This window comes from Grampus griseus, assembly GCF_964374135.1.
Source record: "Grampus griseus genome assembly, chromosome: 2".
Lineage (NCBI taxonomy): Eukaryota > Metazoa > Chordata > Mammalia > Artiodactyla > Delphinidae > Grampus > Grampus griseus.
Window position 1 is genome coordinate 993,532 of NC_139018.1, and position 66,493 is coordinate 1,060,024.

The following is a 66,493-nucleotide window of genomic DNA, read 5'->3' on the forward strand; positions in this document are numbered from 1 at the left end:
CAATTCAGGGTTAACGGGGTACAAATCTGGGGAGAGAGTGTCTGTCACCTGTCCACGCCCTGCCCCAGTCCACTCCACCCATGAGACACAGCAGGTAGCATCTGGGACGGGGCGCCCAGACTGCCCACCACCCCCACCTGGGTCCCCCGCAAGACCGGCAGTGCCCCCAATTCCCACACGCACTCCTGTCCCCAGGAATAATCACGGCCATCTCCACCTGGGGTGGGCTTTATTACCACTGTCACTGAGACGATGATGAGAACATGGGAAGACAGCACTGATTTCCAGACCTTCACAGCAGGCGGGCATGTGCACACAAAACCTCCCGCGGAACGCTAAGCATCAACAACTGTCCTCTGGGCACCCAGAGCCACCCCCCAGGGGCAGGACAGCAGTGACCGAGGGGCAGGAGGCTGGGCCGCCCAGGAGGACCCCACACGGCAGGCTCCACCCGAAGTGCATTTACACACGTCTGTGCTACACGATGGCACACGATTAGCGTCTTAAATATACTTGTGTGTGTGTGTACATCTATTTTATCTGAACCGCGGCAGCTATTAAATGTAAAACTGACCACTTCTCTGTACGTTAACTTCACAGTAACTGTTTGCAAAAGACAATGAATCCAGTGTTGATAACTCAGGGCAGGCTTCCTGCCCCAGGAAAATAAATTTCTTCCCCGGTGGAAACTCCTTGGGGAAAACCAGGCCCGACGCTCACCTCCCCGCTGCCTGCTGGGGTGGGTGCGCGGCTGCTGGTCCGGCTCAGGCCCCGCCTTTGCTGGACACAGGTGCCCACACAGGCAGACTCACACACACACACACACACACACACACACACACACACACGGAAATCCGATCATGAAGCACACCACGCCAAGTGTGAGGTCCCACCAGCCCTTCCAGAGGTGGGGGGGCAGGACAGTCAGAAGCGGAGGTCCCCTTCCCCCAGCTCTCTCTCTGGTCCGCAGGCCAGTTGCCCACACACCGGGAGAGCCGAGGGCTTGCAGGGAGACGGTCCCCGCCTGTCCACCTGCTGCAAAGGCCAATGGTCTTCTCACTCCAGACCAGGCAAACGAATAAATACGACATCAAGTGTTGTCAGGGGCCGAGAAGATCACTTAAACTTGAACTCTGACCTCAGCGCCACTTCCAGTCACAGCAGAAAGAGCCCATGCAGTCTGGGGAAACCAGGAGCCCAGGTGGCTCTGCCACCTGCGGGACCCCAGAAGCTGGGGCAGCCCCACCCCTGCCCACCCCCTCGGGTTCCAGCAGCGAGCCCTGCTGGGTGAGCAGGCAGGCACGGCGGGGTGCTCCGCCCCGAGCACGAATGTGGTGGCCTTCTGCGTTTTAGGAGCTCCAGCCCAGAGGCCCCCCGCCGCCCCTCCTCGCGAGACGGCTGCTCTCGCCCAGGCCCCGCCGCAGGAAGGGAATCACTGCAAACACGGCTCCTGGTAAAGACAGCAGCCTGCGGCCCCCCTGCTCAGCGCTCGGGAAGTGACCAGCAGCCCCAGGGAGACCCTGAGCAGGCGAAGTGACCTTCAAGGTCAGGCCTACCGCTGACCTGCGCTACTCAAGGCGGGCAGCTGCGTTCCCCGCCCCCTCAGTCCCGCCCTGGGGAGACTCAGAGGCGCCCTGGATCCTGTGCTCAGGCAGGGGAGCGGCATGGCCCATCACCCACGGGCAGACATCTGGCAAGCTCCGGGGCTCCTTCTGCATCTAGAGAGAATCGTTTCCAAGTCCCCACTTTCTCTGCCCTGTGACACGCTGCGGTCAGGGCCGAAAGCTCTGGAGGGCCGACCTGCCACCCCAGCGCCGGTAACGCGCAGCTTCTGCTGCCCTGGGGACCCTGCTGGGGCCTGCACCCCCGTCACGCCAGCTGCGCCCGGCTGGCTCTCACTGTGCCCGGGGCCTCCCTCACAGGGGCTTCCACTGCCACCCACCAGGAGTAGCCGGTTCCATCAGAGCTCCCTGTCGGGGCCTCCCACTGGCAGCAGCTGTGAGTGTGCATCCGTCACCGAGCGTGGTGCCAGGCTCGCAGGGTACCCCTGAGCCTGCTGGGGAGCTGGTCAGGAAAGGCCCGGGTGGAGGGCCAACGGGCCTGCTCGAGCTGGGGACACTCCTCGGGACTGGCTGAGGGGACGGAGAGGAGGACGGTGTCTGGTCAGGGCACGGCCGGGAGCAGAAGTGAGTTGGCGGAGGCACAAGGCTGGAGAAGGGCTGTCCGTGGGGCTCCCAGTCGGCCCAAGTCTGAGGCCGCGCTCCCAGGGAAGCAGGGTTCTTTACCCCTGGCGGGCCCAGCCTCAGGGGCTTCACCTGCTGAGCTCCGGCCCCTCACACTCCATCCTCACGCCTGCAGCGAAGGTCACACCAGCAGGGACTTGACCAGGCCACAGTGGAACTTGCGGACGTGGCGGTAGAGGTCCCCCGACTGCGTGAAGCGGCGCTCGCACCAGCGGCAGGCGTGGGGTTTCTCGCGCGTGTGCACCACGGCGTGGCGGCTCAGGTTATGCGAGTACTGGAAGCTCTTGCCGCACTGCACACACGTGTAGGGCTTCTCGCCCGAGTGCGTGCGCTCGTGCCTCTTCAGCGTGTAAGTGCAGGAGAAGGTCTTCCTGCAGAGCGGGCAGGTGGGCGCTGCGCCGTCGGGCGAGAGCCGGGCGCGGCCGCCGTCCCGCTCGCGGAAGTGGGCGCTGAGGTGCAGCTGCAGCACGTGGGCGCTGGGGAACAGCTTGCCACACAGCGGGCAGAGGCAGAGGCGCCCGGCCGGCCGCAGCACATCCTCGATCGCCCCCCGCTCTGCCTCCAGCTCCAGTTCCCCACTGCCCACTTCGCTGACCGGCAGCGGCTCCAAGCCTCCGGCCAGGCGCGGGGCTGCAGGAACACAGGGCGGCTGCAGGGGGCTGTGGGGGCACCGAGGGCTTCTGCTGTCCCCTTGCTCGGACAGTGAGTCTGACTCGTCCTTCACGATCGGCTGGGCCCCTGGCTGCATCTGGCTGCAAGGGGGTGTCTGGAGGACGCAGGGTGGGTGGATTGGCTCCCGCCTCGGGCCAGGCTTCAGCGACAGGTCCAGGGCCCGGTCTGACTCTCCAGGAGCCTGCCAGGGGGGAGGTCCCCGTGCCAGTGGAGGGCGCGTGGCCTTGACCCCAGCGGGAGGGAGCCTGGCCTTCCGGGCGGCTGGACAGAGTGCAGGGGACCAGGCAGACAAGGGGCCTGGGGGCTGGCCAGGCAGCTCTGCCCCAGGGGCAGGCGTCTCCAGGGGCAGTGCGCGCTCCTTCTCCCGGAGCCTGTTCTTGCAGACCTTGACGATGTCGTACATGTGCAGGTAGCTGGCCGCAGCCAGGACGTCCTCGATGGGCAGGCTGCGCAGGTCCAGGCGGCCCTCGTACATGAAGTCCAGCAGACGGCCGAAGGCGGGCGCCGTGACGATGTCGCCGTTGAGCCGCACCGTGTCGCGGCTGCCCGCGGGCCGGTCCCTGTAGAAGAGATGGAAGTAGACGCTGCACGCGGCCAGCACGGCGCGGTGGGCCGGGAAGCGCGCGTCGCCCACCAGCACGGTGCAGTCGCACAGGAAGCCCAGCTCACGCTGCTGCCTCAGGCGGCCCAGCAGCCGCCCGCCGTGCTCCGGGAACTCCATGCCGCCGCGGTCATCACCTGGGCACAAACGGGACTCCCGTGAGCGCGCCTGGAGACGCCGCGGCCGCCGCTCACCCCCAGTCGCCCGACCAGCCCCCAGCCCTTCCCGGGTGCGGGCAGCGCGGGGAGAGGGGCGCGGGGCTCCGCGCGCAACTGCCCGCCTGGAGCCGCCCTGGGCACCTGCCCGGAGCAGGAAAAACTCGATCGAAAGTAAACAGGAGCCGCTCCGCCGCGGGGGCGGGTCCCGGGACGCGGGCGGAGGGGGCCGGAGTCGCGCGAACCTGCGCGCGTCCCCGCCAGGAGTGCCCCTCCCCGCCAGGGCGCCTCTGAACTTCACTCCCGGGCGGCCGCCTGCCGCGTCCCCCGACGCCAGAGTCGCCGCGCCACCGCCACCCCCGGCCCGCGCCCCCGCGCCGCCTCCAGCTGCTGCCCGGCCCGCCAGATGCAGCCGCCGCCGCCGTGGGCCCCATTTATGGCAGCGCGGCCGCGGGGAGCGGGCCGGCGGGCGGGGCGGGCAGAGCCGGGCGCCCGCCCCCCGCGCTCACCTCCGCCGCCCCGAGCTTCTCTCCGGCCGCTGCCCGCGCCGCACGCCCTCCCCGGTGCCGCCCCGGCGCGCGCGGAGCTGCGGGCAGCGCGCCCCGGCGGGGAGGGCGCGGGGACGGGGAGGGCGCCGGGCGGGGCGCGCTCCAACTTGGCTGGCCGGGCAGCACCCGCCGCTCGCCCCGCCCCGGAGAGAGCGAAACTCGGGGCGGGGGCTGGAGGGGGCGGGCCGAGGCGACTTCCCGGAGCGGCGGAACCGCTGAGGTCACCCACGCCACCCCTTCCCTGTCCGCCCCGCCCGGCCGGGCCCCGCGCGCCGCCATCTGGGGCGCTGGGGTGGGAGGGGACGCGGGGCGCGGCGCGGGGGGGCGGGAGGGGGCTCTCTCGCGATACTTGCCGTCTCGTCCTCAGGGTACCCCACCCCCCCGCATGGGGTCCCAACTGCGCCCGTCTGTTAAGGGACCCCTTCCGAGGACCGGCTCCTCTCCCGGCCAGCGCTGAAGCAAATCACCCGAAGGCACAGACGGGACACGGCCTCCTGCCACCTCGCGGGGCGCCTGCCCTGGGATGGAGCAGGGAGGAGTGGGGGGTCGTAAATATGGAAAAGCTGACACCCCCTTTTCGTTGAAAGCCTCGTTTTGAATTCAGGTTAATTTAGCTGGGACCCTCTTCCAAACAGCCGGGTTCTCGACCTTGGAGTCTTGAACAGAGAACTCTCATCTTGTCAGCCCACCCAGCAAAGCGTCTGCTGGGAGCCAGGCGCTGAGTGGTGTACTGGGAAAGCATTGGGGGCTGGGCACGTCCCAGAAGAAGTGATGGGGGTGAGGGGACCATCGCGGTGATGGAGACAGAGGAATGTGCACCCCGACCCCAGAGCCAGCGGGAAAGCGTTCAGGGAGAGGAGACGCCTTGGAGGGGCTGGGTTGGCGCCCCCCGGGGCTTGGCGATTCAGGCGCAAGGGCACCGTGAAGGTGTGAGGGGACACCCAGATCTGCTGCGTGAAGGAAAGAGCCCGAGAAAAATAGAAGTGACTTTGGAGAGGTTGGGGCCCCTGGGACGGGGTGTGCTGTTGGTGGGGGTCTTTTCCCAGCCACCCTGCGCAGAGCAGGACTGAGGCACTGCGGACCATTGCTCAGCTCTTCACAGCAATCCTGCTAGTCAGGTACTCTGATTATGACACCTGTTTAGGTGGAGGTTCGCTAAGGTGCCCAGGGCCACGCAGCAGGCAGTGAGTTGTTGAACCAGGATTCAGAGCTGGCAGTGTCCTCAATTCTCACCTGCACAGCCCAGCAGCCGGGGAGGAGTAGAAAGGGGGCCTTGACCAGAAGTGGGCGTGGTGTTGGGGGAGGGGCTGGATTACAAAGGCCGGGACCCCACTGGCCAGGTATGCCAGGGCAGAGGAAGCGGCAAGAGGTGTGGGGAGCCCTCCAGCCACGCTCCTGCAAGGCTGGGACCCCTGGGAGGAGGGGGTTCCCGGCTGTGAGGTGTGGTGGGAGCCCCCAGGGATCCTATTCAAACCCTGGTGGGCTGGGGACCTGAGGCGTGGCCAGAGGCCCCAGGGCCCACCGCAGTTAGGACCAAAAGTCTGAGGGAAGGAAAGCCACGTTCTTATACTAAAATACTGTTCCTTATCTACCTGAAATTCAAACTTGACCGGACAGCTTGCATTTTTATTTCCTAGGTTCGGCAGTCTCAGCTTGGAACCCTGGACTCACACTGTGCTCAGAGCCACAGAGACTGCCCTGGCTCCCACGGCCCAGGCGCTCTGGGGGTCCCTTCCTGAGGAGGGCCAACCTCCTCCCCCACACCCACGCCCCCCCACCCCAGCGGGGGGAGCTGATTTCAAGTCAGCTCAGAGTGAACCTGGAGGGGACTGCCTCCTGGGGTCTTGCCTGCATCAGAGCCCTGCCCCTGCCCCCTCCCAGCCTTGGGCATGACCCTTAACCTCTTCAAACCTTAATATTCTCACCTGCAGAATGGGTAGATTAACTGCGGGGCCTGGCACACAGCAAGACTCCAGGCCCTTTCACGGCCAGTCCTCAGGTTCCACACTTTTCTCCCCGGAGAGCCCTTCCCGGCTCCTCCCCAGTCCTGTCTCTGCACCAGCATCACCCCCTGGGAGTGGTCCTTCCTGATCACCCCCGCTCAGGTCCCCCCAAACCCACAATCTCCTCTGTGGCCTTAGCCTTCTCCAGAGTGCTCCCCATGTCAATGTGACCTTGGCACCCCCCACTCCCCGCTGTATCCTTGCTGCTAAGAAGTTGGCGTGGCACAAAGTGCGGGTGCCGTTGTGTCTCTTGAGTGAAAGCGGGGCAGAGGCATCTGTGCGGGATGTCCACGGGTGCTGCCAACCTAATCCCGGCTGCTCCGTCGTGCCCACCTCCCCAGCCAGGCGAGGAGTGAGGCCCTGGGGCGGGCAGGGTGTCCTGGCCTGCCCTGCTTGGCTGGTGGGACAGAGGGCTCCTTGGGGCCCTGACAGAGGTTGTGGGGCATGGACAGGGATCGCAGCAGCAGCAGCAGGGGACGCTGCCAGCAAGAAGCTGGGGTTGTGCTGGGTAGGGATGGCTAAAGGAGGAGAAACCTCACTGGGAGGAGGGGATGGGGGAGAGAGGCCCCTGCCTTTTTCTGGTCGGAGGGTCTTAAGTCTTCCTGGAGTTAAGTCTTCCTTAAGGCCCAGGAGGGGCCGTCCCAGGCAGCCCCGAGATGGCACTCGGCAGCGAGCAGCCCCCGGCTCCCAGATCCCCTCTTTGGCCTGGTACGGTCTCGGGTACCAGGATGACAGGAGGCTGTCGCAGTGGTGCGGGCACAGCTTCCCTGAACGCAGCCAGCCAGGCGGCCATCTGGCCCGGGAGCTGCCTGGAGGCCCCGCCCTGCAGCTGCTGCTGAGACTAGGCAGCCCGGGGCTCCGGCCCCTGAGTCCTGCCCGATGGCCGGCAGCTGCGGAAGGTGACAGGGCCGGAGGACCCTGTGCTCTAGGAGGGGGCAGGTGGCCTTCCTCCCCAGGGGCCGGTGCAGCAGTTTTTGTTGCAAACATCTGTCTAAGGGGCTCCTCCGCGGCCTGAGCCTCAGCCAGGGTGGCCGGTGGGTCTGGGTCCTCTCCTTGACATTCTGTCTGGGGAGGCAGGCAGGAGGTGTTCTAGAGAGGGACTCTGCTTTACCTCCGGAGGCCAGAGGAGGGCGCTGGCCCTGCCCGAAGAGATGCCCCAGCCACAGGGCAGGTTCATGTAGGCGCTGCACGGAATGGGGTGTGGGGCTCACCGCAGGTCACGGGCCCTTGGTGGGCGCACCAGGCAGGGAGGCCTCCTGGAGATGGGCCAGCGGTGAGGAAGCCTGGAGGTTTTGCACCACCGTGATGACACCTCTGGCCAAGATGCTGTCTTCAAATGGCCAGCAGGCCCGAGGACAGCCTGGGGAGTCGCCACGTTATCCACGAGAGGGCGCCCTCCCGGGGCCCCCAGTGGCCCTCGAGGCCACCGGGCCTCCTCTGCCTTCTCCTCAGCGTTGCCAGCGCAGGATGGGTGGTGGGTGCGGAAACCCCTCCTGGGAGAACGGTGGGTGGGTGGGATGGCCCCAGAAGGGGGTGAGCGACGGCCAGGTGCCCCAGCAGCACGCGCCAGTCGGGCCTCTCCTCTGGCCCCTGGAGGCGGGGCCTGGGGTTGCACATTCAGAGCCCACGCAGCTGGCTGGGGTGGGAGGGCGGGGTGCCAAGGGGAGAGGCCCAGAACTGGGTGTCCTCCCCCGGAGGAGCGAGTGTCCCCCCGAGCAGGGGAGGCAGTCCTTCCCTCAGGAGCGGCCTTCTCTCGGTCAGCCCCAAGAGGAAGGGACGGCGGAGCCCCAGTGCCAGCTGCGGACGCTGTCCTGGGTGCTCAGCTGCTCCTACCTCTGACCCAGATGAAGTGTCTATACCCCCCAGGCTGAACTCTGACCCTGGACGAGGAACAAAAATGTCCTCCTCCCCCCAAATACATACCAACCCCAGAAAGGTAGCCCACAAGTCTTCCTTTTACAAAAGGCTTACCATCAACTTGGAGGCCTCAGGGTTGGGGGGAGGGGCAGCTGTTGGAGAAACTTGCGATCAACAGGGCCCAGGGAGGGGTCAGGGTGGGGAGTTGTCTGCAGTGTCCTGCTGGCCCCTTAGCTGTCCCCCAGTGGACCGTGAGTGCCTGGGGCCCAACCAGACATTAGGGAGGATCCTGGGCTGCCTCAGCCGTGACCGCTCTTCTCTGGAGTCTGCCCCCTCCAGCAGCCCGTCTGGGTGTCTGTGCCCGACTCGGGGCGGCCACTCCAGGCCAGGGGTGCTGGATGAAGCGGTGCCAGTTGGACGCCCCTCCACTGGCCCCTGTGGCCCTCTTCTCCCTCTGTCACCACATGAAGTCCCCGTCCACTTTCGTAGCTGCCGGGTGTCAGTATTTTCCTTTCGGGGAAGGCGAGCTCCTGGCAGACCCCAACCAGGGAGCAGGCCTCGCACTGCCGGTCACTCCAGGGCGAGACCCACAGTAGGCCTTCGGCACACAGACAGATGACCGATCGCCCACCTTCCAGCCAGCCTCCTGCACGACCCCCAGGGGACCTGCACTAGTTAGGGTCCTTGGATTGGGTCTTTTAGGACCATCCCGGCCCCTGCAGCCCTCAGCTCCCGAGCTTCAACTACCCACTTGGGGCACATTCTAAAAGTCACACTAACCTACACCCCAACCCCACCCCCGCCCGACGGAGGCAGAAGCCCAGGATTCGTCCCAGACCGGCCCTTTTAACAGAGTCGGGGCAGTACTGGGCCGAGAAGTGCGGGCTCACCGGACAAACTGGGAAAACAAGGCCAGAGAGGACGTGGCCTGGGGACAGGCCCCGTGGAGGAGCGCAGCGGTCCCCGTCCCCGAGGGCCGCCCGCTGCGCGCTCCCGCTCCCGGCGCCGCGCCCTCGCTCGGCCCACGGTGGGGCCGCCCCGAGCGGCGGAGGCGGATGTGGGCGGGCGGCCGGGCGGGGCGGGCGCGGGGCGGGGAGAGGGCGGGCCGGCGGGACCGAGCGCGGCGGGCGGGCGGCCGGCCCAGCGCAGCAGCGCAGCCAGCGCAGCCCGGAGGAGCCAGCCGGCGGCCGCGCACGAGCTCCGGGTCCGGCGGCGCGCGAGGCCCGCCCGAGCAGCGCCCGCCGCGGCCTCCAGCCCGGCCCCGGCCGGCCGGCCCGCGGGGATGCGGAGCGGCGGGCGCCGGAGGCCGCGGCCCGGCTAGGCCCGCGCTCGCGCCGGACGCGGCGCCCGGTGAGTCCCCGCCCGCCCGCCGCCCGCCGCCGGGGCCCGGATTTCCTCCCTGCGGCCCGACCGCTTTGTTCGCGGCCGCCGGGGCCGGGGCCAGGGCCGCGCGCGGCTGGAATGGAGGAGCGGGAGCAGGAAGTGGCCGAGCGCGGCCTGGGCGGGGAGGGCGCGGGCCGCGCCGGCGCTGGGGGTGCGTGCCTCCGGCCCCGGCCTCCCGCATGACCTTGGGGAAGCGGCTCCGCCGGGCGAGGCCCGGGCCGGAGCGGAGGGGTGCGGTCGCGCGCGGGGGGCCGGGGCACCGTTGCGGCCGGGAGCTGCCCGGGCGCCCGGCCAGGGGGGCCCCGGCGCACAGTAGGTGCTCAGGGGGCCGAGGAAAAGGCTCGCCCCGGCCCTTGTTGAAGTTTGTGGGTGGGCCCTTGGAAGGGACCTCATTTTCCCATAGACAAAAAGTTGTCCATGGTGGCTGGGTGCCCAGGCCCTCCCACAAAGGACTGCAGCCCTCCTGGGCCCTGAGACTTGTTCCTGAGCTGGGTGGGTTCTGGAGGTGCTGCCCACCCAACCCAGAGGCCCGGGGCAGCTGATGAACTTGGTGGGTGGGATTGGTTCCCGAGTATTGTCGCGGTGGACAGAGTTGGGACCCTGGGCCTGTGCTCTGTGGCCAGAGGGCCCCCGACATTCACTCCTGGCCCTCTCCCACCTTGCTCAGGCCACCCCTAACTGCTGTGAGCTCTGGTCCAGGTGAAGGGTGGGGTACACTTGTGGGGCTTGGTTCCCTGCCCCCCAGCTGAGCATCCGGTTCATAAACCAGTGTTCTGGACGCAGGGGGAGGGGGCCCTTCAGAGCACAAATTATTATTTTTTTTTTAAGGTTGTGACTTAATAATAGCAGTAATTCACCTTTGTGGTGAAGTCACTCACAGGACACAAGCGGCGGGAAGCAGAGGTCCCATCCGTGCCGCCCACCCTGTGCCCAGAGCAGCCCAGGCCTTGGCTCGGTGTGTGTGTTTCTGTGCACATGCACACCACCCTGTGTATGTGCAGATATATTTTTACACACGGGGCCGTCGGCAGCTGTCTGACTCTGTCAGCACCCGGCCCTGCTCAGGCCCCGGTGGGGGTAGGGGCACATCCAGAGGTCTTTGAGTCCAGCCCTCTGCCTCCAGGCCACGCCTACTCAAGCGTCACCAGAGCCCCCTGTGCCTGCCAGGTGGGGCTCAGAGCCCTGTCCTTGGTGGTACCTCTTCCAGTCTTACTTGCCATCCCTGCCTGTGGGCTTGCTGAGTGTGTTGGGCAAGGAGCGTCTTCCCTGTCCCAGACACAAGGCAGTGAGTGGGTCTTCCTGTCCTTCCAAATTTAGCCCAAGACAGTCAGTGCACAGCGGCCTTCTCTTGGTGCTTAGCCCATGCCTCAGGAGGCCAGTAAAGGGGGCTGCGGGAGAGTGTCTAGGTGGCTGTAGGAAGACCCATGTTGGAGGTACTCAGGGCCTCTGCCCGGCCTGGGTGTCCCCGAGAGGAGTCTTTCCTGGCCTGCCCTCATGAGTGCCCAACTGGAAGGGTAGCAGAGGACTGCTCATGGGGAGAGTGCTCTTTCCCAGGATGCTCGGAACCGGTGATGTGAGAACGGGGTTTTGAGGGATGCCTAGGAGTTCATCCAGCAGGGGAGCAATGGGGTGGGCCACAAAGGATCAATGGCCAAAGTGTCTGCTCAAGAGAAGGCTGCTGGTGGGCCTCCAAAGGGCGGGTGCCAGTGCCTCTGAGTTTGCACAGTCCTCCCCATTTGTTGCCTCCTGGAAGCTGTAATTACGGGTCTGTAACCACCCTGGACTGGGTACTCCTTACAGACGGGACTCGTCGGAACCTCTCTTTGTCCCCAGTGCCCAGCGCTGAGCCTGGCAAAACCAGAGATGCCCGGCACATATTGGCCGAATGAATGAACCAGATTCAGACCGGCGGGGGCGCTGTGGTTTAGGAGGGGTTCGGCGTTTCTGTGGGATGGGTGTGTGTAGGGGGTTTTCATGTCACCCTGGAGGGCTCTGGGCTCTCCTTTGTACCAATTACCTGCACTCCTGCCCCTGCCTTCTTGAGACGTCACGCTTGAATTTCTCTCCTTTCCCAATCTGGGGCAGGGAAGAGGAGCTCTGGACTCTGCCTGGGAACCCCAGCCTCTGGGCAGGAACACCATGGACAGGGAGAACTGGGCACCCTCACCAGGGGATTGGGGAGGCTGAGTGGTGTGGGCTGAAGCAGTCAGAGGGGCTGCCTGGAAGAGGTGGCCTCCGCTGGGCCGGCAGGTTAGGGAGGCTGGGATATACCAGGAGGGCCTTTTGGGGACAGGAGTGATTTGTACAAAGGTCAGGGGAGGTGGGAATGGGTCGGTAAGGGGGGCAGTGAGCTCTGAGGGCTTGGGGTTCCAGGAGGGGTGGTGGCAGGGGCTTGAAGCCCAGGGGGAGGGGAGGCCTGGGCCCAGGGAGCAGTGTGAGTGACTTTGTATCAGGTGCCGTGGCGGGAAGGCAGAGCGGGGGCCAGCGGGGGCTCTGGATGCTAAGCGGGCACAGGTCGTGTGGGAAGGCACACCCAGGCTGAGTCCCCAGGCGCTACGGGCCTCCTGGGCTCACCTCGAGGTCCGAGGAGTGTCCCCAAGCCCAACACAGCCTCACACTTCCCTCTTCTTCTTCCAGAGGCTGTTGACAGCCCGCTGGGCTCTGGGAGGACCCTGCTAGAGGCGTGTGAGCGAGGTCTGGGCCACGCAGGCCTGCGGGAGCCCCGGCACCATGAACGACGTGGCCATCGTGAAGGAGGGCTGGCTGCACAAACGAGGTCAGTGCCCGCGGGGCCGGCCGGGGGTGAGGGTCCCAAGTGGGCCTGCGGCTCCTCAGTGGCTGGGGGTGGCCTGGGCCGTGGCTGCCGGGCGAGCGAGGCCTCCCTGGGCTCCTGGACCCTCCTGGACCGGCCCGGGTGCGCTTTGGGCCCAGTGTCCCCACGGCCGGGAGGGCATGGCCTCGTGGGACCTCCCGGGCGGGGACGTGTGCCCTGGGCCGGCGTGCAGCCCGTGAGTGGCTGCCTGGCTGGGGCCGTGGGCGGGAAGAGCCACCCGCTTTCCTGGAAGGCAGTGAGGACGCTGGGGCCGGTCCAAGGCCTGGCGCATTAGTGGCCCGGGGCGCTGCCCGAGGGCTCCTGAGGGCAGGGCAGGGCTGCTTGGCCTGGCTGTAGGCGGGAGGGGGCTCCGTGCCACCCAGTGGCCCAGCTCGGGGCGGGTTTACGCTGGAGCTGCTGAGCCAGCTGGCCTGGAGCCCCCTCAGCCTCCCCTGTGCTCACTCATATGGCCCTGTGCCCAGGGAGGGGCTCAGTGAGGAGCTGCTGGGACGGGAGCTTGGGCCTGGGCCCCTCACCTTCTGGCCCTGCCTGCCCCACGGCCCTCTGTTGCTTAGCGGCCGGTGGTTGGGGGCTGGACAGGCCTCCTGTCCAGGTGCCTGAGTAAGTCACTCCCTCCTGCTCCAGGGCGGGGATTGGCCAGTCACCACCTGCTCCCCCAACTTGCTCTTCCTCCAGACCTGTTCCCTCCCAAAGCTCTGGCGATCCCATGCTAGCTAGCCACTAGCCACGCCACTCTTCATGCACACCTTCTGGTGAGGGTGTCCCCGTCCCCACCTCGGGATCCCACGGGCTGTTGGGAGGGGGAGCCTCAGACATAGGTGGAGCACACAGGGAGGCACGGCAAAAGTGGGTGTCACGAGACTGGGTTTTGTGGGATGCATAGGCGCCTCCCGGCAGAGCAGGCTGGGAAGCTGCAGGAGCTGCGGTGGGCAGCACAGGAGGGATGGAGCTGAGACCTCAAGGGGCTGCAGAGGGCGCGAAGCAGGGGATCAAGGATGTGGTCTGCTGTGTGTTTTTAGAGCTCACTTAGGCGGCTGCAGGGAGGACAGTGCACTGGGCCTCAAGACGGAGGTGAGGTGGCCGCAGGGGCCTGTGGTCCGTGGCGAGCCCCTCCAAGGTTTCCTGCACCCAGCGGCCTTCTGGATCCCCTCCCCCAATGTTTACCCCTTCCTGACCCCCAGGAGTACCACTTCTTGTGCCTGGAGCCTCCCACCCCTGCTCCCCATCGGGTCCTACTCTGTCTGCCTCACCTCAGCCCTCTTTGGTGGCAAGGATGCCCTCTCTGACCCTGGTCTCCGTCCTCCCCTGTGTGCCTGGTGGCAGCACAAGAGCACACGGGGACCGGTACCCCTTAATCCTTGGCTACTGTTAACTGACTGTTCGATTAAGGACTGACCTAGGAGATACCTAGGCCTCAGGGCTGCCAGGGCTCCTGTCCCAGTTACTGGGGCATCCACTGGCCAGCCAGGCTCGGGTGGGAGTGCCCCTCTCACGCTGGGTGACGTTTAGACTGCCGCCCTGGGTTGTGCGCTGGGGGCTCGGGGTGTCGGGCCCAGCGGGGCATCCAGGGAGCTGGGCTTTGACCTGACTCGGCTGCCCCATCCCTGTGTCCTTCTCCAAGGGCAAGTCTGTTGACTCCATGGGCCTTGGTTTCCCTACGGGTGCAGTGGGTGTGGTGGTGGGCAAGGGCCTGGTGGGGTCTGCCCTGGGGCAGAGTGCAGCCAGACTTGGGCCGGGACAGAGGGTCCTACGTGCCCACGTGCCTCCACTCTTCTTTCTCCAGCCCACGTGCCAGCCCAGGCGGTGTGTGGGGCGGCGATGTGGCCCTGGCCCTCTTGTAGCCCGGGAGGGGCTGTGCCGTGTCCCACCTCCACTGCCTGCCCTCCGCTCCCCGTTCCCAGTGACCCCGTGGGAACCTCTGTGTGTTGCAGGCTCATTCCACTGCCCCCACTGCTGTCTCGTTCTCTCTGTCCTCTTGTCCGTCTTTTACGAATCTGTGCTTTCCCACAAACGTGGGCTCTTCCTGTGTGCTGGACTTTGGGGTGACTGGGTGAAAGGAACAGGGGTCATGTGGCCGAGGGGTGGGAAATGGGTGGGCTTGGGTTAGATGTTGGGGGATCGAGGAGGACCCCGATTTGGGGCTGGAGGTACGCAGCGGTGCCGTTTCCTGAGACTGGGGCGGGGGGGCTCGCGTACCCTTCCTGGGTGTGGATAGCGTCCTGGCCTTGGTTGTGGGCGGGCGGACGTGCAGGCCGAACCCCGCGTCACGGGCAGGAGGGTGGACGGTTTGAAGATGCTTCTGTGTGCGTGCTCCGCTCCCAGAACCCTCCCTCACCTGCAGCGTCACGTCCACCCCCGGCCCTGCCCCCCGCCTCTCAGGACTGGCTGGAAGAGGGAGCCAGGCCTCCTGTGGGGTGGCTCTGGGTAGAGCTGGGGGGTCCCTGGGCTGGGAGCGGGCGGAGGGCTCCTGCAGCAGTGGTGTGAGGTGCCACCGCCGCCCTGCCCCCTTCCCCCGCCGGGGGTCTGATCCCCAGGGGGGTTTGGGGAGCTCCGGCTGTCCTCCAGCTCCTCGCAGACCCGAGGCCCCCCACGCTGTTGCTTCTTGTTACGTAGGTTGGGGGGCTGTTGTGGGATGAGGGCCTGCCTTGCCCACCGTGCTGTGTCTGCCCTGCGTCCAGCCCAGGGCCTGCACGTGAGGGGCGAAGGAACCTTCGGGGCTGAGTGGGTGTTGAGAGCTGACCCAACGGCCCGTTGGCCAGGGTCGGGGCAGGACAGACCCCCGGCCCCCAGCTCCTTCTCCCGCCCCTCAGGGACATGGGCTCCCTCCCTCCCATCTCTGGGGAGGGCCCGGGGCTGCGGCCCTGGTGTCCTGATGCGTGTACTCTGGGCCAGAGCCGCCGAGGGGCAGAGGAGAGCCCGGGCTGGCGGCTGACGCCGCAGCTCGAGTCCCAGCGCTGTGCTGCCCTGCGGCACCCAGCAGGCCCTCTGGGCCTCGGTGTTCCCGGCTGTCCCCAGGAGAGAGGGGTCCAGCTGCCCAAGGCTCAGAAGGTGGTGAGGAGGGCTGAGCCGGGTGGGGCCGCAGGGACCGTGTGCAGATGTCCTGCGAGACGGGTGGACAGCCCGAGCTATGGGTGGGTGTCCCCAGAGGTGGGCAGCCTTCCTGATAAAGCGGGACGTTCTGAGTGACAGGCAGGCATCCCGAGTGACGGGCAGACCCCCCAGGCTGTGGGTGGACAGCCCGAGCGGTGGGCAGCTGCCGTGCAGCTCCAGCCGCTGGTGCTGGGGGCCGGTGGGCTCGGTGTGGCTCAGAAAGTCGCCTTTCCAAAGGTTTGGTCTATTATGTGCACTCTCCTGATGTCTGAAGGTTGACAGTTTAAAAACCGTGTCCTCCTTCAGGATGCAGGTCTGGCTGGACTTGGCCTGCGGCCTCCAGTTTTGTCTTTAGGCTGTGTGCGGTGCGCGAGGCCACGGGCCTGAGTCCGTGCAGCTGCTCTGGGATGTGTCCCCAGGGCCCCGTCGTCCCTGCCCACTTGCCCTGGTGCCCGCCGGGCCGTGCGCCACCTCAGCTGCAGCCCAGCCCCACAGAGAGCTGCCCCAGCAGAGCCCCACCTGCGGGTCCCACCCTTGGAGCCCGTGGAGGGCGCAGGGTCTGTGGGCGTCCTAGTCGTCTCCAGCCCATGGACGCGCCAGCTGGGCCACACGGGCCGGGAGAAGGGAGGACGGCAGCGAGAAGCTGTCCACGGGGTGAAGGAAGGGGCTGAGGGTCTGGGTGGGGGTGGGGCACCGGCCTCGGGGACCCCTGGGCTCACGTGGGCCAGCTGCTGGCCTGGCCAGGAGGGCCCGTTAGGGCAGCCACCACGCCGCAGCCCGGCAGGTGGGGGCTGAGGGGCGGGGTGCAGGAGAGCGGGCCTGTGGGCACGGGGTCCCCCGTCCAGGACCCTCCCTGGACGTGACCCCAAGTGAGGTCTGCCCGGTGCGCGCACACGTGGGAGGCTAGCGTCTGTGCGTCAGCTTAACTCCCCCCACCCCAGGAGCGGCGGGCCTGGTGGCGCCGTGTGTTCACGGGGCTCGGTGGGGCTGGTCCCTGGCACGTCTCAGGCCTGGCTGCCCCCCCCCCCCGCAGCCCATTTCTGGCCCAGACCCTCCCCCGGTTCCAGGCCCTTACCATCCTGCTGTGTGGGTCCCAGGCATCCTGGTGGGGGGCGGGCTTCCGGACTGCGGTGGCTCCTCCCCCCTACCCTCCCTTGGTCCTGGCCAGGTCCTGCTTCTGGCTGCGGCCCTGGGCTTCACCTGCCCCCCAGGTGGCTCTAAGCTGCTGACACAGACTCCCCCCATCCCCAGTCCTGGGCTTCCCATGGAGCGGGGCCGTGGAGGGGGCGCGGCTCTGCTGAGCCGACAGCTGGGGCCAAGGCCTGCAGGGGCCTGTTGAACCCACTTCTGAGCACACCTGCCTGGGGGCCCGTCGTTGGGAATCATCTGTGTGCGCGGCCCCGGGCCACTCTGCTGGGCAAGGGGCTCACGGGACCGTCAGGGGAGGCAGGCTGCTCCCTTCGCCCGGTGCCCCAGGCTGGAGGTTGGAGCTGTCCTGGGCCCTCCTCCCCCTGCACCTCAGCGTCCCTGGCTCAGGCGAGGGATGCCCAGGTCCCCTCCATGTCTCGCTGCAGCGGCCGTGGCTTTGGTCCAGGGGGTCCCCTTGGTCCACTGAGGCAGGTGCGTGCAGGCGGCCGGCCCAAGGGTGGGGGCAGGTGCGGGGGCCTCTGCTCCGTAGGACGGTGCCTGGGAGGGGGGCACGTTCCTGGAGGGGTGCCCCTGAGCCCGCGGGCGGTGGCACGAGGCTGAGGCCGAGGCCTGCCGGCCTGTGTGGGACCAAGTTTCCTGTTTTGTGAGCCGGTTGAGTTTTCCCTTCAAAACAAACAACGAAAGAGGAAGCTCGGGCGTCCTTGCGCTGGGGGATGAGGGGTCACCGCTGCCCCGGGCCTGAGGGGCCCTGAGCGGGCCGTGTTCCTGTCTGCTTCCTGGTCCTGTGGTGGCGAGGAGGGGGCCTCTACCGGCCGCCCAGCCGCCCCAGGGAGCTGAGTGTGCGCCCTGTGCGTGGAGGGGAGGGGGCCCTGGGTCCGGGCCCTGCCCACTGCCAGCCCTCAGGAGGGGCCTGGGCCGGGTCGCGTCAGGCCAGTTCCTAGAAGTGCCCTGGGAGGGTGGGGGTGGGGGCGGGGGCGCCGGCGCGGCTGGCATCCCCTCTGCCCGGGCGCACCCGGCCAGGCTCGCTGCCAGCGCCCTCCCCGCGGGCCCTCCCGTAACTGGAGCCGGCGGCCGCCTGCCGCCTCTGCACCCGCAGCGGTGGGTGCCCCGGGCCCCCGCCCACTCACCCCCACGGATAGGCCCCCAGCCCGGCCCCGACCTGGCCCCCAGCAGCTTGGCAGAGGGCCTCGTGCACTCCCCCGGCCACGCCCACCCGGCCACGCCCCTGCTGCCTTTCTTCCTGCGTCACGCGGGGCTCCTTAACCGTCCGAAATAACGCTCGTGTTTCAGGAATGTTGGCATTGATGGGGGGTTGTCTGGTGCCTCTTCTGCCACCCCTGGGGGCCTTGGGGTGCGGTCCCCCTGGGCACTTGGTTTGGGCGCACAGATCCCAGAGCAGGCCCAGGACCACAGACCCCCGGCCCCCAGCCTCCTCCCGGCTGGTTTCGCCGGCCCAGAGGCCTCAGCCGGCTGTTCCTGGCAGGGGTGGGGGCCCCATGCTGGCGCTCCACCCCGGGCTGGGGGGCGGGGTATGCTGTGAGCTGGAGTTTGGGGGCTGTGATGAGCTCGATCGGGGCTGGGGCCAGGGTGGGTGTGGCCGGGAGCATGAGGTGACAGGGCTGGCAGCTGGGAGGATGCAGCCTGCCACCATGTCCCCATGTCCCCACCACGTCCCTAGCCAGGTCTTGCTGTCCTCACGGCTGTCGCACCACGACGTGGCTCCCAGTTAGGGAATAAGTAAATAAGAGCTGGGCGGCTGGGAGGTGGAAGGCCCTTTCTCTGGAGGGTCCCCCCGACCTGTCCCTCATTCCCTTGCCCCCTCCCCTGTGTAGGTGGTGCTTTTTCCTGGGGGAGGTGGAGTTGGTGCTTGGAGCCCCTCGTGCCCCGGGGAGGGCCCTGGCTCACGGAGGCTGGGGGTCACTTAGACGCCAGGGTCTTGCTCTGCCTCTTCTGAGGGTCTGCAGGGAGGGGGGTCTGGGCAGGGCCGGTGCCCACGGGGCTCTCCTTTCCTGCAGCTGTGTCTGCAGGGAGGGCTCTGCTGCCACCCCACCTGCTCTCCCAGGAGCCCGTGCTGCCCGTCTGTTCACTCTCACCACCCCCCTCTCCTCCTTGCCTCTGCCTTGCCCGGGGAGCCCCGACACCTCCCTTGGTTTCATTGGGTTTATCCTGGGCTCTCAGCACAGGAGTGAGAGGCATGTCCCTAGGGAAACATTCTGGAAACCTAGAACTTAAGTGCCGTGTGGCTTTGGGCAGACGCTGCCTGAGGGCCTGGGCCAGGACCGGTGGTGGCCAGAGTCCCCTCTGCCAGGGCCTGTGACCCAAGGGGCCAGCAGATGGGGGGAAGCTGGTGGACTGACAGGCCTGGGGGCTGCCTGCCCTGCCTCCCAGGCCCACCCGGCCTGGAAAGTGTAGGCCTCAGGTGCCCCTGCAGGCAGAGGTATGGCTGTGGCTGCCCTGAGCCCTGGACCCAGCCCAGCTCTTTCCACGCAGCCCCCCTGAACCCTGCAGTGGTGAGGCCAGGTCACATCAGGCAGAGAGCGCGGGGGAGGCGGGTGGCGGGGCGGGCTGGGGTCGGGGTGGCCCCTTTTTCTGGCCTGTGCAGCAGGTGATGTGTGGTGCCCGAGGAGGAGGGTTTCCGAGGACGGCCAGGAGGGTGGGACGTCCAGGCCCAGGTGACATGCGGGCAGCTGCAGCGAGAGGGGCTGTTGGTCGTCGCTGGTGAGAGGCCTGAAAGCTGGCGCCGTCCTGGGGCAGCAGGAAGGGGCGGGGAGACCCCAGAGCTGTCTGCTGCACCGTGACGGTGGGGGGCGGGGCACAGCGCTGCTCCCTGACTGCATCCCTCCCTCCCACCCCGCCTCCCCACGTTCCTCTTGAGTCTGTGTGCCTTGGGCTGAGGCCTTGGGCCCCTGCCTGCCCGATGGCAGAACCAACGACCTGCGAAGAGTTCTCGGTTTGTGTCGAGGAGTGAGCCCCGCCTGGGCAGCCGGACCTGGGACTCTGGCCACCATCTGCCTCTCCGTGACCTTGAGAGCCCTCTCCCTTGGGCCTCGTTTTCCCCCGGGAGTGACTGGTCATAATGATCCCACCTTCTCGGCTTGCCAGGCAGCTTGGGGGCGGCCCAGCTGGGCTCGGGGGGCTGTGCCGGGGGAACCCCCGTCCTCCACCTGTCCCCCCGCTGCTGGGCCGGGAGTGGCCACCTCTCCTCTCCTTTGTCCACACTGGCCGTTCGTGCCCCCGTGAGGACCCCGAGAGAGCTGCCCTGGGAAAGCGTCCCCAGGAGCAGGCGGCGTGGCTCACCTGCCCGGCCTGGGCTCCGCCTGAGTGGGGCGTGCCCCCTCCCTGGCACCGGTTCTCAGGCTTTCGCTGACTGTCCGTGGTCTGGTGTCCTGCCGGTGGGCACAGGGACGTGGGGACACGCGATGAGCCAGGCCCGCGCCCGCCCCGCGGCGCCGGGGAGGGGGGTGATGGCGTGTGGCAGCTGTCCATGAGCGACGGATGTGGCGGTGGCGGGGGACCGCGTGGTGGCCGCCGTCAGCTGGCACCCGCTCCCCCGGCCTGCTGGGGCTCCCTTCGCTGTGGAGAAACAGCTCAGCGCCGCCTGCCACCGCTGCGGCAAAGCGTGTATCCAGCAGTTTCCCCGGGAGCTGGGGACTCAGACCGTCCATGGAGCTCAGGGTGTGGCAGCCGGCGGCCTGCGCTGGGGGCTTAGAGGGGCTGAGGTGCCAGGCAGGGGAGGACTCGCGGGTGGCAGGCCTGGGGTGCGGGGAGCCTGCGCGCTGCGCCCCTGGGGCCCCCAGCGGCTCGGGTCCTGGCCTCCGCGTCTCCTGCCGGGGGTGCCCTGACCCACAGCGCGGCCTGGGACCCGGGCTGGGAGGTGTAGAGGCGCAGGCTGTCAGCCGGCACCCTTCCTGTCCCTGATCCTGGCTGTGTGGCCCCGTCAGGGTGACTTGGGCTGTGGGAGGCACGTGATGCTGGCGAGGAATCCCCCTTCCTTGAGGGTCCTGCAGCCCCTTCCTGGGGATGAGCTGGGATGGCGGAAGGGCCCTCCCGGTGGACGACACACGGGGACGCTGAGGGGGCCGGGGCTGGGGGCTGGGAGTCCCAGGGGGGCAGGAGGAGGAGGGAAGCCCTGCCCTGGGCACAGGAGCCCGGCTGACCTGGGCACCCCCCAACGCCCACCCCACCCAGGGCAGTTGCCTCCTCATCTGGAGCCTGGGAGGCAGGTGGCCAGGCCTGGGCATTCGGGGTTCAGGGGGCGTGGGTCCCCTTCGCTGGTGGCCGGGTGGGGCGCCAGTGTCTGGGAGGGGTGGGTGTGGTGCTGTAGGGCCCCTCCCCTGCCCTGGCCCAGGGCTGGGCTTCTGAAAGAGCCCCCCACCTCGGGGGGGGGGGGCTGAGGATGGACCCTCCAGGTGGGGGTGGGCACCAGACCACGCGTGCCTCCAAGTGCCCACCCCCAGCTCCGGTCTCCCGACCGGGGTGCTGTCCTGCCCTGCGCGGAGGGGAGCTGGGCCAGCTGTGACGTGGGGCTCCAGGGCCCCGGTCTGAAGCATTCGCTCAGGTGGGATGGGGTGGGTGGGAGTCCTGGGCTTGGGTGGGAGTGGCAGGGACGAGGGGACCCGACCTGGGCCCAGGTCCAGGCCAGTCCCTGCTGACCCCTGGTGTGGCCGCTGCTGGGAGGCCACCCGGTGGTGGGTGGTCATCTGGCCCCAGAGACCAGGGCCCCCCCCCACCCGCCAGTTTACGGCGCGGCATCTGAAGAGCAGACTTGGGCCTTCTCGCCTGTTCCCAGCAGGAGCCGTTTGTGTCTGTGCTGCCTCATCCCCCTCGCTGGCCCACAGGTGTTACAGCCGAGAGGACAGAGCACAGCCGTGGCCAGGCACAGGGCGGCCACCTCCTCCCCTCGCCCCTCCTGTGACCCCCCCGTCCCTGGACTGGCCACCCACCGGCGTCCTGTCCGCACTGAACTCGTTCAGATGCAGGCCACGGCCCAGGTTGCGGCTGGCGGTCACTTGGGGGCCTGGCTGGATGTCTGCAGGCGGGAGTGCCCCAGAGGCTGAAGAAAGGGGTCTGTGGGTCTCAGCGCCGTGGCCCTGGCCGCCCCGGCCTCCCCCGCCCGTCCCCCCGCCCGTTCCCCCCGCCCCCGCCGCGGTCCTGGCTTCTCCTCCGGGGGTCCGGATGCCGGCTGCTGAGGGCCAGGGCCCGAGTGGGGCTGCCTCCCCGCCTGTCGCTTCCACCCGTGTGTTGCCCAGCTCCCGTCACCTGGCCCCCCTTCAGCGCCCTGGGTGGGCTTGTGGGGTGAAAGCTGGAGGGCGGGTGCAGGGTCACGTGGCTGGGGGCGGGTCCCCCTCCCAGGGCCTCAGCCACAGTGGGGTCCGAGGCCCAGGCCGGGGCGTGCGGGTCCTGCCGAGCGCGGACGCCTCTGTGGGCACACACGCGCCGACTGCCCGCGTGGGGTGCGGCGCTGGGGGGCCGCCATGCTGGGCACGGTGGGGGCCGCCAGCAGTTGGTGATCAAGATGGATTCTCGGGGCTGCACGGATGAGGCACTCATCACTCTCCCCGCGCACTTAGCGTCCCGGGGAGCGGCAGCTGGCGGGATGGGAGGCACTCCATCAGGGGCCGACAGCTCCAGACGAGCGCAGGCGGGTGGGAGCGAGCAGCGGGCGCCCGGGATGGAGCGGGGTGGGCCGCCTTCAGCCCCCGGAACCAGCTCTGCTCCACCCTGCGCCGGGCGGGGAGGCTGGCTGGGACCAGTGGCCAGGGGGCGGTCCCCGGGCCCGGGACGGGAGGCAGCATTCAAGGGTGGCCTCACCACCTTCCCAGCCCACGTCCCCAGGGGTCTGGAGGGCTCAGACCTGGGTGGAGACCCCGCTAAATGCTGTTGGGGTGAAGGTTACCGGCCGACGCCCGGGTCCTCCCTGGCCCAGTGGTGTCTGGCCCGGTGGGGACCCCTGCCTGGGCTCCCTGGGGAAGGAAGGGAGTGGCTGGAGGCCCCGACTGCCCAGCAGCCCCCAGAGGCCCTGGGTCGTGCAGGGTGGGAGCTGGGCGGTGAGGCGGGGGGAGGGGCAGAGCGGACCGAGGCGCGGGGCGCTGGGCCTTTGCTCGCCCTCCAGGTGGCTGCGTGCGGGGCTCAGCTCGTAGGGAAGTCCAGCCCCCTCCCCTCCTGCTGCCCGGTGGCCCTCTGCTGAAGCGGGCGCCTAATCAGTAAGTTCCTCGGCGGTGTTCAAACTCCTGGCTCGGCAAAATGTAAATGAGGCGTTTTTTCCGGGTGTCAATATGAAAAATGGCACTGCCGGCGCGTCGCAGAGGACATCTGCTCTGCTTTCTGAGCGCGAGCGCCTGCTCACGGCTGACGCTGCAGAGCTTCGGGGAGAGCGTTCCTGGGCACCTGGGTGACCCGTGGGTGGGTGCGGGGGCCCAGGACGGCAGGTCCCAGCCCGAGGACCATACAGCCGCCTCTGGGTCTGGCTTCACAACAGCGCTCAGGGCCCCTGGACAGCAAGTGTTGTCACGCGGGCAGAGGGGGCTCTGTCCCGAGTGCCCATCCTGGGGACGTGCTGCAGGTGGGCTCGTGTCTGCCAGGCAAGCCCCCGTGATCGCACTCTGAGTGTGATGCTGGCCCCTCACTGCTGGATGCTAGCTAGGCTCCATCCTCTTGGCGGGGGCCAGTTGCGGTGGGCAGCCCAGTCGCCACGGTCATCACAGTAGCTGCCGCGTCCACCCCCTGGCGGCACCCAGGGTGGGTGGGGAGGCCTCTTGGCCCTGAAGCCCCTGGCGGGTGGCTGTAGCTGGTCCCCGCGCTCTGGTTGGAGACCGGCTGGTTTGGCACCACCTCCTCCAGGAAGGCCCTCTGGATCGGGCCGGCCTCCTGTCAGTCGTACCGCTTCCCCCAGGCCCAGGTGCCGGCCTGGCCCCCTTTCAATCACAGGTTCAGGGTTCGCACTTGGTCAGAGGCGGTGCTTTCATACAGTGAAACCTGTCTTCCCACCCACCCTCTGCCTGCCCCAGGGGAATCGGGGTCAGTGCCTGGAGTTGGGGCATCCTGGGCGCATCTGTCCCGGCACAACCAGCTGTGACTTACCCCGGGGAGCGGGCTGTGTAGGGGGAGCGTGGTCCGGCGGCTGCAGCCCCTCAGTGCTGCCCGCCCGCCTGTCCTCAGGTGAGTACATCAAGACCTGGCGGCCCCGGTACTTCCTCCTGAAGAACGACGGCACCTTCATCGGCTACAAGGAGCGGCCGCAGGACGTGGAGCAGCGCGAGTCGCCCCTGAACAACTTCTCCGTGGCGCGTAAGTGTGCCGGCGGCCGCCCTGGGTTGGGATGAGGGCGCTGGGCCGGTGGGCGGGGCGGAGAGAGCCCTCTGGGCCCAGCGGCCCCACGTGGGGTCCCCCCGGCCGCTGTGTCTGGGGCCAGCAGCCCTCCGGGGACCAGGCTGGGCCTGAGGCCCTGTGTCACCTCAGGGACTGCTCAGTGGTCGGCTCCGGCTGCCAGGGATCTCCGAGCCGAGCCCAACGCTGTTCCGGGTGGACTTCTGGAGACCGGAGGGCCTGGCCTGGGGCAGCTGGCCGACCTGGGCCCCTCCTCCAGTGGGGGCCAGACGAGCCCACCAGGGCCTCTTTCCCCAAAGCCCCCGGCAGAGGCAGGAAGAGGGTGTGGGGGTGGGGGGCAGCCAGCTTCCCGGGGCCTCCGTCGCCCCAGCACGAGTGCCCACCACAGGTTTTCAGAGACCCCAGTCCACTGTGGCAGTGCGTTTGTTCCCACCCTCAGCTGGGGTGCCAGGTGGGTGGGTGCAGCACTGCTGGCCTGGGGCGTCTCAGGACGCTGAACAAACTTGCACGTTTTCTAAACCAAGTGCTACTGTGGGCTCGTTACGTACCTGCAGGGGGACGGCAGGTGTGACCCTACCCATGGTGGGGGGCACCCAGGCATGGGGACGGGTGGGTGGGTGGGATGCTGGGCCGGGCGGGCCGTCCGGCCTGGTCCCTGTTCCCGGTGCTCTGCCCGGGCTGGCCCGGGACACGGGCCTGATGGGTGAGTTAGTGATGGGCTTGTCGACCAGCACACCCCGGGGTCCGCCTGGGCTGCTGTCTGGGGTGCAGAGCACAGTCCTGGCTCCACCCCAGGCTCCTTCATTCAACCCCCACCCTCCGGCTGGCTCTGCCCTCCCTGCCACGTGCCTGGGAGCTCGGGGTCCTCTGGGTGCACGCACACCCCCTGCCGCCAGACCGCAGGTTCTGGTCCAGGGTCTCAGGAGGGGGCATAGCACAGGGGGCCCGTCCTCGGCTGACGGGGAAGGATTCCCAGCCTCCGCGCCTGCAGATATTCTGAGATGGGGGCCGTCCTGCCCACCCCCTGGTGTGCCTGGCCCCGTGCTACAGGGCTTCTAGTGGGAGGAGCAGAGGCCCTGCGCCACAAGGGAGGCTCCCTTGGGGGTGCTTTAGCAGGGCCTGGTTCCTGTGAGCCCTGAACCCCCTCCCGGGCTCCTCAAGTCTCAGCAAAGCAGCAGGTAGAACGGGGGCCTGGGGGTGAGGGGAGGCCAAGGAGGTAGACCCCCGTCCCCGCAGCCTTGTGGCCGCGTGGGAGCCTCACTGCAGTGTGTCTGGCTCCCCGCAGGGCCTCCTGGGTCAGCCTGGGGGCTTCCGGGCTTGGGAAGGATCCTCGGCCAGAGGGATGCTGCCTTGCTGGGGGGCTGAGGCCCCTCGGGAGTGTTCCCCAGGCTGAATGCAGGGGAGCACGGGGGGGGGGGCTCTCAGGAGGCGCATGGGAGGTGGGCACCGCCCAGAGGGGCTTCCTGAGCAGTGGGTGGGACTGGGGCCCTGACCCGGGCATTAGGCCAGCAGGGGCTTCAGGCGCAGGAGCAGAGGCGTGCGGGAGGGGGGAGCGGCTCTGCGGGGGCCTCTGTGCCAGGGGCTCTTCTTTGGGGATGGGTTCCAGGGTGGAGAGATGAGAAGTCAGGCCCTGGGTAGGTGTCAGGCGCCTGAGCCCTGGGGGCTCCTGGTGGTCTCCGATGGGCTGAGCGAGTGGGAGGGGGCATGTGGGGACCCAGAAGGCTGGCCGCACAGGTTTTCCTCTCTCCCTGCCCCGTGTAGACACAGGCCTCCCTCCGCGTAAGGCTGGGCCCCAGCCCCCTCCTGGCCCCGCGGCCTGGCAGACCATTCCTCGCTCCCTTGCGCTTGGCTGAGCCCGGCCGGGGCCCCTCGCGGTTGCCAGGGCCTAGATGCTGGAATGTCGGAGACCCCTGCGCTGGCCCCGCGGCCCCTCCCGCCTCATACAGGCTGGGCTGGAATCCAGCCCCTCTCCGGGCCTGGGGCACCTCCACGGTTCCTCGGCTGCAGGTGTGCGTGTTCCAGGTGTGCATGTGCCTGTTTTCACTCCCGTGTGCACCTGGGGGCATGGGCAGCAGTGTGGGGAGGGTGCAGCCCAAGTGGCCTCGGGGGTGGACAGGCAGCTTCTCCGGAGGGTGAGTCACTATCCCCCTCTGTTCTGGGACTGGCCCTGCGCCGAGAGGGGGCAGGCAGAGCGCTGGTCATCGTGAGGCTGGGAAAGTGGTGGGATGGTTCTGCTCGGGGAGGGCGAGCTGCCCTCCCAAACCCCTCACCCTCCGGCTGGTTGAAGGCCGTGTCCTGGCTGGCAGGGGGGCTTGGAGACCCAAGGAAGGACCACGGAGGGTTGACCGGCCCCCAGACACCCCCTGAGGAGCGCCGCTGAGCTCTCTGAGCAGGGTCCCAGCTGGAGTGGGGGTCCTGGCCCCCTTTTACAGGGCTGGGCTGTGGCGGGTGGGCCAGGGCTCAGTGCAGACAGATGCTCGCCTGCCCCCAGAATGCCAGCTGATGAAGACGGAGCGGCCGCGGCCCAACACCTTCATCATCCGCTGTCTGCAGTGGACCACGGTCATCGAGCGCACGTTCCACGTAGAGACCCCCGAGGAGCGGTACGCGCTGGAGACGAGTCCCGGTGCCCCAAGCCCAGGGGCCTCGGAGGGGGAGGCCCCAGGCCTGGGCGGGGCTGGGGCCTCAGCCGACTGACTGCCCTGCAGGGAGGAGTGGACAACCGCCATCCAGACGGTGGCCGACGGGCTCAAGAGGCAGGAGGAGGAGATGATGGACTTCCGGTCGGGCTCGCCTGGCGAGAACTCAGGGGCCGAGGAGATGGAGGTGGCGCTGGCCAAGCCCAAGCACCGCGTGGTGAGGCCCGGCCCTGCCCTTGGGGCCCTGCCCCGCCCAGCTCCTCGCACAGGAGTGAGGGAGGGACGCCAGGTTCGGGAAGGCCCGGGTGCCGTTGCTCCCACCGTCCCCCCGAACCCCAGGGCTCCAAGTCGGGGCGCACAACCCCGTGATCTCCCACGAGCCCTGGACCCCTCGGGCCCCACCTGTGCTCGGCCCCGAGGCTGGCCGCGGTGGCCCCGGCCTCTGGCACCCCTCACCACTGTTGGGCCTCCAGCACTCACCATGCTGCCCCCTGACCCTGGTGCCTGCCCGCTACCCTCAGACCATGAATGAGTTTGAGTACCTGAAGCTGCTGGGCAAAGGCACCTTCGGGAAGGTGATCCTGGTGAAGGAGAAGGCCACGGGCCGCTACTATGCCATGAAGATCCTGAAGAAGGAGGTCATTGTGGCCAAGGTAGGGGCCACGGCCGGGGCTGGGGGCCGGGACTGGGGGCCGGGGCCGGCGCCGGGCCAGGCGGGGCGGGCGGCTCAGTGGGCTCTGTTTTCCAGGACGAGGTGGCCCACACGCTGACGGAGAACCGCGTCCTCCAGAACTCCCGGCACCCCTTCCTGACGGTGAGTCCCCTCTGGACCCCGGGGGGACGGCTCGGGCACCAGGTGCTGGGGTCGCGCGGTCACTCGCACCAACCCCTCCTCCCCTGTGAATCTGGCGGGCTCAGGGCCCCGTGGACGGCGGGCGGGCCTCCAGGAGGGGCGGGTGGAGGTGCGTGGTGCGGGGTCGCTGGTGCACAGAGCGGGCAGGAGGCCTGGCCTGCCCTCTGGCCTGCTGAGACCCTGGGGGGCCACGCCCCCCATGCCCACCCTTCTGCACGGTCTTGCACTGCTTCCCCTTTGAGGCTCCCTCCAGGAGGTCCCTGTCCCAGGGGAACCTGGGCCAGGAGGGGTGTATGGAAAACCCCTGGCCTTCTGGAGCAACAGGGAAGTGCCCGGAATCAGGCTGCCAGGCCCAGCCAGCTCCGCCCCCAGAAGGTCAGCAGTCAGGCGGACAGGGCTCAGGACTCAGGCCTTGGGCGACCCGGCGCCGGCCTCCGAGGTCTTGTGCCCGGGACCACTGTGGGCCTGTCCCCTCCGCTCAGCACAGGTGTCCTCGCTCCAGGGGACGGCCTGATCCGAAGCAGGGGCAGAGCAGTGGTCAGGCTTGCAGCGATGTTTTTCCTGAGACGTTTTCTTATGAGAAACATGACTTCAAGAGCAGACATCGTGTTTGCTCGTCCAGACGTTGCTCGTCACCGTGGCTTTGCCTCGTCTGCTTCATTTTGCCCTTTTTCCCTCTGTCTGGCTGGAGGATTGTGAGGAAAAGGCCAGGCTCTGTCGTGCCCTCCACCCTCCAGTGGATCCCCGCACGGGACGCTAACATCGCGTTCCGCAGATTCCTTGGTCGGTGCGGCCGGCCTGGCCGTGCGGGAGCCCAGAGCCGGGGAGGATCTCCCGTCCGTGTTTCTGTGAGCAAGCGGTCATCAGCGGGCCTTTCTTTTAAAGCGAGGCCGCCTGTGGTTTGAGGTGTGAGGGCAGCAAGGCGGCCCTAAAGGGGCGCCGCCTCTCGGTCCCTGGACGTGCAGCCACTCGTCCTCGGGCGCGGCCGGTGGGGCAGCGGGGTATCCCCCGCCCTGAACAGGGCGGAGCTCCTGCCCAGCTTGAGGGCCGGGTTCCAGCTCTGCTTCCCTCACAGGCCCTGAAGTACTCCTTCCAGACCCACGACCGCCTGTGCTTCGTCATGGAGTACGCCAACGGAGGCGAGGTAGGGCCCGGTCCCGGGGCGGCCCTTTCTGAGCCTCGGGTGTCTGGGTGGCTGCCCTCCCCGCTCCCCGCCTGGTTAGGGTCTCCGCCCTGTGACCCTGGCCCAGGTCGCCGGCCCCGCTCAGGCTCCCCGTCCCGCAGCTCTTCTTCCACCTGTCCCGGGAGCGGGTGTTCCCCGAGGACCGGGCCCGGTTCTACGGCGCCGAGATCGTGTCTGCCCTGGACTACCTGCACTCGGAGAAGAACGTGGTGTACCGGGACCTCAAGGTGGGCGGGGCCGGGGATCTGGGGCGGGGCTGGGGGCGGGGCTGGGGCGGGGTGTGGAGGCGGGCTGACCCGGAGGCCGCCTCCTGCAGCTGGAGAACCTCATGCTGGACAAGGACGGGCACATCAAGATCACGGACTTCGGGCTGTGCAAGGAGGGCATCAAGGATGGCGCCACCATGAAGACCTTCTGCGGGACGCCCGAGTACCTGGCCCCCGAGGTGCGCGTCTGCCGCGCCCCGAGTCCCCCCTCCCCCCTCCCGACCCCCGAGTCCCCGTGTCTCAGGTGCCCTCTGAGCCCGTGCCCTGCAACCCCAGGTGCTGGAGGACAACGACTACGGCCGGGCGGTGGACTGGTGGGGGCTGGGCGTGGTCATGTACGAGATGATGTGCGGCCGCCTGCCCTTCTACAACCAGGACCACGAGAAGCTTTTCGAGCTCATCCTCATGGAGGAGATCCGCTTCCCACGCACGCTCAGCCCTGAGGCCAAGTCCCTGCTCTCAGGGCTGCTCAAGAAGGACCCCAAGCAGCGGTGAGCCCTGCCCTGGGCTGTCCCCCGAAACCCCCAGGGAACGACCGTGCTGGTGGCCATGTGTGATGTCCTCGGCTTGGGCTGGCCCGGGCAGAGGGCCTGCTCACACCTGCTCGGGAAGAGCCGGCCCTGCCGGCAGCTCCTGCCCACCCAGCACCCTGCAGCTGCCCGGGCTGCTGCCTGGCGGCCGACCTCAGCCTGTGGGAGGAGGGGTCCGAACCTTGGGCCCCGCAGGTGGCGACCCCGTCACCGTGGCCTCCGTCTCCCCGCAGGCTCGGTGGGGGCTCCGAGGACGCCAAGGAGATCATGCAGCACCGCTTCTTCGCCAGCATCGTGTGGCAGGATGTGTATGAGAAGAAGGTGCGTGGGGCCTGTGTACACCCCTCCCCCCGCACACGCCCGCTCACACCCACCTGCTCGCACACATACCTGCTTACACACCCCACAAGCACACGTGAGGAGGCCTCCGAGGAGCGAGGCAGCTGCTTCCTGCACGTGTGCCTCTGCACTTTGCCCTCGGAGGGACCTGGGAGCCCCAGGCCCTGGCCCGTGCTGGTGGGGTGGCCAGCAGGCTCAGGACGGTTGCCCCTAGGCTTGCTGGGTGCCTGTCTCCAAGCATGCTTCCACCCCGTTTCCAGCCCACCCCTCCCCTGCAGGCCACACATGGCCGGCTGGGCCTTTGTCCCTGTGAGACAGGGCTCTCCACCCTGCTCTGCTCCAGCCAGGGTCCTGCCGCCTCCTGGGCCTGCCCTCCAAGCGCTCTAGTCCCAGCCCCGACCCGAGAGACCCCCTGCTAGTTGCTGCTAGTTCCCAGGCAGCCCTGCACCTGGGCCCGGGGTCGGGGGAGTGGGGGTCCTTCCTCCCGCCAGCCTGTCCCTCTGCAGTTGCCCTTGCGTCCTGCGTTGTGGTGAGTCCTCTCTGTGGCCTGACGCTGCCGGGCCACTCTGCCATCCGGGGGCCGCGAGTGAGGCCGGTGGCCCCGCAGGTGGATCCCTGAAGGGCGAGGCCCCAGAGGGGACGTGGGCAGAGGAAGGCCTGGCCCCAGCCTTGGCTCCTGGGTGGGTCCTGAGTTGGGTCCAGGTCCAGGTCCAGGTCCAGGTGCGCCGGAAAGTACAGGGTGAGACCTGTAACGCAGCCCCCTTCCTGCAGCTCAGCCCACCCTTCAAGCCTCAGGTCACGTCCGAGACGGACACCAGGTATTTTGACGAAGAGTTCACAGCCCAGATTATCACCATCACGCCGCCCGACCGAGGTGAGGGGGCCTCCCTGCCGACGCCTTCCTCCTCTCCGGGCAACAGAACTCCGTGCTCAGCATTTTACTGGGAAGGCTCCCTCACGGGTGGCCGTCAGGGCGGGAGGGCCGCGGCCCCCGGCCCCGGGATCGTGGGATGGGGGCTCGCTGAGGCTGGACGCGGAGTCTGGGAGGCGAGCCCTGGGGCCGGCCGGCCTCACTTGCCCGGTGCCCGGAGCTGAACCGCTCCTCCCGCCCGCAGACGACAGCATGGAGGGCGTGGACAGCGAGCGGAGGCCTCACTTCCCCCAGTTCTCCTACTCGGCCAGCGGCACGGCCTGAGGGGCCAGCCGGCGTGCTTGGGACGCAGCCGTGGGCAGCCACGTGCTCCGGACGAGGGCTTGGAAGACTCGGGAGGAAGCCTCGCACGGATGATCTGTATTTAGTGTTTCTTATTTCCGGATGCGTTTGGGCGGAACCATTGCTGTCCTCCAACACGGATGGGAAGATGCCTTGTGCTGTGGGCAGGGCTGCCCGCCTTGGGGGCGGTGTCCTCTCGGCCAGCCAGGTCGGGAGGAAGACATCCTGCGGTTTTTCTTAATTTATTCATCCAGTTCTCCGCGGCGAAGGCCGCGGCCTTCGGAACAATTAGATTCACGTAGGAAAACGTTGAGGACTTCTGCAGCCAAGTGCAATCGGGCCTGGGTGGGCCCTGCCCGCGGCCCCTCCGTCCCTCTCGCCGGCTGTCCCTGGCTGCCCCGGCCTCGGCCCAGCCCGGCCCGGGGGCCCCAGAAGCCACCTTGCCGTGGTGCGCTGGCCTGGCCCCCTCTCGCTCTGGGTGGGGCACGCAGCAGCCCCAGCACTGAGGCTGGAGGAGGGTGGCCCCTGCAATGGGGTTGGGCCGGGGTTCGCCGGCAAGATAGAAGAGCCAGGTGACATCTGTTGCCGAGTATTACGCTGTTCACGTGCATACTGGGGTTTCTAATCTCAGGAGAGGGCCCTCACTCCGCCCCCTTCCCCATTGGGACCGTCTCACCCGATGGCTTCCCCTGGTAGCACCTGTCCTTATAGAAGCTTCACTCTCCTGCTGTTGCCCTGCCCCCACCTGACACCCTTCGGAGGGGCCGTCGCTGCACCCTCCGTGTCTCCCGGCTGGACGCTGCGCTGCACCGTGGCGTTTTTTTATACTCAACTTTAGTATTTTTACTATTATGAGACTTTCCCTCCAAATTCTTCAATAAAAATTGCTTTTCAACTCTGTGGCTTGTTTTGCTGGGTGGCAGGTGAAGGAGCATGTGGCCGGTCCGCTTGAGGGGAGCGCCCTGTCCTTCCTGCCCAGAGGCCCCAGGGATGACCTTTGAGGGACGATGTCCCCCCACCCCACTCCGGCGGGACTCACCGGAGCGGGGGATGCCCTGGCCGTCCCTGTCTCCACCTGGCTTCACCCCAGCCCCATGCCCCAAGGAAGCCACCCAGACTGCACAGCCGTCTGCCTACCAGCTCTGTCCATGCAATGCCGCAGACCCCGACCACCAGGAAGGACCAGCCATCCTGCAGGGCCCCGAGCTGGCCAAGGCCGAGACTCGGGTCACTGCCAGGCCCTAGGGCCCGAGGAGGACCGAGAGAGCGGCCTGCCGGCGGTCACACCGCAAGCCTGGGTCAGGCGGGACAGGCGGGAGTGGGTCCGGGGCGCCCGAGCAGCCCAGCGGGACGTGCCGCGGGCGCCACCTGGTGGGTGCGGAGAGGAGCCGGCTGCCGGCGCTGGCCCGCGCGTCGGCCTCCAGGCGCCTGCCCAGAGAGGGGTGGGCGGAACCTCAGCGCCTCCTCTCTCGCGGGGACTCAACCCCGCAGGCGTGGCCGGGACAGGGCCGGACCTTTCACTGGGCCTGGCGCCTGGGCCCGGGGGAGGGGGCAGAGCAGCCTGCTTCTCCAGGCTCCGGGGCCCGTGACCCTGACAAGACATTCCTTGGGGCGGGGTGGCTGCCCCTTCTGCTGGAAGGGGCGCCTGCGCGGGGCATGAGGTGGGTGGGGTCAGTCAGGCCTGCGGGTGCCTCTCTGGGCGGTGCCCGATTGCTCAGTGTTGATAGGCTCTGAACTATTTCACTCCCACAGCTTTTTTGGAAACCACAAACACACCAAATGTTACCTGCTAAAGGATGCTTTGGATCCAGATTTCAGATACGTAAAAACGTCCTTCAAATTGGAAGCCTGTGCACTGTGGGTAGGAATGTAAAATGGCTCAGCCTCCGGAAAACAGTATGGAAGTTCCTCAAAAAAATAAAAACAACTACCATGTGACCCAGCAATTCCACTCCTGGGTACACATATACCCCAAAGAGCTGAAGGCAGGGTCTTGAAGAGGTGTGTATTTTAACACATAAAAAAAGGGAAAAAAATGTATATTGTAGACACCAGAACCTACAGCGGTACCTTTCCATTATCCTCGAACTTCGAGCAAATGGTACCCCAAAGCGTCAGATGTGGTGTGGAAAACCGGGAGGTGCCTCTGAAGCTGGAGCTGGGGCATGTGGGGGGGTGGCGGCCAGCTGGCCAGGCGGAGGGGCACGAGCTGCGCTTTCTCGTGGGGCCTCCTTGGGTGATGATGGGGGGATGGTTGGGGGATAACGGGGATGCGGGTGATGGCCTTAGGGACGTTCCTTGGCCTGGGACAGGCTTCAAGGTCATGGGCATGGACATGAGCACAAACTTACCCTGATGGTGTGTCCCATCCGGGTGGGTGGGGCCGAGAAGGAAAGAGCCGAGGCCGGAGACCCCAGGGCCTCCCAGCCTTCGCGGAGGTGGGGCTGCGCAGGTGCCTCGGGGTGGAGTGGTAGGGGTGCAGGGAGACCGGCACTTCGGGGAGGAAACTCCTGGGCGCTATCCGGTCCCGGCCGCAGGGCCAGAGCAGAGCCGGAGGGGCCTGGTGAACAGCGGCCTGGGGCAGTGAGGACCAGCAGGGTGGAGGTCCCACGGCCTGGCCTGCACGGGGGCCGAACGCCCTCCCATGTCGCACCCAGCCCTTCCAAGCAGCAGGCCGGGCCTCCGGAGGGACAGCAAGACAGGAACAGAGGTGCCTTTAGCACCTGTAGTGCCCACGTTTCAGCAGGCATGGCTGCGTGCTGTAGCCGAGGCCCTGGGGGCTGCGGGTAGGTCAGCAGCTCCCAGCAAGGAGCCAGCCAGGCTGGGGTGTCGGGACGGCATGGGGGCGGGGTCTGCCTCCCAGTAAATGCCACTCGGGGGATGTCTGCTCAAAGACGGGTCATCATTCAACAGGTAGTCTACCCTGTCCCTTTGAATTTGCTTGTCTTCATACTCAAGGTGAATTTGTTGCAGACAACAGAGCTGGCTGGGTCTCAACTGTTGTTTTGACGATCTGTGGGTCTCCACCCCTCGGGGGTGCTTAGGTCACGTACAGGAGTGGGATCTAGACGTGGCTGAGCTTAAACGTCACCTTGCTGTTCCTCTGTGTGTCCCTTTAGATCTTTGTGCCTTCCTTCCTCTTTTTCACCCTCATTTTGGATTAAATAACTATTTTTTAACAACCCATTTTATCTTTTTAAAAAAAAATTTCATTTTTTTGGCCACGTCAGGTCTTAGTTGCGGCACGTGGGCTTCTCTCCAGTTGTGGCATGTGGGTTTTCTCTCTCCGGTTGTGGCACTCGGGCTCCAGGGCGCGTGGGCCCTGTAGGTTGCAGCACGTGGGCTCTCTTGTTGAGGCGCGCGAGCGCCGGAGTTGTGGCACGCAGGCTTAGTTCCTCCTCAGCATGTGGGATCTTAGTTCCCTGACCAGGGATCGAACCCACGTCCCCTGTATTGGAAGGCGGATTCTTCACCCCTGGACGACCAGGGAAGTCCCCCATTTTCTCTCTTTTACTGGCTTATTTCGACTTTACCAACTCTCTCACTGATGTTCCTTTTCTGTTCCAGGATCCAACCCAGGATCCTATGTGGAATTTAGAACAAATCTCTCCCGAAGGAACGACTGTAGCCACGACCTGTCGGATGTCAGTCCGTAACTCACTCAGCAGCCTGCCTTGGAGTGAAATTCAGCCCTTCACACGCACGGTCCTCAGAACACACACCTCCACTTGCTGTCTCCGTGCTGTGGACACTTTTGTTTCCACATGTTCAAACTCCCCAACACACATTATTAGTTTTGCCTTCAACAATTGTCTTTTTAACATTTTAAATATTCTTACTTGGTAAAATATATGTAAAACTTACCGCTTTAACCATTTTTAAGTGGCCAGTTCAGTGGCATTAAATGCATTCACGTGGCTGTGGCACCAGCACCACCATCGTCTCCAGAACTTTTCATCTTCACAAACTAAAACTCTGCTCCCGTTCAACACTCACTGCCCCTCCCCGGCCCCACCCTTCCCGTCTGTCTCCGTGAACCCCACGGCTCTAAGGACCTCACAGGAGTGGAATCACACAGGACCTTCCTTTGTGACTGGCTACTTCACCCGGCCTGACGTCCTCCAGGTCCATCCGTGCTGCAGTCTGCGTCAGGACCTCCTTCCTTTTTAAGGCCAAATCATATTCCATCGTATGGATGGACCACGATTTGCTTAGCCATTCATCCCTTCGTGGACACGTGGTTTGTTTCCACATTTTTACTCTTGTGGACGCTATTGCGATGAACACAGGCGTACAGACATCTGCTCGAATCCCTGCTGGGTATTTGCCATTCTGCTCCACAGAGGCCGCGTCCCCTTGCATCCCCACAGCAGCGCACAGGGCTCCCGGGTCCGCACGGCCCCGCCGGCCCTTGTTCTCTGTTGGACAGCAGCCCCCTGCCGGGGGTGAGGCAGCATCTCTTGTTACTGAGCTGTGTTTCCCTAATGCTGAGCGACGCTGAGCATCTCTTCACGTGCTCGCTGGGGTCGTGGTCTGCAGGTGGGCACTGGGACGGAGGCCCAGGGCCTCTACAGGAAGCAGGTGAGGGGAGGTGACCCCACGATGAGGGCTCGTGCTGCACTCACGCGGCCGAGCTGGGGAGGCCTCTGAATGTTCTCAGCTCAGGGAGACCCATGGGGTCACTTGCAGCCGCCCCCAAGACCTCACGCCTCCCTGTGGCCCGCCCCCGCTCCTGCTTCAGGGGTCCTAGGCTGTGCACTTGGGGGCAAACCCCACCCTGGCCCAGCCCCCTCCAAGAGTCAGTCACTTGACCCTCCAACAGTGGGTGCCCCCGCTGCCCACCCCAAAGAACCTCTCTTCCCCTCCAGGGTTTCTTGGAGGGGCTGGGACTGACTACCCACGGACTCACCCTGAGGGCCTGGGCCCATGGCGCCGCAAGGACCCCGCGCGTGGGAACCGGGCCCGAGACCCAGGTGAGGAGGCCCCGTGCAGGGCTGTGCCCCTCCCTTCCCCCTCTCGTCCACTGCCCTCCCTCGGGCCACACGGGCCGCACCACCCAGACGGAACTGGCAGGCAGGTCACCCGGGGCCCAGCCACCCAGACAGCGGCGCATGACAGTGGCATTTCAGGGACAGCCTGGGACGCGGCCCCACCCCCGAGGGGCACTGGAGCCCCACCTGGGCTCACACGCTCTGGACTTCAGTGTCCCCACCTGTCAACGGGGCGATTGGCGGCACCTGGCATGAAGCTCAGGGCGCTGCCAGGTGGGAGCCGGGCAGACTACGGGCCCCAGGGGCGCTGACGAGTGAGTCCTCTTGTCCAAATATAAAGGGTTTATTCTCTTCTGTGGTCAGGAGAACAAAATACAAAATAGAAAGGCTGTCCCTTCCCGCCCCTCCCCCCAGTTCCTCAGCGTGGACGGCGGCGAGGTCGTCCAGGCAGGGCTGCCGTCCTCTCCTGGCCTCAGGCCTCGAACATGGCGCAGCTGGCGCACAGCACTTTCTCGTGGAGGTCACTGCAGCTGCGACACCGCGAGGTTGGGGGAGAGGAGCTGGCATTAGGGCTGAGTTCCACGGGAGCTGCCGACCCCACCTGGTCCCTCGACTTTATCTGGAGGCGGGGCTGTTGGCCCAGACAGAACCAGTTAAGAAGAGGCCCCACTGCCGCAGGGGGCCGGGCCCACAGGGCCGGGTCCTTGGAGAAGGACACCCGCAGAGGGGGGCGGTTCGAGGGCCCGGGGAGAGGCCGGAGCACGGAACCCGCAGAGTGCGGGACTCCAGGAGCAGCCCTCCCGACAGGCATCTGCCTCGAGCACGAGGGGAAACGTCTGGGGTGCTTGCCGGAGCCGCCCTCACGGACTGACAGCTAAGGAGCCCCCGGGGCTCAGCCCCGGTCTCACGGTGGCCAGGTGTGCAGCAGGGGTGACTGGCCCCGGATAGCTCACAGGGGCAGCAGCTCAGGTAGGGTAGGGACATGGCAACTCGGCGAATGGCAGGGGACACGCTTCGGGAGACATGCTGAAAGGAGACGGCAGCACGCCTGAGGTGCAGCGGCAAAGGGTCCACGTCCAGGGCTAGGAGCTTGGCTCCAGCTCCTGGTGGCGATGCCCCACCCACGGCCGTGCCTGACCCTGGGGACGAGGCAGCCACCAGGTGCGGGCAGGATGCCTGCTTCCAGGGTGGCGCTGAAGCTCGGAGGCCTGAGGCGTGGCCTCCAGAGGGGACCCCGAACGTGTCGTCTGTTTCTCACCCGGGTCAGAGAGCCCCGCCCGCCGGGGCCCGAGAAACAGGCAGGTGTGTGGCGGGCTCTGCAGGTGCCTGGGGGCCAGGCAGCAGAGAGCAGGGGCGGGGGAGGCTGCCACGGGAGTCCCTGAGGATGCGGACGGCCCCGGGGAGGGAAGCAGCTGCCAGTAGGTGGGGCGCCCACCTGGCCCCTCAGCTGGCCCTTGTGCTGTGCTCAGCTCCCCCTCCAGGGAAAAGCCACTGGCAAGGCCCTGCCCGTCTCAGCTTACATATAAACAGGAAGAAAAGAAAACTGAGTTGGCAAAGTCAATAGAAAGAGTATTCCACACCCATGACTCGCCCAGCACCTGACCCCTGAACCGGCCAGCACGGGAGGCCCACGCCTGGCCTCCGTCCTTCTGTCCAGCGCGTCCCAACCGTGGAGCAACCCACCTCTCGGGAGGCGTGTTTTTAACTTTCCACAGTTGGGGTTGGTTTTTTTTTTTTTTTTTGGCTGTGGGGGGGTGAGTTGGTTTTAAAGGCCATTGGGACTAAACTGGTTTGAGATCTGCAGAACTTTTCTTACGGGGCACTGCCCATCCCCACCCGTCAGCCGGGAGTGGCCGCTGGGACGAGGACAGCGCCCGAAACCTCCTGGGCAGGGATGGGGCCCACCGGCTGTGGCGGACGCGCTCACCCAAGCCAGACAAAACACTTACTTCCTGCCCTCACCTGTCAGGTGTCCTCCGCTAATGAGCGCGCGACACAGGAAGGCCATGTGAGGCTTCCTGATGCCAGGGCTCAAAGGACTAGAGCACAAATGGTCTGGGACAGACCACAGACAGCGCAGAGCTGACCTACAAGGTCTGGACTTCCTCCAGAAAGGATCTCAAGGTCTTGGAAAAACTCAAGCTGAGCAAAGCATTTACTGGCATCACATCGTCCCACCGGGCAATGCGGGATGGGCCTGCCGCCCCCACTCCCCGACAGGGCCCGCACTCACTCCACGAGGGCACACAGGGCGCAGGCCACTGCCCCACAGCCGCAGCAGGTGCGCACGCAGCGCCCGCACAGGGCCCGCTCGCACTGGCCGCACGCCGCCTTCCCGTCCACAGCCCGCACGCACGACGAGCAGGCTCCCGATGCCGCCATGGCTGGGTCTGTGGGGAAGAAACACCCATCAGCCCAAAGGGGACCTGGAGCGCTGGGGCTGGGGGCCACCCTCCTTCCTGCGCCTGACTGACCACTAGGTCCTAAGACGACAACCTGTGCATTAGCAAAGCACCCAGACCCGTTCACCAGGGAGAGATCCCAGCTGGCTTCCGTGACTCCCACCTACAATTCCCACCACCCAAATGTCGGTACCTAAGGGTCAGCCCTTCTCCTGACCGCCTGCATCAGAAGTCGCTAGGCCTTCGTCCCTTGTGTGTCTCCCAGCTGCGTCTCAAAGCGTGGTCCCTGCATCACGGGTTAACACAGGGGTCCCTTTGCCCCACCCAGACCCGGGGGCGGGAGAGTTTTTAACCAGCGACACAGGTGACAGTCTGAGACGCACACCACACTGCACAGGGACCCGAACAGGCTTTTCCCACCCAGCCAGGTGGGACTCCGTGGGAGAGCTTCAGGTGGAAAGCAGGCAGGACACCCAGAAGGGTCACCCAGAGGGGTCTCTGTTCCTTTCTGATCCAACAGTTAGAAGCTGTTTGCAGCTACCAGACGTGGATGTTGGTGACAGCAGAGCCTCCTAATGTCAGGAGCCTGCAGGCCCTCGCCCTGTTCGTATCGTCAGACTCGGGCCCAGCCCCCTCCAGCCCAGGTAGGAAAAGCCCCTGCCACACCGCATCCTTAGCACACAGCTGGGAAGCGCCTGCCGTGGGCCTCACTCACCAGCTTCGGAGGCCTGGGCTCGACTCCTGGTCAGTCGGCCGTCGGGCCCGATCAGCATCTGCCCGCGTGCGGCCCGAGGGGCTTCTGTGGGGCCAGGCTTCGGGGACTCCGGGGTATGGACGATGGCGCAGGCTTCCTCCCACGCGGGGTCCATGCAGGCCTGGGCCCCGCGGAAGAGGAGCTGCGTGGTCTTTTCTGCGGAGGCAACCATTTCCCCGCTTATATCGCTGCAGCACGGAAGCACCTGCATGGCCACCTTGTCCCTCGAGCTGCGCGTGGCCGGGCCTCTGGTTACCCAGCCACCCCAGAGCACGCTGCTCCCTGGCGAGCTGGGTCCCACCCTGACCTCCTGCCTGGGCTCAGCGGCCACCTCCTCCAGGAAGGTGCCGGACGCTGCAGCCCCACCTGGGCTCCCTGTGCTATCACTCTGCTCATTTTCCACACGGGTGGCCTCACCTCCTTGCCGTTCATCTCCTGCCCAGCACCCACAAGCCGGCTTCATCCAGCAGACGAAGCTCTGCGCTGTGGAGTGCTAACTAACGCACAGCCGAGAGACTCAGGGCTGAGCCCACACCCCAGCCAGCACGCACCCCTTCACTGACCACGGAGCTGCTGGCAGAAGGCGTGGCAGCAACCAGCTCGGAACAAGGTGCCCCAGAACTTTCCAGACCTCTGTGGGCCCTGGACACCCCCCCGACCCCAGAGCTGAGGTGGTTTCTCAGCAACCAGAGCAGTGGCTTTCCATCAGGGCACTGGGGGCTTTCACAAGGTCAAATGCCAGGCGCCAGCCCCAGAAATGCTTTGTTTGTGGTGTTCTGCCCTGTCCCAACAGAGCCAGGGTGGAGACCTTAGAAGCTGTTGGTGCTAAGTGAAACCGACAGAAACACACAGTTGGGTAACTCAAATGGAGTGGCTGATGACAGCCCCGTCATACCCAGTTCCTCTTCCTCCAATCCCCCCCATCCCCACTTATAATAGGGTGGGACTGCAGGGAGGTCATGTGGTGAGGCTAAGACTTGTCTTCAAGGGTCTGTGGTCTGTTCAAGATAAAGAGACCAGGGTTCAGGCTTGGAATTCATTAAACACGAGTTCATGCTGGTCTATGTCCTGCCCTTCTTAGATGTCCAGGGAGCCTCGCACTCCCTCTGTGACGGGGCCCTGCGAAGGACAAGCCCCTGCAAATGCTCCAGAACATCGTGGTCAAGAGCTAGACTGACTTAGCCCGCGTTTATTTTTAATTCTTCTCTCTGTCTGCAGTGTTTACATTTTTTGAAGGTCCTGAGAGGATAACACTTGCAGTCTGGCCATAGTACTCACAGCTTCACTCATTTTTATCACCTGCACGGCCTCGAAAGGCATTTGCATTTGCAACCCTGCATGTGCAAGAAAAGAAAGGGCACAGCAGCTGCTGATGGGGGCAGCGGGGTGGGGAGCAGCAGGACAAAGAGAAGCAGGGTCTCCCCAGGTTAGGCGCTTCCCCACATCCCTAGTACACGGCAGCACCACTCAGTCAGACACCCAGGTAACCATCTGACTGTTCCACACGCACAAACCTCGTGCCTCCAACCACTAGTTAAGGTAAATTCCACTCTGTAGTTACCCCAGGGTATTAAGCCCCCCAAAGCGATGATCAATAATATCAATGCGCCCAAAAACCTGCATGAAGCAGCCAGAGAAGGCTTCCTAGGTCAGTGTCCTTACATCTCTGGAACTGGACACTCCAGCCACAATGAACCGGACAGCACTCTCCGGCTTCCCGGCTTTTGCATAGGCTGTTCCCTCTGCCTGGAATTCCCTTCCTCTCTCTCTCTGCCTGCCTAATCCTGAAGGATTCGCCTTCGACCCTGTTCCTCCACGAGACCTCTAACAGCCTGCAGGTGGTCCTGCAGCGACCCATGCCTGCCCTGATGACCTCTGGAGAGTTCTTCTCTGGCTGGCCCCCCAGTAGACAGCAAGGCAGGGTCTCCCGCAGCCGCAGCGCCTGGCAAGGAAGGCGCGCTCCACAAACGCCTCTCGGGTCAGAACGGGTGCTTCTACCGGCTTATTCCACCGGGACATCCCACTCCCCGGCCTCTCGCTGGGCTGGTCAGACCAGGGCTGGCTCCTGCGCGAGTCCAGCATTCCCAAAGGACAGTGCCACGTCTCGGCCCCACGCGGAGGCCGCCTGTTTCGGGAAGGTGGAGGGCGGGGACAGGTCGTGGACGCGGGCGCATTCACAGCGCCCAAACTGCTGCTCCCAAACCCGGCCGGGCGACTGGCCCCGGCCCCCGGCTCCAGGGGGCGCGGCCTGCGGAAACCGCCTGCCCGACCCCGCTACCCCTCACTCACCGAAGATCTCCCGCGTGAGGCGCTCCGCGCACACGCCGCGACTCAGCTCCCTCCGGCCCACACGCACCTTGAGCTGCAGCGGGGCCGCGTCCGCGAAGGGGCAGCCCCGCTTGGGCATGGCCGCGGCCCGCAGCGGCGCAGCTCCGCGGCCGCGCCTCGCCTGCCCGTGACGTCACAGCCGTGCGCCAACCCCTGCGCGGGGCGGGGGCGGGGCTAGTGCGCGGCGCGACGCGGGATAGGCCCGGGAAGAGGGCGGGGGGGGCGGGGCTGCTGCACGGCGCGGCGCGGGATAGGCCCGGGGAGGGGGCGGGGCTCGTGCGCCGGGAGGCGGGACTCGGAGACGCGGGAAAGTCCGGGAAAGGGCGAGGGTCGGAGTGGGCGCCCCGGGGGCGTGGAAGCGGGAAGGCGGTGTGGTGCGCACGCGCCGCAGGATGGGCTGGGGGCGACATCGGGGGCGGGACTCGTGTGAGGGGTGGCTCGTGATAGGTCGGAGGCGACATGTGGGAGGGACTCGTACGAGGATGCGGAAGGGAAGGGCGTCTCAGCTGTTTTATTTTTTTTTCTTTTTGCGGTACGCGGGCCTCTCACTGTTGTGGCCTCTCCCGTTGCGGAGCACAGGCTCCGGACGCGCAGGCTCAGCGGCCATGGCTCACGGGCCCAGCCGCTCCGCGGCATGTGGGATCTTCCCGGACCAGGGCACGAACCCGTGTCCCCTGCATCGGCAGGCGGACTCTCAACCACTGCGCCACCAGGGAAGCCCTCGGCTGTTTTAAATTTTGCTCCCCAAACAACTCTCGAAACTGGTTATACTTCTCCGTTTAAATCACCAAAAGTTCGCGGCTGATTCACTTTTCTGTAATTCTTAATTTGGAGGACTGCCCCGCCCTCACACGTGGAGAGTGCCGCATGAACGCACTGGATACACGTCACGGGCCGGGTTTCGGGCCCTGCTGCGTCATGCGGGGCAGGCCTGACGTAATGTCGGGCTCTGACAGAGCCGTGCGGCTCCGGCCCCACCTCGGCCTCTGCCGGCCGCCTACCCGCCCGACCCTCGTCCTGTCCGCTGCCCCCGAGGTCGTCCAGCTCGTTCCTGTCGCCTGGATTTCCGCTGACAAGCCGAGGGCCTCCGTCTTACAGGCCACGCCCCACGCGACACACCCCTCACGTGACACCACCCCACGTGATGCACATCACAGCCCAGGACACCCGCAGGGATGGGGCCCGCCAGGCATGGAGGGTCTAGGGAGACCAGGCCGAAAGTGGGGCTTCGGCCAGCGTTTTTCCTGTTGCGTGACCGCATGATCTGGTACTATACCCGTTAGCGGTCTGCGGTCACTGTGACAAAAAGACGCTTGACTGGTTTTAGCCCAGAAATAGATGAAATTCCCAGTAGTATTGTTTTTAATCTTACAGGCCTTGGGAATTTTAAAAGACTTCTTTGCGTTCAGATTTGAAACTGCCTTAGGATCGTTTAAGACACAGTAGATAGATGCAAAACATTGTGATTAAAAGAGAATCTTGTTAGCTCTTCTATTTCAACCTAATTTTAATTTAAGAAATATTTGTTGAAGGCCCAGTCAGTGCTGGATTAGTTTTCTAGAGGTGCCGTAACAAAGCACTCAGACTGAGGGCTTAAACAATAGACATTTATTCTCTTACAGTTCTGGAAGTTGGAAGTCCAAGATCAAGGTGTGTGCAGAGCTGGTTTCTCCTTGGCCTGCAGACAGCCGTCTTCTCCCTGTGCTCACGTGGTGGTCCCTCTGTGTCCTCATCTCCTCTTCTGATAAGGACGCCAGTCAGACTGGATTAAGGCCAACCCATATGACCTCTTTAAAACTTAATTACCTCCTGGTTCCTCAAAAAGTTGAAAATAGAACTGCAATTGATCCAGCAATGCCGCTTCTGTGTATACAAAGGAATTGAAATCATTATCTTGAAGCGCTATCTGCACCATGTTCCCTGCAGCATTTTTACAATAGCCAAGACATGGAAACAACCTAAGTGTTCATCAATGGATGAGTGGATAAAGAAAATGTGATATTTGGAATATACATATAATGAAATATTATTCAGCCATAAAAAAGAAGGCCATTCTGCCAGTTGCAATAACGTGAATGAATCTGGAGGACATTTTGCTAACTGAAATAAGTCAGAGAAAGAGAAATACAGTACTGTATGATATCACTTATATGTGGAATCCAAAATCATCAAACCTGGGACTTCCCTGGTGGTCCAGTGCATAAGACTCTGTGCTCCCAATGCAGTGGGCCCGGGTTTAATCCCTTGTCGGGGAACTAGATCCCGCGTGCATGCCGCAACTAAGAAGTCCGCATGTGGCAACGAAGATCTCGCACGCCACAACTAAGACCCAGCGCAGCCTAAGTAAGTAAGTAAGTAAGTAAATAAATAAATACTAACAAAAAAAAAATCATCAAACTCATAGGAAGAGAGTAGAATGGTGGTTGCCAGGGGCTGGGCTTGGGGGAAATGGGGAGCTGTTGGTCAAAGGGTACAAACTTCCAGTTATATGGTAGGTAAGTTCCAGGGATCTAATGTACAGCTCAGTGACTATAGTTAGCAAGTATTGTGTATGTGCAGGTTGCTAAGAGTAGATCTTAACTGTTCTCACCATAACAACAACAACGACAACAAAATGGTGATTATATGAGGTGAAGGATGTATTATCTAACCTTATTATGGCTTGCAATATGTATGTGTATGAAATCATCACACTGTACACCTTAATGTTGTAAAAATTAAGAAAGAGAAACCTCATTTAAAATGGAGTCAGTGGGAATTCCCTGGCGGTCCAGTAGTTAGGGCTTCGCACTTTCACTGCAGAGGGCTTGGGTTCAATCCCTGGTCGGGGAACTAAGATCCTGCAAGCCGCATGGTGTGGCCAAAAAAAAAAGAGTCAGGAGGCCAGAAGAGGGAGCAAGCATGCCCTACTGAACTACATTAATTGCAGACCCGATAGAAAAAGAGTACCTTGCATCTACAAAGAAGAAGGTTACTACTTTACTACCCAGCAGGAGGAAGAATTTCTCCTTGCCCGACAACAGCCCAGCCAATAAGAGTCTGTCACAACTCAGCCAATGAAAGACCACTTACATGTCCAACTCCCAGTTTCCACCAATGGGTTCTTTGCTCAGACTAGCCCCTTCCATCTCCTCCTTCTCAAGAGTTTTCCCTCCTTTGTTCTCCAGACTTGCCTGTGGTTAGCCATAGATTACACGTCCCAAATTGCAATTTTTTGCCCTTCCCAAATAAACCCATTTTGATGGTCTCTTTTATTGTTTTAGTCAACAGTGTACAATTAAGGTGTACATTATATGTCAATTATATGTTCTATATCAATTATATCTAAATATATGTCAGTTATACCTCAATAAAGCTTCGGAAAAAATGACCTCTTCAAAGTCCCTACCTCCAAATACAGTCCCATTCAGAGGTACTGGGAGTTGAGGCATCAACATGTGAAGTTTAGGGGAACACAATTCAGCCCTTAATAGATACCGTGCTCTGTGCTAAGGCCCTTAGGGGTGGTGTGGAGCAGAGCCAGCGGGGTCCCTGCCCTCTGGTGGGACAAATGTCACAAAAGGGGAAGGACGGGAGCTGTGGAAGCACAGTAAGGAGAACTGCCTTGCCCGGGGCGGGGCGATATCCCAGGAAAACCGAACTCATGCAAAGCATTTGCGGAATGGCATAATTTGACCTTAGAAAGTTGGACATTCTGGAAGTGAATATGTGTCAGATGAGGAAGGAACACGCTTTCTGTTTTCCCACGAGAAGTGCAGCAAACTTCCCCTCCAACAAATGCAGAGTGGGTAAGGCTGGCAGGAAACGTATTCATTAATGTGTTTCATCAGAGTTGCCTCGGGGTCCTAAAATTGTAATGATCATCTCAGTTATGTAAGATGGTTGTATGGTTACTTTGAGTAACTTTTAGATTGGGGTATAATTTACTTACAGTGTGGCTGTGTGTATTTACACCCAGTGGAATGCCCAGATGGCAAATGTATACAATTCTGCCAGTTACGATGACCCCGTCGCCCCTCCCCCGCCCCGGGCAGAAGTGACCATTGCTCTGTTTTCATCCCTACAGGGACGCTGCCGTCCTAGAACCTCACAGGCTCGGTCTTCTTCTGCACGTGCACCTTTGTGTCTGCTTTTTCCGTCAGTTCGCTCTGAGACCGGCCACCGTCCTGCACTCCTCAGTGGTCCATTCCTTTCGTTGCTGAGTGTATTCCGTGTGTGGATGGACCACAGTTTGTTCGCCTGTCGACTGACACCTGGGCTGTGCCAGGTTTTGGCTCTGATGAGGGCAGCCGCTCTGAACGTTCTCGTCTAAGGCTTTTTCTGTACTTTCGTGGTCATTTGTTGTGGGTCAGTGCCTAGGAGTGGAATGGCTATCTGATGGTAGGGCAGATGAATGTTAAACTTCTGAGCAAACCAGCAGCTTCCCAAAGTGTTTGGGAAAACACTTTCTTGTTTTTGTTTTTTTTACATTTTGGCCGCGCCCCGCGGCATGTGGGATCTTAGCTCCCCGACCAGGGGTCGAACCGTTGCCGCCTGCAGTGGAAGCACAGAGTCTTAACCACTGGACCGCCAGGGAAGTCCCTGGAAAAACGCGTTTTATCAAACAACGTTATCAAATCACTTACTTGTCTTTTATCCATGTATTGACCTGAGACCACTGTGAGCTCGTGTACAATGGGGCTGTGTTATTGGTGCAAAGAAGAGAGGGCACCTTATTATAATTACTCAGACCCTCACAACATCTGATACTGAGAAAAAGGGGGGCTGTGCGTCCTAACCCAACCCAGAGGACAGAGCCTCCCATCCCTGGGCCACACGGGAGTGAGGAAGCTGGTGCCGGGGAAGAATGATTTCCCCTCCAAACTGGTGTCTTTTCACCTTGTGTAACACCTGCAGACACTCAAAGACATCGCCTGGGGCTGCCTCCCCAAGATTTTGTCCCGAGATCAAAGGAAAGAACACCGCGTATTCGGGTGGAGAATTCAGCAGCTACCACGTAACGCAGCGGCTTTGTGCAGCTCGTCATTTATGCGGGGTGAGCTTGCCGAGCCAGGGGTGCAGCTTTCCATGCGGAATGAAATGATTTCTTTGGAAAACGCCTGCTCTGGTTGATGGCCCGAAGCGCGCATCCCTCTGCCGTAGCAGGATGGGCATCTGGTCAGGAGAAGCACAGTATCCCCGGGGGCAGGGAGAAGAGCTGGGGCCCACCTCCTCTTTCCTTAAGAACTCACCCTGCCTTCGGCCTCTCCCTTCGCCCCTCTTGCTCTGTCGAGGAGGGAAATAATTCTTGGGAAACGCCAAGATGAGCTTCTGCGGGCGCGTCTCACCTGCAGCCCTGCTGCCCGAGGAAGCTGGTCCGCACGCGTGCCCCTGACACCTTTCAAACCACTGAAGGCTGTTCTCGGCGCTGCTTGGAAAAGTTCGCTGGCAGGTGTGCAGCCACACACCCGATCTGTGGCCCTTTCACCCAACATGCTCTCACATGAGTTTGGGACTCCGTGGTGCAAGCCGGTGACACCGGACCCTGCGGAACCGCCCGGGGCCGGCAGGGCCCATGGGAAGCAAGCCGGGTTGGCAGCGGCCCAATGTCAGTGAACCCAGCTGGCATCCTCAGCTCTAAAAAGCTAGGATTTAGGGCTTCCCTGGTGGCGCAGTGGTTAAGAATCCACCTGCCAACCCAGGAGACACAGGTTCGAGCCCTGGTCTGGGAAGATCCCACATGCCGCGGAGCAACTAAGCCCGTGAGCCACAACTACTGAAGCCCATGTGCCTAGAGCCAGCGCTTCGCAACAAGAGAACCCACCGCAATGAGAAGCCCGTGCACCGCAACAAAGAGTAACCCCCGATCGCCGCAACTAGAGAAAGCCTGCGCGCAGCAACGAAGACCCAATGCAGCCAAAAATAAATAAATAAATAGTTAAAAAAAAAAAAAACCCTAGGATTTAAGCCCGGCAGACTCTAGGTCTCTCCATATGTATAATCCCTTCCCTCTCTGAAATGATACCAAAAGACCTGTTATTTTTCTAAACTTACCCCAAACTGTGAAGGGTTAAGGAAGCTACCACTCGGCTTCTGGTTGAGCAGAGACTACCGCAGGCTCTTTGCAGCCTCAGCCAGTTGAGAAGTGGCTTCCTAGCCCAGGGGACTCAGGAGGGATGCGGCCAGTGGCTGTCCCACCGAAATGGAGGGCACTGCTGGTGGCGGGGAAGGGCTCGGGGCGCTAGGGTGAATCCGTTGAAGTGGTTGGTTCTGGAAAACCTGTTTAATGCCCGTGGTCTCTCTCCCCTGGGCTGGTTGCGTTTTGTGGTCTGAGCAAACTCACGGCTTGGCTTCGTGACACGAAAATGTGTGTCAGGGCTTCCCTGGTGGCGCAGTGGTTAAGAATCCGCCTGCCAATGCAGGGGACACGGGTTCGAGCCCTGGTCTGGGAAGATCCCACATGCCGCGGAGCAACTGAGCCCGTGCGCCTGCGCTCCGCAACAAGAGAAGCCACCGCGATGACGGGCCCACGCACCGCAACGAAGAGTAGCTCCCACTCGCCACAACTAGAGGAAGCCCGCGCACAGCAACGAAGACCCAACGCAGCCAAAAATAAATAAATACATCTATTAAAAAACAAAAGAAAATGTGTGTCACCCAGACTGCTGATGTGGCAAAGTGGCGCCTTCCAGCGTTTAAAAGTCAAAATGACGACGACAGAGGCAGAACAAAACAGGCGCTGCTCGCTACCGGTCAGCGGAAGTCGGATTTGTTTATTACTAAGCGGCTCCAACCGGGCATACAACCATGTGACAATTCGCGTGCCATAAAAGGTCCCTGTTTTGAGCGCTTCGGCTCATTGAAATAGCAGATTTTAACATGTACCCAACACCGGTTTTCAGATGTTTCAAGCTGTAGAAATCAGTGGGTGGAGCTGAAGGCTTAAAGAGAAATATAAAAGTACAGAAAATAGTTTTCAAATCTCTTTGTTTACGGCGTTGGTTTTGCTGGCTGGGGAAAGAACACTACTGTGGCTGCTGGCGTGGACGTGGCCTGCCGGGATCAGCTCTGTCTTTGTCTAAAACAGCTGGATCATCGAATCTCTGGATTTGCCAACGCCAACCCATTTCACTGAAAGGGAAAGGGGAGGTTCAGCCCAGAGCACGGCGGGGAGAGGGGGCAGCCAGGGCTCAGGGCACCCACCTGCCACTCCAACGTGGTTCTCCACAAACCGGATATAGTTCTGGGCCTGTGGGGGCAGATCCTCCCACTTCCTGGCGCCCGTAGTGTCCGCCTTCCACCCAGGCAGCGTCTCATACTCCACCTCCACCTTCTGCAGAATCTCCTGGTTGGCTGGGGACACACAGGGCGGGGGTGAACCACGTGCTGTGGACAGTAGCTCGGCCACGGGGCCGGGACCCCCAGCCTGGGGTCCGCTTGCCCCGGGGCTCAGAGGCGGGAAAGGCAAGCCGCCCTGCTTGGTTTACTCAGGGGGTTGGGGTGGTTCTCGGACACTGGCTGTACCCCTTCCAGCCCAGGGGACATGCCACCCTGGACACGGATTCACTACGCGCTCTGCTGCAACGTCCACAGCGATCATCAGAGGAACTCTGAGGCCCCCGCTTGGAAATTCTAAGGGGATCTAGGGTCCTGAAGTGTCAAGAGGTCCTAAAGGATCTATATCCCCCTCCTCAGCGCAGGGACCCCACTTGGCGGGGCCTCCAGGGCTACAGCAGACACCAACCACCCCTTATCGTCAGAAGATGCTGCAAGGGGCCGTCCACTGCAAGGGCCCTGGATGCACTCCAAGTTCGAATGCTCCCCTGAGCCCTCTCGAAGCTCAGGGTCAGTAGGGCTGGGGCACACTGGCCGAGAGGACGCACGGGGCTCCCACAGCCGCCGGTGCTGGCGGGTGTACACACGTGCTGGGGGTGGGGCAGCGGGGGTCAGCTCGCCCATGGCCACTGGTGAGGGTGGGGTCACGTGTCCCCGGTGCAGATGCACAAGTAACTGTGACCCCAGGAAAACAGCACTGCCTTTATGCTTTTTAAAAGAAAGGATGCTTCCTTGGTCACAGAAACTCCAGTTAGAACCTTAAGGAGTCTAACCAAAAATGTATGTTTTCTTAGGTCAAAGTCGTCTTCCTATTTGCCCAGAGCTTTGAGCGTCCAGACCTGACATCGGCTATTTCAGGTGAGTCCCCAGCTCCCGGGAGGTGGGCCTTGACCCCAGGCTCCTGAGGGTCCCCCAGGGTCCCGGGGTCAGGCCGGTCCCTCTGAGCCCTTCCCAGACCATGGATGCCTGGCAACTGCCCCAAGGCCCGGCCAGGCCTCCCATCGGGGTGAGAACCTGCCACAGACAGAATCGGGATGAGTCTCCCAGACACGCACTGACCCCGCGTGTTCAACACGTACACCCTGTCCCCTCGCCCCAGAAACCACGGGTCACGTCTGTTCCCAGGTCCCGCGAGACAGGCCAAGGACAGGCAAGCCGCCGTGCTCGTACCTGGGAAGTAGGGGATCCGCTTCCCGCTGAGCTTGTACGCAATGCCGACTTTAATCTCGTCCAGGACGTCCAGGATGTCCAGCTTCGTTAAGGCCAGCCTGTCCAGAACCACAGCGAGAAGCCGAGCGGCGCTCAGCTACGCCGTCATTTCTCCTGTCGGGCTCCACCCCTCGCTTCTCTTCTACTTGCCAGGAATCGAGAGGAGGATGGAAAAGGCCGCCCATGGCCAGGCTGGAACCCAGCTCCAGCCACCTGGCCCACCTGGCCCTGAGCACCCCGTGGGGACCCCGATCTGGTGGCCTTGTCCTTTCTGCCCTTCTCACGGCCGCGTTGAGGGTCTGGGCATGTGAGCCTTGTGCCCGTCCATGCCCCTCTGACCCGGGAGACCCCGAGCCCGGGCCGAGACCACCGGTGCCCATGACGTCGTCCACCCCTGAGGGTCTCCCGCACCGTCCGCCCAGGGCCAGGGAGCCCAGGCTTCATGCAAGTTTCTCCCTTTCCTTTCCTCATCTCTGCACGGCCAGGCCTCAAGGGCCTCTGGGTGGGTGTCCCTGGGCTTCCCGAGCCCACGTGGGCCACCGTGCGCAGCGCCACTGCCCTGACCCGGGCTGGGCTGTTACCCTCGGGGCCCCGGGAGGCTGCATCTCCCCGTTTTGCACACAAGGACTGCGGGCCGGGGGCCTCCGACCCCGTGTCCTCGGCCACTTCGTCCCTGTGCCTCCCGCGGACGGACGGCCCACACACACCAAGCGCGGCTGTGGTTAACTCGTGGGCCGTGCGCTGTGACAAGCGTGCACCTCGCACCCTGGCCCGTCTTTCTGGGGAGGAAGCAGGAAGTCCTCCGTTCGCATGAAGCCCCTCATTTCCCCGGGCAAGGTCTGAGCCGCCGGAACCACAACCATCACCAAGAGCAGCCCGGCTGCCTGGCTGGTCTCGGGGGCACTGTGGGGGGCCCGCCCTGCCCCCTGGGGGTACTGCTTCGGAGGAGGGGGGCTCCTGCTCCCGGCCCCCTCGGGGTCATCTTCCTGTCCACAGCCTCACAGACCGGGGCCCCAGAGCCGGGGGGACCTGCGGAGGCCCCCGAGGGGCTGTAAACCCAGCTGGCCGCTCTCCAGGACCAGCGCAGGCTGCGTCCTCACGGCCGCCTCTCTGCGGGGTCTTGCAAGCTTCAAGCGTCGCCTCTCCTGCCGGGGGTTTGTTCTGCCCCCTTCTTAGGAGCCCAGTGTCACCCTGGGGGTTTGGGGGAAGTGAAGTGATGGCGTTTGCCGCTGGCACAGCTCGTGGGGGAGCCCCAGCCCTGTCTGTGCTCAGGAGGAGATGCAGGGCTGGACGCAGGGCCAGCTCCACGGTGCCCCGCGTGGGCCTCCACGTCACCCCACTGTGGCCATGCCGTGGAGAAGAGTCTCCCTCGGGTGACATCACCCTACGTGGGGAGACGGTGGCCCTGAGCCCCGAGGCCCAGCTCCCCTGCTCCCATCATGTCTGGGGACTCAGGGTCGGACCCCGGGGTGGGCGGACCCCGGGCTGGACGGGCACCCGGTGGGCTCAGTAGCAGATGTGCCGCAAGTACCACTTACGCGGTGAATCCGTTGACCATGTGGGCGTATCTGAGGGTCATCAGGTCCAGCCAGCCACAGCGCCTCTTCCTGCCCGTGGTCACGCCCCACTCGTGGCCGCGGCTCTGCAGCAGGTCACCGATCTCCTGCGTGGGGACAGAGAGGGCCCGGTGCCACGGGAAAGGGAGCATGCGCCCGGCTGCCTGGCGCTCACAGTGCCTCCCCTGCCCTCCCCTCCGACCCCCCTGCAGCCCCTGACGATAACCCCCCTCACGCCTGCTTCCCTGGTCCCCGGCACACCTGCCCCAGCTGAGGCCCCACAGGTAGGGCCGCACTGACCAGCACCTACTTCCTGGGCCTCGTGGGCAGGTGCGGGTGGATGGACCCGGCCCTGCAGCTGAGCATTGGGCAGGCGTGTGTTTATTTCTCAGGAGTCCCATCCCTGTCCCTGCGCCTCATTCAAGCCCCTTCCCACTCTGGCTCTCAGACACCTGCCCAGGACAAGAGTCTCGGGTGCTCGCCGGCCATGAGGGCACAAGGCCAGGTGAGAGGAAGGCCGGCGGTGTCCTGAGCTTCCAGAAACACCCACGAGGCTGGAGAGCAGCTTGCCGGGCGGGGTGGGGGGTTGCTTCTGGCCCTGCTCTAGCTTGCCTGAGACCAAACCCAGGCGGACTCAGGCCCTCAAGGACGAAGGTGGCCTGCGTCCCTGAGAACGGAGCAGAGACACAGCTCCCGGTGCCCTTCCCGAGCCGAGGGGCTCCGCTGTGTACGGCCACGGCGCGGCAGCGTCCTGCACCTCATAGCCTCCCCAGGCCCCTCCACCAGGTACCCACGCCGTCCCGCGGGGCTGGGCACTCACGTTGATCTGCTCGGTGGGGAAGGCGCCGATGCCCACGCGTGTGGTGTAGGCCTTCACCACGCCGTAGACCTCGCCTATGTTCTGCGGGGGGATGCCCAGGCCGGTGCATACGCCGCCCACCGTGCAGTTGGATGACGTCACAAAGGGGTAGGTCCCTGTGAGACAGCCGGTCAGGCCCCCACCCCGCAGATCACCTGGGCCCAGGGGTCCCGCTTGGCAGGGTCTCCAGGGGGACCATCCCGGGGGAGTGGCCGGCACGGGGCGCGGTGGGTGTGAGCTGGGGGGGGAGGGGTTGGACGGTGCGTGCCTCCCCGGCCTGCGCCTTGCGGCCTCGGTGCTGGTGTGTCCCTGGGTCAGGGACAGGGTGGACAGAGGCCCACGTGGGGCAGTTGGGGCCCCGCCGGTCTCTCTCGCCCTCCCTCCCTCCCCTCCAGCCCAGCCTCTCCCTTCTCCTCTCTCGGCTGAAGTTAGGGAAACGAGGGCGGTACGTTTCCTGGGCACGGATGGCAGCGCGGCCATGGAGGCAGGCCGCACCACGCCTGTCTCTGAAAGGCGGGGTTTGTGGGGAAGTGGCCGTGGATGTACCGAAGTCAATGTCGAGGAGGGCTGCGTTGGCGCCTTCCACGAGGATTTTCTTGGGGGCACCGTGGAGTGCCTCGTACATGAAGTAAACGCCATCTCGGACCATGGGTCGGATCCGCTCAGCGAAGCCCTGGGGGAAGGGGGAAGATGCAGGAACTAGGGTGTCCACCCAGCTCTGGCCTCCTCCCCACAGCCTCTCTTTTCCAGCAAATTCCTGCCCAGCGAGGGGCTCGGTCTGCAGGTGTCCCCGCTCGTCCCGCCCTGTCACATTTACAGCCCCAGACGAGGGTGGAAGAGCTGGGGTCCCAGCCCTGGAAACTTCCAGAAGGGCTCTGCGCTGACATCCTCCTGTCTCCCGCCTGCCCCTGCCCCAGACATACAGGGTCGGCCTCCGTCCCCCAGCACATCTGGGGCAGTTTCCTCAGAGAGGAGGCGAGGGCCCAGGCCAGCAGGTGAGCCCCTGGCCTGCTGAGAACGGCACCATGAGCACGGCTGGCCAGGAGGCGCCCACGGGAGGCCCGCAGCCCCCAAGCCCAGGCGACCTGTGATAACGCGACAGGTGCACTGCACGGATGTGCACGGACGGTCGGTGGGACGCGGACCCTCGGCGGGCTCGGCCCTGATGCCGAGGTGCCCGGCTGTACCTTGAGCCTTTTGAGTTGACCTTCAACGTCTATTTCCAAAGTGGGGAACATGGACTGGTGCTGATGGGCCAGGTTCTTGAACCTGCAGAAGCGACAACAACTGAGACCCCCGGCCCCCTGGAGCCCTGCGCCCACCTCCCTGGCCAGGCTCCCCTGGGGTCACGGACAGGTCAGGTACCGGGTGGAGAATTCGTCAAAGTCTGACAGGAGGTCACAGACACGGAGGCCCGTGCGGGCCGCTTTGGATGAGTAGGCCGGTCCAATCCCCTTCCTGGTGGTGCCGATGCTAAAAGACAGGCCACAGGCTGTGAACTCGGGTCGCCCAGGCCAGCCTGCCCGGGGCCTGGGGGAGGAGCCTGGGAACACAGGTTCCCCGGCCAGCCCCTCAGGCCTCAGTTTCCAGCCCCAGAAATCAAGGTCGAGCTGGGTGGCATCTGAGGGTCCCTCCCGGCAGCAGCACCCGGGGGTCTGGGACGGCCATGAGAACCACGGGACATCTCACGGGGCCAGCTTCCAGGGACCCGGGGCTGCGGTGGTGGCACGCGGGTCTGAGTCCCAGCCCTGACCCTCCCCTACCCCCCCTCTGAGGCCCAGTGCCCAGTGGTGCCCTCCCCGGCCTGTCTGCCTCCTGCCCTGGCTTCCCTCTTGCCTGGCACGGAGGCTGCTGCTCCGGGACTGGAACCCAGCTGTGCCCATCCTCTACGCTCTGCCCGCCACAGCCCAGCCAGGCTCAGCATTGCCACCTGCACGTGGCCGAGCCCTGTGCGTGTGCGTGCATGTTTGTGCGTGCACATGCTCCATGGGAGTGGGTGTGCCCCTGTGTACGAGCACGTGCAGCGTGTGAGATGTGTGCAGCGCATACACGCGCGCACACACGTGTGTGCCGTGTGAGTGCATGTGGTGCGTGCACATTTGTGTGCAGACATGCGTGCACCGGTGTGTGTATGTACGTGTGCGCTCGTGGACGGGCGTGTGCACAGTGTGAATGCGGGCAGTGCAGGCGCGTGCGCGTGTGTGTGAGAGGCAGTACTCCGGTCTGCTGCATGCCTGTCCCGGCTTTGAGGACCGTCCCCGGCCCCTTCTAACAAGTATCTCTGGAGAACCAGTGAACGGCCACCGAGAGCTGGTGGGCAGGACGGGGCGCCGTGACGGAGCTATGGTCAAGGCTGGCTTGCGACCCCAGCAGGGGTGGGGGGCGCAGCAGGCGACAGACAGCACGGGCACTCCGCGGGGTGGAGGCCGGGGAGGACGGCGCGGCCCCGGGGAGAGGCGGCTCACTTGGGCTTCGGGGCCAGCGAGGCCTGGGGTGAACCGACGGGCACCGTCCTCAGGGGCTTCGGATGGACGCACGCTCCCCACCCCACACGCCCCCAGCTCTCCATCCACGGACTCGAGGGCCACGAGCTGAGCACACGCGCTACTCACTTCTTGCCCTCCTGGGCCTGCCTCTGCACCTCCTGGAGCCCATCCACCGCCTGGTGAAAATCGAACACTGCCGGCCGGGCCGGCGGGGGCACCACGAGCAGGAGAGACAGACGGTTACAGGGCCTCCGGGGATGCACTGGGGTCCCCCGGGCCTCAATCTCCCCATCTGCCAGTGGGGGCAGTGATCCCGACCTGGCACCCCCGGAAGCCCTTGGAGAAGGCCTGGGGGAGCCCCAGGCCATGGTGGGGAGGGGGCGTCATTCACAGGCGGGCAGGGAGGGCCTGAGACTCACCGAGGTGGGCCCGGTCAGAGAGGATAAGCCTCTTCTCCCAGTCCTTCAGGCCTGCGGACACGGCACGTGGTTGGCCACGGGCCACAGAGTCACCTCCAGTCAGCGGCGGGCCCTCCCCATGGTGGCCTCTCTGGGGGGGGGGTCCTGGGCCCTCCCCCCAGGGACGTCCACCCACGTGCCCACGGCGAGCCTGTCTCCCCGTGGGGTCTCCATCCCGGCACCTCCTGGTGCCCACGTCCCAGGGCCAGGGCCCCACTCGCTCTCTTCATGCCTGCGCTGAGCCCTGAGGCCGAGGCTATGCCTCCTCCACGGCATCTCAGGGCTGCTGTGTCATCATCTTGCCTCTAAACAGTCACTGGGGTCCCACTTGCCCAGATGCCTGGCTGGTGGCCTCGGTCACTGCCTGCCAGCCTCCTGCCCCTGAACAGCCCCCAGAGACCACATTCTTCCCTGCTTGCGTGGTCGGTCCAATGGTCCCCAGTCTCAGCCAGACATCAGGGACATATTCCAGGTTCCAGGGCTCCTTCCTGGACAGCCTGGTCTTTATCTCCCAGTGCTACCTGTCCCCAGTGTCACGAAAGCTCCCCTGCGACACTGAGGCTGTGGCCTGGAGCCAGAGTTTGGGGCCGCTGGACTGCCCGCTCCCAGCTTCCTGCACAGACAGAGCCAGCAGGCCCAGGCAGGGGGCCAGCCGTGGAAGCCGCCCCACCTGCCCACCTGCCGCCGCCCTCAGGAGAAACCACATGGCGAGCCACCCGGCAACTTGGCCGCTGGGAACATGCACGTGTCCTGGGCGGGGCGGGTCTGCGGGGACACGGGCCTACCTTTCTTCTCATTCTTTTCTGCTTCTTCGAACAAGCCTGGTAAGTGGACAACCACTCCGTTGCCTGCAACACAGACACAAGACTGAATCGCATCACGGACGCGGGGGCCTTACGTTTAAAACAGCACAGGGACTTCCCTGGCGGTCCAGCGGTTAAGACTTCACCTTCCAATGCAGGGGGTGCGGGTTCAATCCCTGGTCGGGGAGCTAAGATCCCACATGCTTCATAACCAAAAAACCAAAACATAAAACAGAAGCCATACTGTTAACAAATTCAATAAAGACTTTAAAAGTGGTCCACATAAAAAAAAATCTAAAAACAAAAACAGGGACTTCCCTGGTGACCTAGTGGTTAAGAATCCGCCTGCCAATGCAGGGGACACGGGTTCGATCCCTGGTCCGGGAAGATCCCACATGCCGTGGAGCAACTAAGCCCGTGCGCCACAACTACTGAGCCTGCGCTCTAGAGCCCGCAAGTCACAACTACTGAGCCCATGTGCCACAACTACTGAAGCCTGCGTGCCTAGAGCCCTCGCTCCACAACAAGAGAAGCCACCGAAATGAGAACCCCGCGCACCGCAACGAAGAGTAGCCCCCGCTCGCCGCAACTAGAGGAAGCCTGCGCACAGCAATGAAGACCCAACACAGCCAAAAATAAATTAATTTTAAAAATAAAATAAAATGGCCTATTTTTAAAATAAATAAATAAAAACAAAAACAGCATGAAATTCGCGCTCCCACGTTCATTGCAGCATCGTTCAAAATAGCTAAGATGGGGAAGCAACCCAGGCGTCCATCAACAGGCGGATGGGGTTCATCCACATGATAGGATATTATCCAGCCTTAGAAAGGAAGGTAATTCTGACACAGGTGGTAGCATGGATGAACTTCGAGGACACTATATAAAGTGAAATAAGCCAGACGCTCAAGGACACATTCTGTGTGATACACGTGTATGAGGTCCATAGAGAAGTCAGACTCATGAAGACGGGGGCAGGGGCTGGAGAGGGAAAGGGGGAGTGAGTATTTAATGGGGACAGAGTTTCTGTTTAGGGAGATGACACAGTTCTGCAGACAGATGGTGGTGAAGGCTGCACAACGCGAACGTACTTAACGCTGCCGAACTGCACAATTAAAAATGGCTAAGATGGTCAGTTTATATTATGTACATTTTATCACAACAAAGAAAACGGTCAAAACAAAACAAAAACCATCATGAAGCATTTACGGAGACAGCAGATCAGTGGTTGTCGGGGGTGGGGGGGAGGGGGGAGGAGAAACTCCTCAGGGGGAGGAAAATGTTCTAGAACTGAATCGCGATGGAGGTACGGTCGTACCCTCACAGGGGTGAACTTCATGTTATACCTCAATACCTCAATAAAGCTGTTACGTTTTATTTAAGTGGCATAGAAATGGGAAAGCAGGAGGTGCGGAGAAATGCAGCCTCCAGCCGTTCCTCGGACCCAAGCAGGGCCTCGGGGGAGCCACGCTTCCCCATCCACGTAAAACTGAAGTAGGGTCTACAGAGGGCGGAGGCTGAGGCCAGGGAAGGAAGGCGCTCACCAAGGTCACGAGGTCACCGTGGGCCCAGGCTAAAGCCAACGCTGGCCCCTTCCTCTAAGACCAAAACCAGCTGGGCAGGGCCCCCGCTGCCTTCCTGGGAGGAGCCCGTCCCCTGAGCACCCGGATTGGCCGAGGGAGACGGGACATGGGTCCAGACGGGAGTGACTCAGACCGAGCACAAAAGGTCACCTAAATGCCACGAGGCCTGAAATGGCCGTGACCCGGGCTGGAGGGGCAGCTGTGAGTGCCAGCTCGTTCTGCCCTTGCTAAGGGGCTTCCCGCTGCCGTCGCCGTCTGGCCGTGCTGACCGCCAAGCTGAGCCCTTGCCCATGCTCCCCGGTGACTGCTGGCCCCCCCCACCCCCAGCTCCTTGGAGACCGGGCAGAGCGCCCCTGGTCGAGCGGTGCCTCCTTGGCCTCGTTTCCCTCCCGGAGGGGCCTGGGGCCCAGCAACCGAGGCTGGCGCTGAGCAGCTTCCTGCAGCCAAGCCCCAGCCCCTGGTCGTGGGGTCCCGGGTGAGCTGGCGTCCTCGCTCCCTGTCCTCACCCACGGCGGAGGCTCCGGGAGACCCTTTCCTCCTGCTCAGCCTGACTTCCCACTGCCCTGCGGCCCCTCTGCCGCCGTGTCCCTGGGCCCACGTGCAGGGCAGACCCCCTACCAACCGCCGGGCACACACCTGCCGCGCCACCCCGGCTCCCCAGCTTCCCAGCCAGCGAGGGGGCGGGGCAGATAAGTCACGAGTGTGGGCCTGTCCAGGCGTGGAAAGAGCCAGAAGGAAAAGTACCAGGAGCTGCCAGAGCGTGTCCCGTGGGGGGTGGGCAGCAGAAGGCAACGGGAAGGGGCCGAGGGGAGGCGCCACAGAGGGGCCCGAGCAGGCCAGGGACAGCTTCCCTGCACAGACCCGTCTCCAGCGACGCGGCGGGGAGCCAGGCCCGAGCCCGCTCGCACGCTCACTTGAGGACACGCACAGGAACACGCACACACAGTACCTGCACGCACGCACGCACACGCTCACACTCACGCACCTTCGCACGCAGACTCATACACATGCACGCTCGCACGTGCGCTCGCTCACAGACAGGCACACGGGCCTGTACACACACACTGCGGGAGTCTGGGCGCTCAGAGGAGCCTCCCGCACTCTCCCTCCCTCTGGACCAGGCTGGGTGGGGTCCTGGGCTCTGGGAGGGGCTCTGAGGACAGATGCCGGGTCAGAGGCCTCTGCGAGGGCTCCCGCTTGAGGCGGGGACCTTGGACCTTGAACCTCCCGGCCCAGGGCCGAGGCCCCGCTGAGGTTATTCCCTCCTGGCCAGGAGCACCTGGTCCTCACGCTGGGCAGGGCAGGGGGGACGGGGGTCCAGCCCAGCTCTCCGGCTGCATCCAGGCCTCACACCGGGCCCTTGGGCTGGATGACGTCCCAGGTCTCTCCTGCTCACACACTCAGGATCCCAGGCTGGGGTGGGGCGGGGCGGGGCGGGCACTCACCGATGAAGGACATGGCCTTGGTGTTGATGATGCCGCTGGGCAGCAGATGGAAGTCGTACTCCTTGCCGTCCACCACCACGGTGTGGCCCGCATTGTTGCCCCCCTGGGAACAGAAAACAAACTGGCTCAGCACCCAGGAGCCCAGGGGCCTGGACCCACCCTGGGCAGGCCTGCCCGGCAACCGGCCTCGCTGCAGGCAGCTCTAAATGCAGGCGCTCAGGAGTCCCCTCTGGGCTGCCCGGGGTGGTGTCCTGTCCCCCAACGAGTGTGAGGTGCTGTCCATGCTTGGACTTGGGGAGTTTGGTCCAGTGGTCGGCTCTGATGCACGTCTGGGGTGCTGGCTTAGGGCCCTGCTCCTGGGATGGAGTGAAGGGGCCTGGCCAGGGGACCGGGTCCAAGAGAGGGGCTGGCCCACACCCAGGACCGTCACGTGCCACTGCTCCAGGGAGGCTGGCTAGTGCAGCCCCGAAGCTGCGGACACACTCAGAGCCCTGCCTGCCCTGCCCATGAGTCCCTCTGGGGGTTCGTCCTCTGATGCAGGAATGAGGGGCCCAACCATCCCGGGAAGCAAACCCAGGCCCCCATGGCCCTTGCTGCCACACAGCCCGAGCTCCGGGGAAGCAGAGGGCAGGCCAGGCAGCACAGCCCTTCTGGGGCCGGGTGAGGGGACTGGGTGCTGGCATGGGCCAGCAGGGCCAGGGCCCCTCACCCTCTCAGCAGGGACTCTCCCTGGGGCCTGTGTCTCCCATCCAAGAATAAAGAGGGAAAAACCACTCTGCGGCTGTCGGGGCTGAGTCGGGGGAGCCAGGGGAAGGCCCTGCCCTTGAGGGGCACCGGCCTCCAGTCCCAGTTCCGGCCACTAGCGGACAGCGTGGGCCCCAGCACGTGGGTCCCCAGAGCCAGTGAGCAGGGCCCAGGGAGGGGCACATTCCGGCTGCTGCCAGAGGCCGTGGGCCTGCTCTGTGGGGCCCTCTCTGTCCCCAGAGCCTCGGAGCCCAGCCCGGCTCCACCTTCCCGGCTGAATCTCCTCCAGAAGCACACGCCTGTCTGCGGAGGCGCTCCACGGCTGGGCCTCCGTCCTCCACGCCCCGCTGTCCCCCAGCCTTGTGGAGGCGGCGTGGCTGCTGGCTGTGAGGGCTTCAGCCCCGCCTCCGCAGGGCCCGGCAGGGTGGGGCTCCCCCGATACGAGGCCTCTCCTCGCCCGGTGCAGGCAGGGCTGAACGAGGGCGGCCCCCTCCCGCCAGGAGCACCTACTCCTCAGGCTGGGGATGGATGAAACTTACACATCTCCCGGCCGCCCCCCCCACCGAGATGGCCCAGGCTGGGGGCGCAGGCGCCAGGAGACCCGGCCAGGGCCTCTTCCCCCTGGACCTCACCGCACCCCCGGGTAATTTAAGAAGCGGGGCCAGAGCCCAACGTCACCCACAATACCCCTTTCGCCCTGGGGCTCGGCCGCGATCTGTGCCAGACGGCCCCACCACGGCCCGGCTAGCAGCCCCTTCCACGGGGGTCCCTAGACACCCTAGCGTTCCACTTGTCAAACGCACGCGGGGAGGCCTGTCTGGCCTGACACGGGGGTTGGGGAACTGGGGTGGGTTTGCCTCTAATTGACTCCTGGGGTCGCTGCGATGCTGCCGTGCATCCCTGAGGCCCCGCTGCACGACGGTGCTGGGTCCCACGGCTCAGCCGCCCCCCGAAGGCCGACAACGGCTGGAGGCCAGACTGCCGCCTCCCCAGGTGCCCCGAGCCAAGTGGTTGGCTGCGGGAACTGAGCGCAGGCTCTGAACAAATGACGCGGAAAGCAGAAGGACAAAGGGCACGACGGGGGGCTGGGGGCCAAGGAGGGGGTGCCCTGTGAGCAAGGGCGGGCAGGCGGTGTCAGGCCATGGGGGGCTCGGATGCAGACTGTGCTGGGGGGTGAACTGGGGGGGCCGCCACGGAGGGAGACAGGGAAGGGAGCTGATGCTGACGAGGTGGGGGGCGGGGGAGTAGGGCAGTGGGCTCAGCCTTGACCATCTGAGTCACCGTGACTGCTGGGCCCCGGGCTTGGGGGTCAACTGTGCCCCCCCGAGACCTCTGTCCTTGCTCTGCCCTTGCCTCAGTACACGTGCAGTGAGTTCCCTCACGTGAGGGTCTCCGCGGAGTTCACACCCAGGGTCAGGTTTCCCACCGTAGGTGGGTCAGCCCACGGTGCGTGGCCTCCTTTGACAGATGGGTAAACTGAGGTCCCAAGAAAGGAGTTTGCAGCAGAGCCCAAGCTAGACCAGATGGCAGCTTGCAGATGCTCTCCCCGTATGCCAGACATCCCCCCCCAGCCGCATCCTGCCTGCCTTGGTGGGGGTCCAGACGGCCCGCCTCCCTCCCCTGCTCTCGAGTGCCCAGTGCCAACGCCAGCTGGCCTGAGCACACACCACATTTGTTTGGGGTAAACACCAGCGCCTAGGAACAGGCGCAGGCCACTGTGGGCCTGTGGGAGGCAGGTGGCCCTGCCGGCCGCGGGGCCCAGGCGTCAGGTCACAGTCCACTCGCAGGGCCGTGAGCCAGCCCTGGACGCTGAGCCCGGGGTCTGCTGCCCCGCAGGGCGCACCTCCCAGCAGCTCTGCAGAGGTCCAGGTGACCGCCCAGAGAGGCCCCCGTCTGCCCTCTCCTGGCCGCACAGTCAGGGGTGAGGTCGGGGCAGGGACACCCCACCTGCCCTCCTAAGGCCCCAGCCCTGCAGGCCCAGTCCGGCGGCCTCTGCAGGGCCTTCGTTCCTGGGTGGGCAGGTTCTGGAAGCTCCGTGCCCGGGGCCCCGCAAGCGTGAGCTGGAGCTGGCCTCACCCCTCTTCCGTGTCCCGGGGGACGCTCAGGGCTCTGCCAGCCTCCAGGTTCTGCCAGCCTCCAGGTTCTCCCAGCCTCCAGGTTCTGCCAGCCTCCAGGTTCTCCCCTCGTGACGCAGCTTTGGGTCAGGCGCAGCTCTGAGCGCCCAGGGAGCTGAAGCCACCCCTGTGGCCTGGCCGGTTACTCAAACTCCCCGGTGGGCGCTCCTGCCGGTTGCTTCCCTGGCCGCAGGGATCTAAGAAAGGGGGGCTCTCGCTCAGGGACACAGGAACTCTAAGAAAGGGGGGCTCTCGCTCAGGGACACAGGAACGGGGCCAAGGCCAACCCACTGGGGTATCTGACCAGCCCCGACCCCACCTGCCTCTGCAGGTGTCCTTCCAGCCCACCCTCTCTGGGGGCAGAGGTTGAGTGCGGGGCGACTGTCTCCGAGGCCCTGAAGCTGCTCCCATGCCACAGGGTGTGGCCACGGGCGGGCGAGGAGGCCTCTGGGCAGCGGCAGGAGCTGCGGGTGTTATCAGCGAGGGGCCGGCTCTCCCTCCAGCTGGAGCTCCTTGTGAACTGCCCCCACCCCCAGCAGGGTCGGGGTGAAACCATGGAGTGCACGCACCCAGGCCGCCCTCAGCTCCCTGTGTGTCTGCTCTGCTGGCGGGCTCCTGCCGTTCATTCGTTCACCCACTCATTCACTCATCCCAAACTGAGCTACTCTGTCCCATGAGGCACTGGGGTGAGGCCTGGAGGGAGGAGGGCGCGGGGAACTGGGCGACCCTGCGGAGGCCCTCCCCCTGGAGCACTGCTGGGGGGCCGGTGTCATCGGAGGGTGTACATGTGGAAGGGGGCTGCTTCTGGAACAACACCACGTATTTTCCCCACTCTCCCTCCCCCTCGGAGGCTCCTGGACTAGCCTGGGGCTCCAGGTGAGGCATTTCCCAGTCGCCCTCCCAGGAAGAGGGGACCCAGAGCACCAACAAGCCGCAGGACGCGGCCCCCAACAAGTGAGACTACCGTGCCCATCGCCACAGCTCCCTGGGGACTGACGGCGGCGCTCCCCCGGGGAAACCCGCCCGCGCCCTTGTGCCAAGCCGAGCTGTCTTACTGCCCTTGGAAGGAGGGGCATCTGAAACCCTGCCCAGTGCGTGCGAAGGCCTCGGGGTCCTGGGCGGGGGCCCAAAGCCTGACGAAGGCAACTCTGGGAATGGAAGGAGGGCTGGCACCGAAGCCTGACGGCCAGGCCAGGTGTGTGAGCTCTTAGGCTCCTATCTGGACCACGGAGGCGGAGGGGGGGGGGCGGGCGGAGGGGGATGGCAAACAGCAGGAAGGACGCTCAGCAGACATGGAAAGCCGGAGCCCAGGGGAAGGGCGGGGACTCCCAGGGAGTGAGCGGAGCCCTCGGCCGTCGGTGCAAAGAGCAGAGGGGGTATGAGGCGCCAGCGCGGGGAGGCCGCTGACGGATGGGCGCTGGGGTCTCTGCCGCAGCGCTGCGGCAGGAGCTGAACCAGAGAGAGGAAAGCGGGAGGCTGCGCGGCCATCCCTGAGCCCAGGGGGCTGGGCTGCGAATGAGGAGAGAAGGGAGCCAGCCCTGGGGCAGACCGGGGGCCCAGGCTGCAGAAGGGTTGCTGCTGGTGAAGGGCAGGGCTGCGCACCCTCCATTCGGGGAGAGGGGAGGCTGCCAGGAAAGGGGGCCTAGAGTCAAAGAAAACAGCAGGAGGAGCCTAAGGCCTGAGTCTCTGGACCATAAGGAAGGTCTTGGGGGTCTTGGGGTGCTTGCTGACCACAGGCCCCAAACCACTGAGATGGGAAGAAACGAGGATGGCCGCTGGGGGCATGGGTGGCTCTGGCCCCAGGCCGCCTCTGGGCAGGAGGAGTGAGTCCAGGTGAGCCAGGTGGACAAAGGCCACCAAAGGGCTTCCCACTTGTACCAGAGCCAAGACGGAAGACAGGCCTGCTGGTGGCAGAGGGTGAGCAGAGGCAAGACCAGAGCCGGGGACCAGGGCAGCCACGGGGGTAGCAGCTGCCACTCAGGATGGCCCCAGGCCCAGGTGACAGGCCAGGGGACCCTTCCGGCCACTGGGGCCGGCTGGCTTTAGCCCTTCTAGGCAGCCACCCAGACGGGCCCCAGTCCAGCCCAGCCCACCCCCTGCACGCGACCCCACCGACAGCTTCCCTGGCCCCTCGCTCCCGAGCTCGGACCAGCTCCTGGGGTCAAGGTACAGTGTGACGGCGAAGACCCTGGGCTTCACGCATACACGCTCTAAGTAAAAGCAGCCTTCCCGGGGCAGGGGCTGGACCCTCCCCGTGCCAGCCCGACGCCCAGCGCTGTTGCCATGCGGGTGTGGCACACGTGAGGGCCCATAAGCGCTACTTATTCCAACTGCTCAACTCCTCTGAGGCCCCGCCTCACCAGCTTGTTCGGAGGCTGGAGAGGAGAAACCCCAGCGGGCTCCCAGGACAGCTGGGAATTATTCCCACATGTTGCAGAGCAGAGACCTGCAGGTGGAAATGATGTCAGTTGATGTCAGTTGATGTCAGTTGGAGAATATGGGTGGGGGAGAGGGTGACTAGGGGGCCCCCCAGGCGGTTGGGGGGTCCAGCCTGCTCTGCCCTTGGCTGGTCCTGTCCAGCGATGGAAGAGGGCAGGGCCTGGCCTGCTGACCCAGGTGGTAGAGCAGGGAGGGCCTCATTCCAGAACCATCTCCACAGCCAGGACATCCCGGTGGCTTCAAGATGAGGGCTCTCACGGGTACCTGCAAAGCCCCGAGGTCACTTCGAGGAGGGGAGACGGCCACAGGCGGGTGGGCGAGGCTGACCAGAGCTGGCAGGTCACACGGAGGGCCCTGGGCATCATTGCTGGAGCAGACAGGCCCCAGGAGGGGATGCCCTGAGCTGGGGAGGGAGGAGAGTGGACATGGACCACGCGCCCGGCTGCAGGGTCCGGGGAGAGGAGCGGACTTGCTCGCCGTGGCTTAGGGCAGAGAGAGGGTGGGAGACTTCTCGCCACCCCAGGAAGCACCTTCCAGGAACCCACTGTCTGCGTCAGGCAGGAGTGGTCCGGATGGCAGCGTCTTCCCCAGGCCCGGCACGTTGGTCTCCCCTGGGGCGCCAGAGCCCCAGGCCGCCTGGCGGGAGCTCAGGAATGAGGCCACAGAGCCAGGGAGGAGGAGCTCGGAGGGCGCCCCTTCCTCACTTTTGGCAGCGTTCCCGCCCGTGGCTGCAAACCCTGGCAGCGCCAATGCACGCACCCCAAAGCTGACCCCTCTGCACCCCGAGCTGTAGGTCAGCCCATGGCAGCAAGCATGGCACGGGGCCCCAAGGGACTGCCCGGTGGCAGTCAGGACAGACGGGGTGCAGAGAGCAGCCCGCAGCCGGCAGAGGCCCCGCCCTGGGCCCTCAGGGGACGGAGCTTGTGTCTGGCCTCCTGGCTGGCACTGCCAGCCACGGGGTCGCCCCGGCCGTAAGTCCGAGGCTCCCCCCTCTCTTCCTTGTCCCTGCTCTGCCTGCCGTCAGGACCTGGCCCGCTGTCCTGCCCTGGCCTCTGCCTCTGCTTGGCTGACCCTCCAGGGCCACCCCTCTCAGAGGGGCCTTGCTGGCTCCCACCCTGGGCTCTGGGCACTCAGCCTCCTCGGCGTGCACTGACCCCTTGTGGTCAGCCAGCCCTGTCCCAGACCCAGACAGAACCAGGAAGGGAGGGTGTCTCCGTGGCCCTCAAACCACTGGGAAGCTGGGGTCCCTGCCCCCCACACTGCAGGGCCCAGTGTCACACCCACGGCACACCCCACCCCCTGAGGATCCGGTGTCCCCAACTCAGCGACTTGTATTTATAGCTCTGCCCCTGGCCCACTGCCCTGGGGGGTGGGGCTGGTGGGGAAGGCGGGGTCCCTGGGGGAGGCAGTGGGGGAGGGAAGCGTGTGCTCCCACGAGTGGCAGGGGGCTGTGAGCGGGTGGTGTGTGCGTGTGAGGGGGCGGGGGTGGCGGCTGGGAAGGGTGTCCTGGGAGGGGAGGCGTCCAAGAGGCGTGTCCCAGGAGGGCTGGAGGGCAGGGAGGACAGGGTCCGTCTGGGTCCGAGGGGAGGGGAGGGGTGCTCGCTGGGCGGGTGGGGGAGGGACCCGGCGCCCGGCCCGCACCTGGAAGCGGCTGATGATGTCGGCGTCCGTGGCCAGCAGGTCCACCACCTTGCCTTTGCCCTCGTCCCCCCACTGCGCGCCCAGCACCACGGTCACCCGGGAGCCGGTGGTCGCCGCCTCGTGCTGCAGCCGCCCCCGCTTGACGCCGCCTGCGGCGGGGGGCCGGTCGTTGGAGGCTCGGGTCCCCGACATGCTGGCTCAACTCTTCCGCTGCGCTGGGCCGCCCGAAAGCCCGCCGCACCAGGGCGCCGCGCCATTAAAAGGAACCGGCCGGGGGCGGGGGGCGGGGCCGGGGGCGGGCTCTCGGGCGCCGTGACGCGCCGCCGTGACCTCCAGGCCGCCGGGTCCCGCCCCCGCAACCACCCGGAACCGGGTGGGGCCGCGGGCCGGGCCAGGGTTGGCGGGGGCGCAAGGCCCGACGGCGCGCTACGGGGTCCCTCCACGCGGCCAGGCCGGGGGAGCCCCGGGAATGCTCTTGGGGGCT

The 66,493-nt window shown here is 64.8% G+C and overlaps 4 protein-coding genes across 6 annotated transcripts; 1 reads left to right on the forward strand and 3 right to left on the reverse strand.

The window, feature by feature from the left end:
* Positions 1-222: 222 nt before the first annotated feature.
* Positions 223-3,639, reverse strand: ZBTB42 (zinc finger and BTB domain containing 42). Its single transcript, XM_082649155.1, has one exon. The coding sequence runs from the start codon at positions 3,634-3,636 to the stop codon at positions 2,365-2,367; it is 1,272 nt and encodes a 423-aa protein (XP_082505281.1). The 5' UTR covers positions 3,637-3,639; the 3' UTR covers positions 223-2,364.
* Positions 3,640-12,099: 8,460 nt separating this feature from the next.
* Positions 12,100-31,761, forward strand: AKT1 (AKT serine/threonine kinase 1). 2 transcript variants are annotated; one of them, XM_082649580.1, is made up of 13 exons: positions 12,100-12,238; positions 23,693-23,821; positions 26,352-26,463; positions 26,569-26,716; positions 27,021-27,152; positions 27,248-27,313; positions 28,428-28,496; positions 28,637-28,762; positions 28,852-28,980; positions 29,078-29,292; positions 29,565-29,652; positions 30,442-30,544; positions 30,786-31,761. In XM_082649580.1, the coding sequence occupies exons 1-13, from the start codon at positions 12,193-12,195 to the stop codon at positions 30,863-30,865; spliced, it is 1,443 nt and encodes a 480-aa protein (XP_082505706.1). In that variant the 5' UTR covers positions 12,100-12,192; the 3' UTR covers positions 30,866-31,761. The 2 variants fall into 2 exon arrangements, with proteins under 2 accessions (XP_082505706.1, XP_082505707.1); XM_082649581.1 differs by having other exon boundaries at positions 29,177-29,292.
* Positions 31,762-36,215: 4,454 nt separating this feature from the next.
* On the reverse strand, positions 36,216-41,474 carry SIVA1 (SIVA1 apoptosis inducing factor). Its single transcript, XM_082648832.1, has 4 exons — positions 41,320-41,474; positions 38,992-39,186; positions 38,108-38,264; positions 36,216-36,404 (listed from the first exon to the last, which is right to left on the reverse strand). The coding sequence occupies exons 1-4, from the start codon at positions 41,435-41,437 to the stop codon at positions 36,347-36,349; spliced, it is 528 nt and encodes a 175-aa protein (XP_082504958.1). The 5' UTR covers positions 41,438-41,474; the 3' UTR covers positions 36,216-36,346.
* Positions 41,475-48,090: 6,616 nt separating this feature from the next.
* Positions 48,091-66,273, reverse strand: ADSS1 (adenylosuccinate synthase 1). 2 transcript variants are annotated; one of them, XM_082648947.1, is made up of 13 exons: positions 66,010-66,273; positions 59,072-59,174; positions 56,026-56,088; positions 55,202-55,252; positions 54,909-54,975; positions 53,662-53,769; positions 53,484-53,565; positions 52,843-52,969; positions 52,258-52,412; positions 51,420-51,544; positions 49,843-49,940; positions 48,570-48,690; positions 48,091-48,468 (listed from the first exon to the last, which is right to left on the reverse strand). In XM_082648947.1, the coding sequence occupies exons 1-13, from the start codon at positions 66,199-66,201 to the stop codon at positions 48,363-48,365; spliced, it is 1,398 nt and encodes a 465-aa protein (XP_082505073.1). In that variant the 5' UTR covers positions 66,202-66,273; the 3' UTR covers positions 48,091-48,362. The 2 variants fall into 2 exon arrangements, with proteins under 2 accessions (XP_082505073.1, XP_082505072.1); XM_082648946.1 differs by having other exon boundaries at positions 48,541-48,690; positions 66,010-66,265.
* Positions 66,274-66,493: the final 220 nt, after the last annotated feature.

Coding starts and splice junctions, on each gene's coding strand:
- ZBTB42 (XM_082649155.1), bottom strand. CDS start 3,636: ATGGAGTTCCCGGAGCACGGCGGGCGGCTGCTGGGCCGCCTGAGGCAG.
- AKT1 (XM_082649580.1), top strand. CDS start 12,193: ATGAACGACGTGGCCATCGTGAAGGAGGGCTGGCTGCACAAACGAG. Junction 26,464..26,568: donor GTAGAGACCCCCGAGGAGCG/GTACGCGCTGGA, acceptor ACTGCCCTGCAG/GGAGGAGTGGACAACCGCCA. Junction 28,981..29,077: donor CCGAGTACCTGGCCCCCGAG/GTGCGCGTCTGC, acceptor CTGCAACCCCAG/GTGCTGGAGGACAACGACTA.
- SIVA1 (XM_082648832.1), bottom strand. CDS start 41,437: ATGCCCAAGCGGGGCTGCCCCTTCGCGGACGCGGCCCCGCTGCAGCTC. Junction 39,187..41,319: donor CCTCACGCGGGAGATCTTCG/GTGAGTGAGGGG, acceptor TTGCCTCCGCAG/AAAAGACCACGCAGCTCCTC. Junction 36,405..38,107: donor GCCCTGTGTGCCCTCGTGGA/GTGAGTGCGGGC, acceptor GCGGTGTCGCAG/CTGCAGTGACCTCCACGAGA.
- ADSS1 (XM_082648947.1), bottom strand. CDS start 66,201: ATGTCGGGGACCCGAGCCTCCAACGACCGGCCCCCCGCCGCAGGCGGC. Junction 55,253..56,025: donor AGAAAAGAATGAGAAGAAAG/GTAGGCCCGTGT, acceptor CCGTGTCCGCAG/GCCTGAAGGACTGGGAGAAG. Junction 48,691..49,842: donor GCGGATCCCCTACTTCCCAG/GTACGAGCACGG, acceptor GTGTGTCCCCAG/CCAACCAGGAGATTCTGCAG.